The sequence below is a fragment of the Podarcis pityusensis genome, assembly GCF_964106645.2.
Source record: "Podarcis pityusensis genome assembly, chromosome: W".
Lineage (NCBI taxonomy): Eukaryota > Metazoa > Chordata > Lepidosauria > Squamata > Lacertidae > Podarcis > Podarcis pityusensis.
This window is the reverse complement of record NC_138045.1, coordinates 16,129,010-16,201,098: the sequence shown is the minus strand read 5'-3', so window position 1 is coordinate 16,201,098 and position 72,089 is coordinate 16,129,010.

Here is a 72,089-nt window from a genome sequence, read left to right as displayed (position 1 = left end):
TCATGTGTTCATGCTCAAGCAGAAATCAGAAGCGTTTCCGAGGTTCAAGGAATTCTGTGCTTGGTTGCAAAATGTCCATGGAAAGCACCTGCAAAAACATTGGTTGGCTTTGTGGGAATGTTCAGGGATGCAGGAGAGGATATATTGAGAGATTATATCCTAGTCCAACTTGTGCTAACAACTTCCCAAAATATCAGCAGAGTTTATAACATTCCCCCTTTTACGTTCGCAACGGTAACGTCTGCACAGGTTCGCTAGAACCTCTATAATAATTACTCTGGTAATTTCCCCCTTTTGATCCCTCTTAAAATACAAGACACGACACAGTCTTTATAAAAGTATAAAAGAGTTTACTCACGTTCTGTTCACAATATGATCCCAGAAGGCAGACAGACTTAAAAAGGTAAAATACATTTAGAATCTATCTTATAGGAAGATAGTCCTATCCTCCTCTCTTGGCTGAGAGCCAAGAGGGCACCCTGTTTCTTCGAAAGATGAAGATGAGAGAGGCAAGAGGCAAGAGAGAGAGATGGCTGCCTGCCCTGTGCTTTTATCATTTAGAAAATCATAGAATCATAGAAAATCATAGAATCATAGAGTTGGAAGAGACCACAAGGGCCATCGAGTCCAACCCCCTGCCAAGCAGGAAACACCATCAGAGCACTCCTGACATATGGTTGTCAAGCCTCTGCTTAAAGAACTCCAAAGAAGGAGACTCCACCACACTCCTTGGCAGCAAATTCCACTGTCGAACAGCTCTTACTGTCAGGAAGTTCTTCCTAATGTTTAGGTGGAATCTTCTTTCTTGTAGTTTGGATCCATTGCTCCGTGTCCGCTTCTCTGGAGCAGCAGAAAACAACCTTTCTCCCTCCTCTATGTGACATCCTTTTATATATTTGAACATGGCTATCATATCACCCCTTAACCTCCTCTTCTCCATGCTAAACATGCCCAGCTCCCTTAGCCGTTCCTCATAAGGCATCGTTTCCAGGCCTTTGACCATTTTGGTTGCCCTCCTCTGGACACGTTCCAGTTTGTCAGTGTCCTTCTTTACCTGCACAGGTGAGGCCACACCCACCTCTGGTCACATGCGGAGGAAGTCCGTCCCCAGGAAGTTTACCTGCTTGCTGGACAGACATCCCTCCCCATGTTCTAACATGTACACTCTAGGAATGTTTTCATTGACTGCTCCTGTGTTTACATCCCACAGGCTTTCATTGAGTTCTGTGGACACAGTAAAACAAAGCTGCCATCTGGTTTCTCTCGGGATGTTCGGATTGTGGAACACAGATTTGCTCTCAGCATACCACTTTATTTCCCCCAAGGTAGGTGGCTGATATTCACTTGTAGGAAGATGTGCTTATTTAGATTACAACATTGCAGTGGGAGCAAAAGCCACCTTTTTTCTCTCAAGAGGGTTAGTCGAGTTTTTGTTGTTACGGAAAAATCCAGGTGGGAGGCTGTTCAGAGCCCGTGGGTCCCTGCGGAACAAAGAAGGAGTCCAGCCACCAACCGGAGCAAATAGCGGAGACCAAAGTTTATTGCGCAACAGGTTCAGAGAGGAATTGAACCCCGAGAACGGGGTGACAAGGACTTTTAAAAGTTCCTATCTTATCCCAGCAGACAGTTCGCTAAACATCCCCACTCCATCAGAAAAGGGGGGGGGGGTTATAGATGATTAACATAGGAGGAATGTGTTGGGGTAACATGCAAATACAGGATATGTCTTGGGAAATCCGCTCCACTTCCCAGTGGGGAGGAGTTGCGGTGGACCACGTGGCCACCCACTCCCCACCAGGGGCGGGGGACTCTGTCCCCCGTTGCCTATGGGATCCCGGCCACGTCAGAGCCCATCCAGCCAACCCCCAGAGAACATCCTCTTTGGCTCGCTTCCTCAATCACCCGCCCTCCCTCCCTATTTTGCAGGTTAGGCAATGGCCTTGCTATGGACTTTGGTTGATCGCCTTGGTTGTCCGAGGGGCCTGGTAGGAATTTTTCCACTTGGCAAATTGGCACTGGACACTTGGGTTTCGCCTACCTCGTAGCAATCGTCACAACTTTGTTAGGGTTGCGGTTAGGCATTGTTTGACCTTGTGTGGAGGAGGGGAGGTGTGGCCGCCACTTGCCCCTCCATGCTTAAGGGTATTCCGTTAAAGGAATCCGGGGGTGTTGATCTAGTCTGAAGCCCGGCTGGGGGGCTAAGGCCGTGACACGACCCCGACGGGAGCACCAGGGGGAGCTTGAGTTGGTTCGCATCGACAGGGCCCCCCCTACCGGTGGCTTCCCCTTACTGGGACTTCCTGCACAATGGGCAGGAGTCAGATATAGTCAGGTCCAATCAATGCCTAAGCCAATACCGCTCACATTCGCCGAAGAATTGATGCTTTTGAATTCTGCTGATGGAGGAGATTCTTGAGAGTCCCATGGACTGCAAGAAGATCAAACCTATCCATTCTGAAGGAAATCAGCCCTGAGTGCTCACTGGAAGGACAGATCCTGAAGCTGAGGCTCCAAGACTTTGGCCACCTCAGGAGAAGAGAAGACTCCCTGGAAAAGACCCTGATGTTGGGAAAGATGGGGGGGCACTAGGAGAAGGGGATGGCAGAGGACGAGATGGTGGGACAGTGTTCTCGAAGCTACCAGCATGAGTTTGAGCAAAGTGCGGGAGGCAGTGGAAGACAGGAGGGCCTGGCGTGCTCTGGTCCAGGGGGGTCACGCAGACTCGGACACGACTAAACAACATCTAGTTTTGATTGGATTAACAGGGTAACGAGGTTTCGATTGACTCAGTCCCTTGCTCTCGCAGCGGGAGCTGTCATCAACTTGTCAGCGCTCAGTGGAGCGTGCAAAACAGCTGGAGCTGAGCTGCCTCTGCAGAGCCATGGCATTGCTGCGATTGGCTGAAGGGCTACATTCAATGCCATCTGATTGGCTAGAGCGCATCCTCATGCAAATACATTGTTCATTCATAAAATACATCAATCATGTATAGCATCGGGATACGGGGTCAGAAATGGCGCTTTCTTCTCGGGGTTTTGGACTTTTGTGCGGTGCTTGGTGCAACGTTGTGAAGGGGCGAGGGGAGTCCTAGTGTGTCAAGGTTCCCTTGAGGTCATCGCCTCGGGCTCCACGTCTCTTACTCGGGAGTAAAACTTCGTTCATATGCCCCCCCTCCATTCCATAACACTCTTCATATTGACTTCATGGAGTGTGCACTCTTGCAGGGTCTGCTTCCAGAAACTACTATTGCAGATGTAGATATTTTGGCAGAAATGGTTTACAAATATGCACAATGGCAAGCAGGCAGACAGGAACAATTGCAAATCAACCTTGGTCCTGCCTAGCCTGGAAGCTGTTTCCAACTTGTGAACTAGAAACCTTTCAGCAACCTTTACAACCATCTACAAACCCCAAAGTTTGTAGGATTCTCTTCTTTCAGCTGTGTCTTGGCTCTGTGCTCGCAAGTGTTCTAGTGACTTTCAGGTAACTTGGAAAGCATGGTAATGATGTCTTGGTTCTGAAGAATGATATTTCCCCCAGTCTGACTTGGTTATCCTGGTGATGATTCAGCTAGATGTTGTACACGCTGACCATATTCCAGAAGGGGTTTGTTGTCTTGGCCTTGCTTTGGCTTACTGAGATCTGTCTTCTCCCTATAGATGCTCATTCTAAAATGGATAATTGTAACGTTTGACTTCATTGATCAGACGGAAAATATGAATGCTCTCTATGGTTTCTTCTTCCGCTTCTTACAATATGAGAAATTGGTAAGATAAAAAGGAATGTGTTATTTTGAAGGAACTCGCTTTTATTCTGACATTAACCCAAATCAAACAATAAAGAGTAGTTTCCGACCACACAACAGGACACCATGTGAAAAGTGGGGCCTTAAATACATTTGAATCAAATACATTTGGAACAAGTGATTGTTACATTTAAGGAACATTCTCTAGGCGATGAGATTGGGGGGAAATACAAAAACCCATTCGGATACATTTGGATACATTTAGAAAAGTACAGCATTTTGAGGAAAAATACATTCAGATCCATTCTTAAAGTCAATGAGAAAGATACAGCAAAAAGGATACGATTCGATACAGCGAAAAACGATACATACATCACAGAAGGGGCGGCCTACAACAGACTCCTGTTTGGCAGGAAACCTGTTGATGGGTTTACCTGGCTGTTCATGGGTTTACCTGCATATTCTTTTGTGATGATAACTACTTACAGTATTTATGTATGTGTTTATATCTTAGACCTTCTAATTCTCCTAGCACTTAGACCTTCTAATTCTCCTAGCACCAGGAATTGACCAGATGGTGCAAGATGCCCCCCCTCCCCAAGTATCTGTTGGAAGCAGATTTAGGAGTGGGGGGTGGAAGCATCTACTGGTGGGGAGCACACTTCTTCTGGGGATGCTTCCTCCTCCTATTCCCACTTCTCGCTGGGGCCTCAAGATGAGAAGTCAGGCTGGAAGTCTCCTCGGAGAAGACAAAGGAGCAAGCATGGCTGCCTTTCCTCTTCTCCAGACCAGTTAGTTGGACTAGAAACCTTTCCCATCCCAGTTCTGCAGTGGTTTTCAAGCAGTGTGCTGTGGCAGCTGGGGTGCCTTGAATGATGGTCAGGGGTGCCGCGGGAGACACTGGCCTCTGTCCCTCTTTCCTTCCCTCCCTCCTCGGATCCCATCTCTGCCTCCCCAAGGCTTGCCCAGCTGTTCTCCCCCAGAGAATGGTGCCTCTGGGGCTGGCCAGGGGGTGTGGGCTGCCAGGAGCTGAGGCGGCCTCAGAGGAAGCAAGCCAACTGGCGAGGGGCCCTTGCTGTTGGGAATGGACAGGCAAGTCCCAGGCCCCTTTAATATATCAATAACAAATAAACGCAATGACGCTATAAGCCAGAAGCTCTGTAGCACAGGTGGTTCTGATGATTCCCCTGTAAGGAAGGCTTACAATGTAGGAGGCTTTGGGGCTTTGCGAGAGGGGGAAAGTGGGGACATCATAGAAGTATGCATGATGTGGGAAAGGTGCAGAGCGATGTTTCCTCCTCATAATATCAGGACCTGGATCTCTTTAAGAAAGAGGAATGTTGGCAGATTCAGGCCAGACACAGAGTGCCTAGTGACACTGAAATTTCCTCCTTCCAGAGGCACTGAGGGGGATGGCTTTAAGAAAGGATTCGTCAAATTCATGGAGGGTTAGACCATGTTGCACCTCCAGCCGCAGAGGCAGTCTACCTCTGCATACCCGTTGCAGGCGTCCCCAGTGGGGAGAGTGGGGCTGCATTTGGAGTCTGCTTGGGGCTTCCCTTGGACATCTGCTGGGCTGCTGAGAGCTGGACTAGATGGGCCTTGGTCTGATCCTGCAGCGCTGTGACAATAAGAGCCTGGAGTATGGCTGCTTCGCGAGCAATTCAGGGAACAGTAGTGCAGAGTTGCATCTCCCTGGGAAGGGGCACGTGCTCAGCAAAGCTGTCTCTTGCTTCTGGTCCTAAGAGTTGGGGTGGGGACATGGAGGAAAGGGGTGCAGCCTTCTGTAGAGGCCGGAGTCTCTCCCCTGCCTCTCTCGGCCACCTCTGAGGTGCCCGAAAAGGCAGATAGCAGAGGAAGCGAACCAATAGTCATGTTCATCTGTACTGGCTCAGTATGCCCTATTCTGACAGATGCTGCCGTTCATATTCACGCCCAAGAGCCTTTCCGCTCCAGAGATCTGGGGCTGAACCCGGGATCTGCACGCCAAGGCTGGAGTAAGAAAGAGCCCTTGCCAGCTGGCCACGTTGGGTGCCTGCCTGGAGAGTGGAAGCCGGGAGTTGGAGGGACATCGTGCTGCTCCTGGCAACCCCCACCCAACCCGACATCCTCCTCTGCCTGAATCCCGCTTCCCCCGGGACGCACTTCCCATCCTGGAGCGGCTGGGGTGGGAGCGCTCCCCAGCCCCCTTTCCAGACTCTCCTCGTTCTTCTTCTTCATGCCTCGGGTGTTTTCCTGAGTGTATCTTCAGAACAACCCTCTGTGAGGGAGGCTAAGCTGGCCTAAGGTAGCTCAGCCAAGTTGCCAAGGCCAGCATTTAAGACCACACACTCTTTCCCCTCAGATGATAAAGCCGGGATGAGTCATGCTAGCAGCCTGTGGCCTTGATGGGCTTTGAGGCAGCCCAGCCCCCTTGTCTGCAAGCAGGCTGCCTCCGGGGAGGACCAGCACTTTTCTGACGGGACAGAAGCGCACGACTTCCCCCTCCCACTTGCCGCCCGCCCCAGTCTTTCTCCGGAGACTCAGTTTAGCAGCTCATCCCAGGTGGGAATTCGGGTGGCACTGCTTGCAGAAGGAGAAGTGGCTGGCGCTAGCGGACACTCCCATTGTTCTTCTCAGGTAGGACTTCTGGGATCCAGACGAACGTTTTACCAAAAAGTATGGCTTGACTACTGATTTCCCATTTAAAGGATGGCAAAAAGGCCTAAGTTTGGAGGACAGGTGAAAAAAACCACGAATTACATTTAAAGTTCTGCAAGATACAAAGGAAAGCTTGCGTTTTAAACTTGCATTTTACAGCTTGTTGCTTGGTGCGGTTAACGGAATGGGGGATATTGAGAAAGAAGAGACTTGGAATTAGAAGGTGAGGATTTCAGGGTTAGATGGCTTGGATATTTGTGGTAGATCAAGTCAGAGTAAATGCACACCTTGAGAACCACTGTATTAGACGTGTGTGGCGTATTAAGAATCTGAAAATAGATATAAAGTTAGTTTATACGCAAAGACTCTGTTTCACCAGAATACACTTTTTATAGACAAAAGGGTGACGGATAAAGAGAAATGGTTAATCTACTGAGAGTTCTTAAAGTGGAAACGGGGAGATTGTAAAATTTAAAGAAGGGGTTTCTCTTTTACACTTAATAAAAGAGGGTTGGGGTGTTGTTTATGGGTTCTTTTTCCGGGGAGGGGGGGTGCTGTTGCTGATTTTAATTTTTTATCTCTTTAGTTTGGATTATATGATTTATGTGGAATCTTATTATTTATGTGGATTTTTTTTCAATTTCGTTGTGTACCTTTTGATATTTTGTTCATTGTTTACGACTAGTTTTGTTATGTTTGCACTTATGTAATGTTTTATTTTTTTGTAAGCTGCCTTGCACATGGTTTGAAATTTGGAAAGGCAACATACAAATAAATGATTGATTGATTGATTGATTGATTGAGAGATTCTAGTTGGAAATGAAGACTTGGGGTATGGAAGAGTGGAAGACGGGTTTTGAGATACAATTGTGCACATCATGTGATATCAAAAATGTACAAACTTTTGTTGAAATCCTAAATGGAAGAGGAACAGATTAAAAAGTGCATGATTAAAGGGGCAAGATTTTCACTTTTTTTGGTTATATTGTACAGTTGGAATAGTGGTAACATATGTGGACTAAAGAGTTAAAATAATAATTGAGTTATGACTTAAAATAGACTTTTAAATATATATATATTTAAGTATTGTTGGTATCTAACTCCCGAGAAGTTATTTAGAATACATGAAAACATACCAAATATTTGTTGGAAATGTCAAGAAGATGAAGGGACATTTTCTCATGCTTGGTGGACATGTGAAATAGCTTAAAACATATGAGATACAAATACATACATTGTTTCTGAAGGTTCCTATTCAACTGTTGGGACTTACCAATATACAGAAAGCCTTTCCTGACCATAGCGCTGCAGCAGCTCCCAGCCAAGTGCTAGGAAATGTTCCCCAGTAGATGCCATGCTAGGAGGTCCTGCACCACTGGGTTTTTCAAGTATTCAGAGAAATTGTGGATTTTAGGACTTAGAAATGGGTCAGTAGCTTCATTTGGCATTACCAGAAATGACTGCCCCTTCAAAATCTGTTTCTAACACGTATAATAATTTAATAATTTTATTTTTTAATTATTTCTACCCGGCCCATCTGGCTGGGTTTCCCTAGCCACTCTGGGCGGCTTCCAGCAAAAGATTAAAAATACATTAAAACATCAGTCATTAAAAGCTTCCCTAAACAGGGCAGCCTTCAGATGTCTTCTAAATGTCATATAATTGTTTATTTCTTTGGCATCTGGTGGGAGGCCGTTCCACAGGGCGGGCGCCACTACCGAGAAGCCCTCTGCCTGGTTCCCTGTAACTTCGCTTCTCGCAATGAGGGAACCACCAGAAGGCCCTCAGCGCTGGACCTCAGTGTCCGGCCTGACCGATGGGGCTGTATTGAAGCACAACAGGGGGTGGCGTAGGGACTTTGCGCAGGTGATCGATGGTCAAGAAAAGGCAACCTTTGTGCTGTTTTATGTCAGGAGTTGGGAATTCTAGAAGTAGTACTCCTTTTTGCACGTTCTTACTTCCTGTACTGCTTGAATGGAAGAGGAAAACTTCACTTACTAATTAATTATGTTAAGCGAGGCAAATGTTAGGTCAGGAAGCTGAGCGCAGTATACCTGAAGGAGCATCTCCACCCCCATCCTTCAGCCCGGAGGTCCTCCTCCGAGGGTCTTCTGGTGGTTCCCTCCCTGCGAGAAGCGAGGTTGCAGGGAACCAGGCAGAGGGAGGGCCTTCTCGGTGGTGGCAGCCTCTCTGTGGAACACCCTCCCTACAGGTGACAAGGAGATGAGCAACTATCAAACCTCTGGAAGGCAGCCCTTTATAGGGAGGCTTGGAATGTTTGTTGTTTTAATATGTGTTGGAAGCCGCCCAGAGAGGCTGGGGAAACCCAGTGAGGTGGGTGGGGTACAAATGACACAATTACATTTATAGCCCCCATTTCCTGCAAGGAGGTCCAGTTGGTGTGCAGAGTTTCCCCCCCCCCATTTTATCCTCACAACAACCCTTTGAGGTAGGTTAGGCTGAGCGTGAGTGCCTGGCCCAGGGTCACCCAGTGAGCTTCAGGGCTGAGTTTGAATGCCTGCCCCCAGCATTCCTCCTCTGCAAGGCCTGCCTCCTCCCATGGCAAAGTCTGCTCACACACTCTCAAGCCCCCATGGATGGCTGAGGCAGGTAAGGTTGTCTGTGTTGGAGGAGGGCAGGAGCAGGCAAGGTGAGCCATGCCCCCAAAGGAGGCAGCTGCAGCAGCCCCCTCCTCCTGCTGCCCTCCAGGAACAGGGCGGGGAGGGACCAGCCCCCAGGAAGGACATGCTTGCCTCCCTCTGCAGTGCTCACAACAAGAGGGGAATGAGGCCACCCAGGCCCTCTGGAGCACAGAAGGGCTCACCATCCTTGACTTCCCCCCTTCAACTGCCTTTTTACCCAATCCCTCATTTTGAGGATGTCTCCTCTTTTGAAGTCAAATGTGACTGTTCTGGATTTCCTTAGCAATTGTCCACTTCCATACTGTGTATGTTGAATTTGATAGCACTGTGGTCACTGTTCCCATTTGATTCAACCACACCTACATCTTGTCAGTTGAGAGCATCAGGCATAGTGAGGCATCTAATCATAGCCTGCATTTTTATCAAGGCTTATAGTTTGATTAGGGTCTGTATTTTAAAATGAGCTTAAAGATTTTCAAATGTTTTATGCCAGGCAGAAGACCAGCTGCCTAAGTACTTTGGCAAGATGTTTATCCTCCTGGACAAGGGGGCCCCCTGATTTATAGCAGAAAACAATTCTCAAAGTCGTAAAAGGGAATTACAGGCTGAGGGCAAGGTTACACCACCCTACATAATTAAGAGTTGGTAAATAGTAAAATCATTAAACTTGAGCCATATCTTCCTAAGGTTAAAGGCCAAGAGCAAATGGAAAAGAAAACAACTGGCTGGAGAAGGGGAGTGTAAACAGAAGAAGAGGCTTCTTTTCTTATTTTATTTTGAGGCTGTAAACTGATTCCTTCCTGTTACTTTGAGAAGGTTTATTCTTCTAAAAAGCTATCTATGATAATGTATGAAATATACTGGCTTAAATGTAATTATGCAAAGGATCTAGAAAGAAAGAAATGTTAAATTCTTATTTCATAGAGTCATATTGCTGTAGGAGACCAGAGGGGCAAACGAGCCCAGCCCCCTGCCAGACAGGAGACGCCATCGAGCACTCCTGATATATGGTTGTCAGGCCTTTGTTTAAAGACCTTCAAAAAGGAGATCTTTCATTGATGATGCATGAGAATGTGAACCCAAGATCTCTGACATCTGTTTAAGATAAAAATTTAAAACTATTAACCATCTGTTTTGGAGGGCAATAGGGCAAGGAGGGCAAGAGGTGAGCTGGTAATTAAGGTTCCTTGTTGAGACAAATGTAAGATATATGACTACTTATTTGTCATTTATGGATAGAAGAATATATAGCTTTTTGTATCCCATAAACCCAGAAACTCCAGCGGGTGCAGAATGCCGCAGCGAGACTCCTTACGGGGTCTTCGCTGCGGGATCACATTCATCCGGTGCTATACCAGCTGCACTGGCTCCCGGTGGAGTACAGGATCAGGTTTAAGGTGCTGGTTTTAACCTTCAAAGCCCTATACGGCCTAGGACCCTCATATCTACGGGACCGCCTCTCCTGGTATGCCCCACAGAGGAACTTACGGTCTTCAAATAAAAACATCTTGAAGGTCCCAGGCCTCAGAGAGGTTAGGCTGGCCTCAACTAGAGCCAGGGCTTTTTCGGCTGCGGCTCCAACCTGGTGGAACGCTCTGTCACAAGAGACAAGGGCCCTCCAGGACTTGACATCTTTCCGCAGGGCCTGCAAGACAGAGCTGTTCCACCAGGCCTTTGGTCAGGGCGCAGCCTGACTCCCTCCTTTGGCAATCTTTACAATACTTTAGTTTATGGTTGCCATCAATTTTGATTTTAATTAATTCTTTGATGTTTTTATAATGTTGCACTATTTTAGTGTTGTTAGCCGCCCTGAGCCCGGCTTCGGCTGGGGAGGGCGGGATATAAATAAAATTTATTGTTATTATTATTATTATAAAAGGCAATAGGAAATGGGTGTATCTTTTAGGATTGGTTATAGCAATCAGCCAATAGGAAATTCAACCAGGCTGATTGGACAGAGGCAGCCAAAGGAGGAGCAAGGGGGCTGGGCTGAGGGAATATAAGTGCTGGCCATAATGGCAGGAGACCAGGCCAGAGCTTGGTAACCATATACCACTGTGCCTCTCATTTATTTGTCTAACAAATAAATTATTATTTTAATTTCTCTATTGCTGCGTTGAATATTTCATTCCAGCTAAGCGTTAACCACAAGCAGGGTGCTACATTTTATGGTGCCTGCGACTCGGATAAGTGGTCTGCTGGAACGCAGCCCCTTCGCCTTACTGGGCAGGGTACAAGAGAGAGGACCACTCACTGCTTACCCAGCGCGCACTGGAAAGTTTTTTTCCAGGGGAACGCAGAAGTCTCGTCTGTCTGATACCCTGCCCACCGACGGCGACGGACCGGGGGGAACCAGAGAAATAAACAGGCAACCAACTAAGGGTAAGTGCACTAAGGGTTTTTTGGCCCTCCAATTAATTGGGAGGAAGAGAAGTCTTGATCAAACTTCTGCGTCTCAGTAAAGGGGAACTGAGTACGCTAGGTGGTTGGGTACATCAGATGGTGATCTGGTGTAGGGAAAGGAAAGGTTGGGAGGTAGAGTATGGTGAAGTATCCAGCGCATTGTATGTGTGAGAAAGTACAATCTGCAGCTGACCTGAGTGTGAAAACGAGTGTGTGAGTGACTGAGTGGATACTTCACAGGGCCATACAATGGGAGTTGGGGGTTCAAAGGGGGAAAATACACCTCTTGAATGTATGTTAAATAATTTTAAGAAAGCCTTCTCAGGGGCATATGGAGTCAAAATGACGCCAGAACGCTTGAGAACGTTATGTGAATTAGAGTGGCCGAAACAAAATACTGAATGGCCATCTCAGGGAACCTTTGATATAAATTTAGTAAGCAAACTTTGGTCTAACATCGCCAAAGAAACTGGAGGGTGCCCAGAACAATTTTCATATATAGATTCTTGGCTGAGCACATTAAATAAAAATCCTCCATGGATAAGGGAATGCAAAGTCAAACGATGCAAATTATTGGCTGTAAAAGCCGAAGCTAGGAAAGGAATCTTGCCAAATAAACTCAAACCCATTTTTGAGGGACCAGAGGAAGAGGTGCTTCCACCTCCACCCTATGCTCCACATCGAAGGGATGCTGATGAGCCAAATTATGGCCATTGCACGCCGAGTTTATCGGAATAGGGATGAGGCTGAGAAGCAAGAGAAGAAGAAGTGGCAGAAGGAAAAGATGGTAATGCTGGCCACAGCAGTGAAGCAAGACTACCGCCCCTTAAATGGAGGGAGAGGGCGGGGAAGGAATCCACCACTGGGAAGGAATCAATGTGCGAATTGCAAGAAGGAGGGTCATTGGAAGCGGGAGTGTCCTGAACCCCTGAGGTTGGAAGAAGTACGCCCAGGCCCAGGCCCAGGCCCAGGCTCCGGCCCAAGAAACCAGGGACGGGGACGGGGAATGATCCGAGATGGAAGATATCAGAGACCTGGACAAGGACGGAGTAGGGACAATTTCATTGGACTGGCAGAGGAGGATTTTACCCAAGATTAGGAACGACCGGACTCCATAAAGTTAGGCTTCCAGGAGCCCACGGGAAGGCCTTGAAATATGGACCTGAAGTAGAAATCCTGTTGGAAGCAGTATGGGCTCCAGAACAGATTGCTGTAATGAACTGCAGAGGTCATGGACGAGGAAGGGATCCAATAACCAGAGGAAATCATGCTGCTGACAAAGCAGCTCGAGAGGCAGCCCAAAAGCCTGTGGGAGGATTTATAGCAGCCCTCATACCAGAGGTAGTTCCAGAAGAAGTTAAACCTCACTATACCCCAGAAGAGAGGAAGTGGGCTGAACAGGAAGGAGCGGTTGTGAAGGACGGTTGGATGATCCTGCCGGACAATAGGATTTATGTACCTCATCACCTAGCAGGCACAATTGTAAGAAATTATCATGAATCTACTCACCTTGGCGGTACTGCAACCAGAGAGAGTCTCAGTCGGAAGTTGTATATTATTAACCTATCACAATTAGCAACTTGCATTTCACAGAAATGTGTTCTTTGTGCTAAAAACAATCCCAGGCCGGGACCGGTACAACCTCCTGGAATCCAACATGTGGGATATGTCCCCATGGAAAGCCTAATTGTGGACTTCACAGAGCTGGTCCCTTCTAAGGGATTCAAGTATCTCCTTGTGTTTGTAGATACTCTTACCGGATGGGTTGAAGCTTTTCCCACCCGAACTGAAAAGGCACGAGAGGTAACTTAAGAGACTCCTCACTGAATTGATCCCGAGGTTTGGGTTACCTAGATGCATTGGAAGTGATAATGGGCCAGCGTTCATTGATCAAGTAGTACAAGAAGTATGTCGAGTCCTACAAGTGAAATGGAGACTGCATGCAGCATATAGGCCTCAAAGTTCAGGGAAAACTGAAAGAATGAATCGGACTCTGAAAACCCAATTGGCAAAATTAACCCAGGAAACGGGATTGGGATGGGTAGATGTGTTACCCATAACACTGTTTCATGTTCGGTGTGCACCCACAAAAAGACTTAAGTTGTCACCTTTTGAGCTCCTGTATGGGAGGCCGCCCTCCTTTGTTCAGGATATTCCAGCTGACCTCAAACAAATAGGAGACCATGTGACACAGGAACAAGTGCAATCTCTCTCCCGTGTTTTTGTTTCTCTTAACAGGTGGGCCCTCGAGCGCACGCCGTGCAGCATTGCCGAGCCGATTCATCAGTTCCGGGCTGGCGATAGCGTATGGGTGAAAGAGTGGAAACGTGATCCACTTGCACCTAAGTGGCGTGGACCTTACACCATCTTGCTCTCTACTCCAACAGCGGTGAAGGTAGCTGAGGTGACCCCCTGGATTCATCACTCCCGTTTGAAGAAGTCCGAAGGCAGTTGGACGTGCAAAGGTGACCCCTCTAATCCTTTAAAACTGACTCTCTCCAAAAACCCCTGTATCTAGCCCTACGGGGAACGGGCTAGGTCACGGGCAACATTAGACGACCGGCCTGCTGCAGCCACAACCTGGAAGCTGGCTGACCTGCGCACGCCTGAAGCTTGAGGAGCGTCTAAACCAGCGATTGTGAACGGGAAGATTCTCTAATACAATTAATTGACTGCCCCCCCCCTTGTGGAACAATTATCAGAGATATTACTCATTGGGGATCCTTGGGATATATGTTTTGGTCTTGGTGGTTCCCCATTTCTGTCACTGGGGGAATTATATTGGGGCTAATATTTTTATGCTATCACAATAAGGTAATCTTTTGTGGAAGGAATGCATATACTACACATCAACATGATTTTATTATTAATCCTGATCCCTTGGGAAGGGGAAGGGTCCTTGAATCTGACCAAATTTACTAAATATGGATTCCGCCATGACCACAATATGTGGGTAGGCTTAGCTGAGATGGTAGCCAATGTTGCAAATAGGACCAATTGCCTTGTTTGCTCTCTTGGGCCAGATGATTCAGAGGGAGGTATGCCCTTATTACCGATACCATTAAATGCCATTGGTATGGTAAGCGAAATGCCACACCAAACAGAAGTACAGAATTTCCCCGGATGGAACTCAACTAAACCAATACGAGTTATACCTGTGCAAGGGGAATTCTGTGTACATAAATCATCAGATGCAGCTGATTCTACCATGATAGGCTCTTCTCATTGCCACTATACTTGGGATTATATTAAGAATAGTCAAACCTGGGTAAACGGTACTACCTATCGAACTCGGAATACCTTGCCCTGTGCACCTCCTTTTATTCATGCATGGAAAGTGGTATGGAACATAACTGTGACAGAAAAAGGCAATCTAACATACTGCACTGTGAACTCTGTACCCCTTTTGATATTTCGCCTTCTGCACTCCACGTACCAAAAACCTCAGACCCGATGGTTGTGGTGGATATGTGGAGAATGGGCATACAAGAAGCTCCCTTCCAAATGGAGTGGGACTTGTTTCCTGGGATGGGTATTACCACCAATGTGGATTATGCCCACTAATTCGGCCAAGCGTACACGAAGAAACGCTGATATTTCTCATATAGCAGGAGGAAGTACCCAAAGTTGGAGCGATACTGATGATTGGCCACCAGAGCGCATTATAGCCTATTATGAGCCTGCCTCCTGGAATCCTGGTGAGCTCATACAAGGGGCACGGGATCCTATTTATAATCTAAACAGAATAATTCGATTGCAAGCAGTAGTGGAACTTGTAACCAATGCAACGGCCCAGAGTTTGAGACTTATTGCACAACAGCTGGATGAAAGTAGAGCCGCCATTTTGCAGCTGAAAATGGGAATGGATTATGTACTTGCCAGGCAGGGAGGCCTATGTGGAGTCTTGAACTTGACAGGGAATGCCTGTTGCTTTAACATTTCTGATAATGGTGAGGCAATCCGTGTGTTGGCCACAAAGATGGAGAGTATAGCACATGTCCCAGTACAAACATGGGAAGGATGGGATATGGGATGGCTCACCAACTGGTTACCTAATGTTGCGGGACTCAAAGGGATACTATTGTCTTGCTTGTTTTTCTTGACGGTAGTAATAATGGTTTTATGTATGGTGCCATGTATCATTTCATGTTTTAGAAGTACAATTAGCAAGATGATTTCGAATGAAACTCTACCTCATATCATGGCCCTATATAGAGCTTTACCTCAGGAATATGATGAAGGTCAAGCTATCAAGGACACTTGGGATGAAGGTCCTTGAGCTTGAAAGGGGGGAATGAGGCATCTAATCATAGCCTGCATTTTTATCAAGGCTTATAGTTTGATTAGGGTCTGTATTTTAAAATGAGCTTAAAGATTTTCAAATGTTTTATGCCAGGCAGAAGACCAGCTGCCTAAGTACTTTGGCAAGATGTTTATCCTCCTGGACAAGGGGGCCCCCTGATTTATAGCAGAAAACAATTCTCAAAGTCGTAAAAGGGAATTACAGGCTGAGGGCAAGGTTACACCACCCTACATAATTAAGAGTTGGTAAATAGTAAAATCATTAAACTTGAGCCATATCTTCCTAAGGTTAAAGGCCAAGAGCAAATGGAAAAGAAAACAACTGGCTGGAGAAGGGGAGTGTAAACAGAAGAAGAGGCTTCTTTTCTTATTTTATTTTGAGGCTGTAAACTGATTCCTTCCTGTTACTTTGAGAAGGTTTATTCTTCTAAAAAGCTATCTATGATAATGTATGAAATATACTGGCTTAAATGTAATTATGCAAAGGATCTAGAAAGAAAGAAATGTTAAATTCTTATTTCATAGAGTCATATTGCTGTAGGAGACCAGAGGGGCAAACGAGCCCAGCCCCCTGCCAGACAGGAGACGCCATCGAGCACTCCTGATATATGGTTGTCAGGCCTTTGTTTAAAGACCTTCAAAAAGGAGATCTTTCATTGATGATGCATGAGAATGTGAACCCAAGATCTCTGACATCTGTTTAAGATAAAAATTTAAAACTATTAACCATCTGTTTTGGAGGGCAATAGGGCAAGGAGGGCAAGAGGTGAGCTGGTAATTAAGGTTCCTTGTTGAGACAAATGTAAGATATATGACTACTTATTTGTCATTTATAGATAGAAGAATATATAGCTTTTTGTATCCCATAAACCCAGAAACTCCAGCGGGTGCAGAATGCCGCAGCGAGACTCCTTACGGGGTCTTCGCTGCGGGATCACATTCATCCGGTGCTATACCAGCTGCACTGGCTCCCGGTGGAGTACAGGATCAGGTTTAAGGTGCTGGTTTTAACCTTCAAAGCCCTATACGGCCTAGGACCCTCGTATCTACGGGACCGCCTCTCCTGGTATGCCCCACAGAGGAACTTACGGTCTTCAAATAAAAACATCTTGAAGGTCCCAGGCCTCAGAGAGGTTAGGCTGGCCTCAACTAGAGCCAGGGCTTTTTCGGCTGCGGCTCCAACCTGGTGGAACGCTCTGTCACAAGAGACAAGGGCCCTCCAGGACTTGACATCTTTCCGCAGGGCCTGCAAGACAGAGCTGTTCCACCAGGCCTTTGGTCAGGGCGCAGCCTGACTCCCTCCTTTGGCAATCTTTACAATACTTTAGTTTATGGTTGCCATCAATTTTGATTTTAATTAATTCTTTGATGTTTTTATAATGTTGCACTATTTTAGTGTTGTTAGCCGCCCTGAGCCCAGCTTCGGCTGGGGAGGGCGGGATATAAATAAAATTTATTGTTATTATTATTATTATAAAAGGCAATAGGAAATGGGTGTATCTTTTAGGATTGGTTATAGCAATCAGCCAATAGGAAATTCAACCAGGCTGATTGGACAGAGGCAGCCAAAGGAGGAGCAAGGGGGCTGGGCTGAGGGAATATAAGTGCTGGCCATAATGGCAGGAGACCAGGCCAGAGCTTGGTAACCATATACCACTGTGCCTCTCATTTATTTGTCTAACAAATAAATTATTATTTTAATTTCTCTATTGCTGCGTTGAATATTTCATTCCAGCTAAGCGTTAACCACAAGCAGGGTGCTACAATAGCACCCAGCACCTACCGAATCCTTTTTTTATTCCAGCAGGTCTTTTTAACGGAAGTCTGATGTCATCAATGTTAACTTTTTCTGCAATGTATTTCTCGTGTGTCACTTCAGAGATGATTCTAGTCAAGTGGTGTATAAGCTGTTTAAATAGTAAATAGTTGAATGCAATTTTTAAAATAATAATTGTATAACAAGGGGGAAAGCATACTTGTATCTGAACATATCTTAATGGACACAGACTTTGATAAATAGCATCCTAGCCATAGGCTAATTTTGTGGAGTTTAAAGCTAAGCATACAAGTTCTGAAAGCATGCTTTGAAATCCATATGAACTCTAGTATGCTGTCGGGGGAAGAGGAAGGATGTGGTTGGCTGAAATGAAGTCCGATCCTGTACAGATAAATCACTAGTGGAAGCGCCAACAGAAACGTGTACAGATTCCACACGATCATGAGGAAGCCTGAATCTGGGCAGGACCTTGTCTCTTTGCCTGTCATTTGTGGCTGCTCCACCCAGGTCTGAGACACCTTCCGGAGTGAAACAGTGATCGGGGGGCGGGGGAGGCAAGAGGATGGAGCCGTGTAAACCCCTCTGCGGGAACTTTGAAAACAGACTCCTTTTGTCTGGATCTTCCCCGCACAAAGATGGGTCTGTATGCATTTTGAGCAGAGGAGGAGCGTCTGTGGAACTGCCCACCACTGCGGTGTACTGTTCCCAGGATATTCTTTTTTAGAAAAATAATTCAAAGTTATAACAAGACATATTATCCAAAAACATATCCTTATTCCCCCCCATTTTTCCTCCCTCCCCCTCCCCCTCCCCCCCAGAACCCACCCCCCCACCCCACCTCCCGACTTCCCTCAGTTCCAGTCTTTGGTTTCTCTAATATTGTTATTTTCTGCATGTTACAAAGTTGTATAGATCCTCAAACTGTTTAGCTGATTATTATCAGTAAAAAAAAAATTGTTGATGTTTATTCAAAACCTGCCAAGGAGTCCAATTCACTTTGTTGCATCTTCAGAGACTTTGTGAAAGGTTCCCATTCATCCTTAAAGTCATAGTTATCCTTGTCCTATAGCTTATATGTCAATTTTGCCAGTTCTGCATAGTCCATCAACTTTTCTTGCCATGATTCTTTAGTTGGGGTTTCTTCAGTCTTCCATCCTTGTGCAACCAGAACTCTCGCGGCCGTTGTCGCATACATGAAGATGTTTTTCAACTTTTTTGGCAGATCTTTCCCTACAATCCCCAACAAAAATGCCTCGGGTTTTTAAACAAATGTTAAATGGGACATTTTCTTCAATTCATTGTATATCATTTCCCAAAATGTTTTCATTACCTTACACTCCCACCACATATGATAAAATATTCCCTCCATTTCCTTACACTTCCAACATATATTTGAACTAGTTTTGTACATTTTCCCTAACTGCACTGGTGTTTTGTACCATCTGTACATCATCTTCATGTAGTTCTTCATGTACTGTTTGTTACCATAAAGCACCAATGCTGCAGCAAGCAAAGGCTTTAGCAGCTCAGCCAGCTGCTTGTGGCTAGAAAGCCAGACAGGATGTTTGTGACTGTTGCCATGGAAACAAAGGGGCAGTCCATTCTGTACTGAGCACCGGATGTTAGCTCAGTGTGTGTGTGTCATATGACCCGTACTGGATGTACTTGGGAGGAGTTTTCTTCTTGCTGTTGTTGAGTGCAGACATGATTCTCTGTACTGATGTAAGAGGCAGAAATAAATGATGTAAATAGTTTTCTGTCTGCTTCTTTCCCCTCCCTGGGGACACCAAAGGGGAGAGAGGAAGAACGGTGTGTTCCTCTCATACATCTGAGAAGAATCGCCGGACCTCGCCTGCTTATCAGCAGAGGTTGGGAGACGCGGGGAGGTCGACAGGAATATCTGCCGGTGCCTACGCTTGTGGCACATTCCTCTGACCCAGGCAGAATTCCAACAGTGGCAGCCTTCGGATGGTTGCGATTCATCGGACATCTGCATGAGAGGCTGGTGGATTGTCCTCCTCTGCTCCAAGGAGGAAGAGAAAAGCGTCTGAGAAATGCCAGAGGCTCCACAGACAGCTGGTGGAAAGAAGAGGTGTTTTCCAGAGCGACAAAGTTCAAGGTATGCTGCATTTCGGGCTAAAAGTGTGAACGCAGGAAGATTAATTCCCTGGTTCACGGAGCTGCGTTTCAGAGAAAACAAAAGCTCCGGAGGAAGAGGCCTGCAGCTTGGAAGCTCAGCCTGCATTCCACAAATTTTTGTGGTAGATAAGAAGTCCTATTGAAATGCATTGTTGCTAGGTAACGGAAAGTTACTGGCAAAGGGGCTGGACTCTGAGTGTGAGCCTGGGAAAGCGAAACAAAACCAGAGAATGTTTTGGCTACAAGTTTACGAGCTCTTGGAAGGGACTTTTCAATAGCAGCCTGAGTTTAGCTGCCAGGTGCAAAAAGCACAAACAACTTGCAGTTTTGCTGCGTGAGAAAGGAAAAAAAACGACTGTTGGATTTTACAGTTTGTTTGGAAGTGAGCTGGAGGCTTGGCTTCAAGATGGATGCCAAGAAAGGAGCTTTGCCTTGCCCACCTTCCTTAACCAATGACAATTATTCATCTTGGTCTGTAAAGATGAAGGCCCTGCTGCAGAATCGAAGGCTTTTTGATGTAATTGAAAACCCCATCCCTGCAGCACCAACCAGAGGTTGGGAGTCACAGAATGTAAGGGCCAGGACTGCTATAATTCTGTGTGTCTCAGATGATCAGTTGGTGCATGTTCAGCATTTAGAAAATGCGAAAGAGGTATGGGACACGCTGCGTACAACGCATCAGAGAGATGCTGGTTCTTCAGCGTTGCTGTATTTTGAGAAATTGACCAATCTGAGACTTGCGCCTGATGGAGATGTTCAAGCGCACCTGACAGAAATGAAGTTTCTGCGTCAACAGATGGTGGAACGCAATTTCCGTCTTCAGGAGGAAGTGTTTTGCTTCATGATGATAAACAGCCTTAGCCGCACCTACAAGGTTGTTGTCAGTCAGCTTGGTTCCCTACCGGCCGCGCAGCTGACCGCGGAGAGAGTTTGTGCTGTGGTCCTGAATGAACACGACAGACTTGCTGCACTGGAAGAAAAAGACAGGGGGAGGGATGAACAGAGTTATAGTTCCCCCACTGATGATGCTACTGGAGAGCATGGAGTAGCATTGAGTGCTGTCCGATGCTACAATTGTGGACAGACTGGGCATCTACAGCGAAACTGTAAGAAGCCGCGCCAGTCAAGAGGAGCAAAGAGCAGCTCTACGAAGCCTGAGGCGTCAGGCAAAAGCCGTACCAAGTGCCAGATGAAACCTGCAAAGGCTATGATGGCGAAAGGAACCACGCCAGATGTTGGGAACTCGTTCATAATTGACACGGGCGCCACGGTTCACATGTGCCCGCACAGAGGACTGTTTTCGACGTTGAAGAAGCAAAGCTTCACTGTGAAACAGGCCAACGGTCAGGAGTTGGAAGCGACTGGAATTGGGACTGTGTATCTTGAGAGTCTGAACTTGACTATAAATGATGTTTACCTGGTTCCAGAACTGAGATTTAATCTGCTGAGCGTGTCGCAGATTGCAAAGAAAGGACTGAAACTGTCCTATGATGCTAAAAGCTGCAAGATCTACAAAGATGGAGAACTGTTTCTTACTGCCAAAGAGAAAGATGGACTGTATTTGTTGACTTTTGATCAAAGTGATTACATGAAATGTAATTCTTCTGTTTCTAACGAAATCTCTCTTGCAGGGGTGACCAAGACCAGTGTGAGCACCAGGAAGGTGACCAACACCAAGAAGGTCGACAGAGCATTTCAGCGGGTGTATGCTGATGTGATTGGTCCTCTAGAACCATCTAGAGGCAGTGCAAAGTATTACCTTGTGTGTGTGGATTGTTTCACTAATTATTCTTGGGTTTATATGATGGAGAAACCGCAAGAAACTTTAGAAAAGTTTCAGGAGTTTTGTGACAAGGTTAAAAGTATGCATGATGCTAACATTGATTGTCTTTTCACAGATGAGAAGCAAATTTTTCTGTTACAGAAGTTTCAGAAGTTCCTGGATGGAAAAGGGATAGACCACAAAGTGGCAGTTTCACAAGAAGCGTGGAACAGGGCGGTCTGTGTAAAAGTGAACAAAGAATTGCAAAAGGGGATGAATGCGCAATTGCTGAGTTCACATTTGCCACATGAATATTGGGCCGAATCGCTAGCGTCCTATCTTCATGTGTGGCTGAGAAAAGTCTCAACAGAGTTGGGATGTTCTCCTTTTGAGAAGCTGTTCAATAGAAAACCTTCTGTTGCCTATTTTAAGGTTTTCGGGTCTCATGTGAGAACAGAAGCTCCAGGTAGAGTAAAGAATGCCAGAGGCATTTTTGTGGGTTATGAAAAAGGTCTCTACAGAGTAATTTTGTCTGAATCTGGTCAGGTGATTCTCACAAAGTTCCTAGAGAGTGCTCCAAAGCAAGAGCGGATAGTACAGACATTTCCCACAGGAAACGATTCAGATGATGATGATGAGTTTGATCTTATTGAGTTCAGTAGTACTGATGATGACAGCGATAGCTCAGACAGCTCAGTTGTCACAGTCATTGAGAGGAAATCTCACACAATGGATAGACCTTCACAGGTGAAGGAAGAACCACTGATTGCTACTGGTTCTCAACAGAGTCCAAAGGTTGAACCAGTGAGCACAGAGGATCAGAACCTCGTACGTAGGTCTGAGAGAGCAACGAAGGGTGTACCACCCAAGAGGTATTCAAAGGAGTTTGCTAACCTTGCATATGTTGCTATTGTAAACGACCAAGGACAGATTGAAGCTGTGTCTGAGTCAGAGACAAAGGCACAACAGAGAGTTGTTAACCGAGATAATGCGAAGTCACACAACCAGAGAGGTACATTGGTTAAACCAGTGGCGGGTAGTTCCAAGGGTGGAACTGAAACAACAGGGGAATGTTATAAATATAACAACTGTTTGTTTTCTTCTCTGGATGACGCTTTGCTCGCAGCACACATTGATACTTTAGGGGGAGTATGTTACCATAAAGCACCAATGCTGCAGCAAGCAAAGGCTTTAGCAGCTCAGCCAGCTGCTTGTGGCTAGAAAGCCAGACAGGATGTTTGTGACTGTTGCCATGGAAACAAAGGGGCAGTCCATTCTGTACTGAGCACCGGATGTTAGCTCAGTGTGTGTGTGTCATATGACCCGTACTGGATGTACTTGGGAGGAGTTTTCTTCTTGCTGTTGTTGAGTGCAGACATGATTCTCTGTACTGATGTAAGAGGCAGAAATAAATGATGTAAATAGTTTTCTGTCTGCTTCTTTCCCCTCCCTGGGGACACCAAAGGGGAGAGAGGAAGAACGGTGTGTTCCTCTCATACATCTGAGAAGAATCGCCGGACCTCGCCTGCTTATCAGCAGAGGTTGGGAGACGCGGGGAGGTCGACAGGAATATCTGCCGGTGCCTACGCTTGTGGCACATTCCTCTGACCCAGGCAGAATTCCAACACTGTTCCCAGGAGAGGTAAAGATCATTCAACAGTTTTCAAATTGAAAAACGGTGTTTCATTTTGAGACCTTTTGTAACACCATCCAGTTCATTTAACCACAACCTACGACCCTTGATGTTTTTACTGAAGCAAAAGGATTGATTCCATCCCTGTATCAAACAGCTGTGATTTGAGGATCGTCTGTTTCATAGCAGCTCCTGTGCCCCTTCCCTCTGCTGCATTTGGCATGAAATTGCCGGTGATTTCCCAGGAGTAAAAAGGCCTCCCTACTCTGGGCTTATTCTTGGGAATTACTTTGCAACAAAGAAGAAAGCTTTTCGTCTTCTGTTTCTTTTCATTTTTATGTTTTCAAAATGCTTGATATCTGACACTGATTTCTGTATATTGTGTTTTCTTTGTTTTTCAAGCTTTCATAAAAAATAGCCTTTGAAACCAGCTGGTACAGTGGTCAGAAGACTTGCCTTCGTGTCCACAGAATGGAGAAGAAAAGTTCACCCTACGAATCCCTGGGTGCGACCACAGAGACCTCCGGCTCCCACCTGGCTGAGCCTTCTCATTGCCAGCTCACTTTGATGCCCTCTGTTCCCAGAGATACCACTGGAAGAGCTGCTTCCCTTAGCCAGGAAGCGTCGGGGTCCCAGCAGCCTTCCCAGCAGGCCTCCCACATTTCCTCCTCCTTGGGCAGTGCTCCATTGCAGGTCCCTGAGCAGCTTTCTGAAGAAAGGCCCCATGGCACTGGCCAAAGTGCTTCCCTCCCATCTCTGGATGAGGTTTCTTCTTCCCAGTGCACCACCCAGGGAACGGGTCACCAGCGTGCAGCGACGTTCTCTAGTTTGCAGTCTGGGAGTAGGAAAAGTATGATCAGCTTTGAGGGCATCTCCTTTGAGAGTGCTCTCCAGGGGACCCAGGCTGTTTCCTCTACCTCTAAGTCTCCAGAGGGGTCTGTCCCAGCTCCGAGCACAGCTGATCTGGCTAAAGGCGGCCAGGGGCAAGGTCAGGTAAGTCCAGATTGAGAGGTAGGGAAAGGGCTTTGAGGCTGTAAGGCCCTCCTTGAGTCTCTCCAGCTGGTTTGGACAACTGCCCCCATCCCTGACCCCTGGCCATACCGCCTGGGCCTGGTGAGAGATGGAGCCCCAGAACACCTGGAGTGCACCAGGCTGGGGAAGGATGACATGAGGTGGAAGGCAAAAGGAAGGCAGACAGCCCATCCCGGGGTCGGTCCTTTTCCTCCTTCTAGCTTAATGGCTCACCTCAGCAGCCATCCTTTAAACTGGGGAAGCAGCAGCAGCTCATCAGAACTCACAAGTTAGGAAGTCCTATGTTATAGTGCCCATCTTCTTGTTATGTCCTGTTGGTGGGGAGAACGGTGCCGTTTTCCTGTGGGTGGGCAGCCAGCCGGCAGCAGGTAGGCCCAGGGAAATGGCTTTGTTGGGGGAGCCTCAGAACTCGTCCTCTGCATGTTTGTTCCCTGTTGCCCCAAAGTGGGAACTGTCTTGCAATTCAGGCTTGTGGCACACAGGTAGAGAAGGGGAGCCGTTTGTCTCTTCAGATGCCTGGGAGAAGAGAGCAGTGGGTGGGGGCAGCCTCTGCTCCCCTTCTAGAAAGGAGGCCTTTGCCAACATGGGTGCAATTCTGCTCCATGTGGGGAAAGTGTTTATCCATCATGGACTTGGGGGGATGCTGCTGCCAGCCAATATGGGCTTTGGAGGATATTTTTTTTTTACTGTAGACCTGTTTATTCTGCTGCATTTCAATGTTTGCCTATTTTCGGACCTAGTTGTAAAGTACCTTGAGATTCCCACATAAGAGGTTGCAGGTAAATACTCTAAAAATAAGAACTCCCCCCCCCATCATGTCACAAAGTCAATTGACACAGAGCCTAAAATAATGCCAACGAGCTCTTCTACCTGGAAGTGCAACATCAGCCCTTAAACACATCAGCATGATGTGCAGTTGTCACACGGCTATGACTCATAAGCCATGAATGCAGGTCTGAATAGTGCCCCTTTGGAAACCCCCACCCTCCATGCAGAAAAAGAGCATCTGCCCCTGAAATCCTATCAGTATAAAGTGTATGAATGACAGACAGCTAAAAAACTGTCTCCTCGGCTATTTGGCTCATGTGTCTCATAGAACAAACTCCGTGGACGAAAACAGCCTTGCCAGGAATGTGAGCCGACTTTAATCCAGCCTGCCCTGAAATATCTCAGAAGTGAAGCAGGAGAAAGAGGCCCAGTTTATGGCGGTGAGCTGACTTGGTTTTGAGTAGGAGGGTGTGCGCTGCAGGGGACTGGTCTGCTTATGTGAATAGGCTGGACTACAAAATATCTGGCTGCTCTTATATTCTTTTCCTGCAAGGCTGCAGTTAGGTTAGTGAGTGGCAGGCTATTGCCTATCTTGTGTTTCAGCAGCACTGTAGAGTCAGGCCAGATGGCAAATCCTGATAGTTGGGGTCGGGATGCATATGGAATGGGTTGGGGAAAGAGGGGTGGCCACTTCCAATCTACCAGGAAGCATTTTTCTGCTGGAGAAACAGCTTGCACCAGCAGAGGGAGGCAGCACTCCACAGAAAACCTCTCTGTCATACAAGCAGGGCTGGGAGGGGGCTGGAAGTGACCATATTCCAGATGAGGGGGAGCATGAAGCCAGGCTCTGGGCTTTCGTTTCGTGTTGGAATGGAGATGTAAAATCACTTCTTTTGTATTCAGGTCAGGACAACAGATCCACACCTGGGAGCTTGTCAAAAGTTAAAAGTTAAAAATGTAAAAGTGAAAAGTTAAAAATGTAAAGGCTAATGGAATTCTATTTAAAAATCAAAAGTCGCTGTGGTGGTTCAAGTTATAGTGTCAGACAAAAGACAAGATGGAAAAGGAAAGATAAGGAAGAGAGAAAAGAGATAGAGAGAAAAAGAAGAAAGAAAGAAAAAGAAAACACAAAAAATCCTACTGAAAATAGTTTGTTTGTTTGTTCAGAAAATAGAAGGAAAAGAAAAAAAACCATTGTAATAAGTAAATAGAAAAAGGGGGGAGTAGGGATGGAATAGTAGATATATATAGAGAGAGAATTCTTTAATGAGAAATTTTAAAAAAACTTTTTAAACTTGTTTTGAGTGATAGCAGCACTTTTGGCTGAGGTGTGGCATGCAGCTGAAACAGTATTTAAGGAAAATCAAGCATTCGGTGTGAAGCTCCAGGAGCTTGAAGAGAAACTCCAGGCATTGCCAGAACACTCCAGGAGCCGCAAGCCAGAGGTATTTTTGAGAATCCTGTCTTCACAAATTCCGGGGACATGGCCCTCCCAGTGTTAAGGTGGGGAGGTGGGGCTGCGAGTTTGCAGATAAGAGTCAAAAGTTAAAAATGTAAAGGCTAATGGAATTCTATTTAAAAATCAGGTCAGGACAACAGATCCACACCTGGGAGCTTGATGGCAGCTGAAGGGATCCACGGTGATCCAGGACAAGCTGCACTTGCTGCTCAGGTAAGGCCAGAAGGAGGCTTACCAGGCATCCCCGGTTGCCAGGGAGAGTCCCCGAATTCAGCAATCTGTCCCCGGCAGAAATTTGTCCCCGGAATGTCCCCGGATTTACGCCTGGGGACTTCCAGCACTGCAACATGGCTGACGCCATGGCAGCAAGCAGCATCGGAGGTCCCGACTACATCTGGGGACATCCCAGCCAGTTCCAGCCAGCCAATCCGCTGGCTGGGGGGGGGGTGCCCCGACCTTGCTGCAGCCGCCACTGAGGAGAGGGAGAGCCCGACCCGAGAGAGCAGACCCAGAGGAAGGTCTGTCTGCTTTAACGCCTCATTGCTGAGCAAAAAACAGCGTTCTTGGCCGTTCCTGTGGCGTACACCCCTCCCCCCTTTCTCCAGCTGGACGGCTTGTCTTTGGGGCGTTGAGGCAAAGCACAGCAGCGGGGATCCCCTGTCCCCCCCCCTTTGTGGGAGAGCTTGCTTGCAGATAGGGATAGTGCACGGTTGGAGAGCCTTTTATTTGTAATTGCTCTGGTTGCTTAGAAGGGTAGTTGGCGGATGAAGTTAATCAAGTCAACTTTAATCGTTTAACCTGCCAGAAAAAGGGCCAGTTTAAAACAGCGGCTGTCTAGTTCACAGAGTTCCTCAACAAGCATGCATGGAAACACCGGTTTCTATAATAATAATAATAATAATAATAATAATAATAATAATAATAAATTTTATTTATATCCCGCCCTCCCCAGCCGAAGCCGGGCTCAGGGCGGCTAACAACAATCAAATAATCAAAAAATCAAATAATCACACAATCTAAAAATATTTCATTATAAAAATTAATTAAATCAAATTGATGGCAACCAATTAAGCAAAGTTCTGTGCAGGTTGCCAGAGGAGGGAGTCAGGCTGTGCCCTGATCAAAGGCCTGGCGGAACAACTCTGTCTTGCAGGCCCTGCGGAAAGATGTCAAGTCCCGCAGGGCCCTAGTCTCTTGTGACAGAGCATTCCACCAGATTGGAGCCGCAGCCGAGAAGGCCCTGGCTCTAGTTGAGGCCAGCCTAACCTCTCTGAGGCCTGGGACCTTGAGGATGTTATTATTTGCAGACCGTAGGTTTCTCTGTGGGGCATACCAGGAGAGGCGGTCCCGTAGGTACGAGGGTCCTAGGCCGTATAGGGCTTTAAAGGTTAAAACCAGCACCTTAAACCTGATCCTGTACTCCACCGGGAGCCAGTGCAGCTGGTATAGTACCGGATGAATGTGATCTCGCAGCGAAGACCCCATAAGGAGTCTCGCCGAGGCATTCTGCACCCGCTGGAGTTTCTGGGTCAGTCTCAAGGGCAGCCCCACGTAGAGCGAGTTACAATAATCCAGTCTGGAGGTGACCGTCGCATGGATCACAGTGGCTAGGTCAGGGCGAGAGAGATAAGGGGCCAACTGCTTAGCTTGGCGGAGATGAAAAAATGCCGCCTTTGTTATAGCTGTAATCTGCGCCTCCATAGAAAGGGAGGTATCGAAGATTACACCCAAACTCTTAACGGACGGTGCTGGCACTAATTGCACCACCGCAAGAGATGGGAGTTGCCCCCTCAATCCCATATCGTCCCGCCCCAGCCAGAGGACCTCTGTCTTCGAAGGATTTAACTTCAACCGGCTCCCACGTAACCATCCAGCCACAGCTTCCAGACATCTGGTCAGTGTGTCTGGGGCCGAGTCAGGATGGCCATCCATCAACAGATAGAGTTGGGTGTCATCAGCATACTGATGGCAACCCAGCCCAAAACTCCGGACAAGCTGGGCGAGGGGGCGCATAAAGATGTTAAAAAGCATCGGGGAGAGAATCGCACCCTGAGGCACTCCACACACCAAGGAGTGGCGCGATGACAATTCCCCCCCAAGCGCCACCCTCTGTCCCCGACCAGAGAGAAACGAGCGCAGCCATTGAAGGACTGTGCCCTGGATCCCCATGTCGGCAAGGCGGTGGTCCAGGAGTTCGTGATCGACCATGTCAAAGGCTGCTGACAGATCTAGAAGAATCAGCAGCCCCGACCCACCTCGATCCAGCTGCCTGCGGAGATCATCTGTTAGGGCGACCAGAGCCGTCTCGGTCCCATGACCAGCGCGGAAGCCGGACTGGAATGGATCCAGAGCCGATGTTTCATCCAGAAACCTACCAAGCTGTTCAGCAACCGCTCTCTCAATCACCTTACCCAGGAATGGAAGATTCGAGACCGGGCGGTAATTGGATAGATCTGAGGGATCTAATGATGTTTTCTTTAAGAGCGGACGCACCACTGCCTCCTTCAGTTCCCCTGGGAATATCCCGGTGCCAAGGGACAAATTGATAATATCCCCCAGGGGGGCCCGCACCTCGTCTGGACACGCTCTAATCAGCCATGACGGGCACGGGTCAAGAGGACAGGTGGTGGGCTTTCCAGCTTGGAGGAATCTGTCCACATCGGCTGGAGATATCCGGTCAAAGTGGTCCAATACTGGACCCGAGGACAGTCGAGGGGCCTCCAGTTCCTTTATTGTATCCAAATTGGCAGGGAGGTCATGGCGGAGCAACAGGACCTTTTCCGCAAAAAAGCTCGCAAATGCCTCACAGCTGTGTGTCAGATTGTTATTTAAATTTGGCTGTCCTTCAAGGGACGTTAAAGACCGAATTATACTAAATAATTGCGCCGGGCGAGAGCTAGCGGATGCAATGGAGGCCGAGAAGTAAGACTTCTTAGCGGCCTTCACTGCCATCTCATAGGTTTTCATAAAAACCCTATAAGATGTTCTTGAGGCTCCGTCACGGGCACCCCGCCATACTCGCTCTAGCCGTCTGAGGTCCCGCTTCATTTTCCGAAGCTCCTCGGTAAACCAGGGAGCCTGGTTTCTGCGGGGTCGCAGAGGGCGCTTAGGTGCGATCTCATCGATGGCTGCCAGGAGCTGGGTATTCCAGCCCTCAACAAGCTCAGTCAATGAGTCGCCAGGGGGAGCAAGGTCCCACAAGGCTTGACGGAATCTATCAGGGTCCATCAGCCTCTGCGGGCGAGCCCAAATTGGCTCGCCACCTAAGCAGGGTGGGGGTGGAAAGTCAATCCTGGCTTTCAGAGCGTAGTGATCAGACCATGGCACCTTCATCGAAGGAGACATGATCACATCTATACCGGCGCCAAAGATCAAATCCAGCGTGTGGCCTGCTTGATGTGTGGGGCCCGAAACAAACTGGGAGAGCCCTAGTGTCGCCATGGAAGACACCAGGTCCAGAGCCTGTGAGGAGGGAGTGGCATCAGCGTGGAAGTTGAAGTCTCCCAATACCAATAGGTTAGGGAACTCCAAGGCCCAGCCGGCCACTGCCTCCAGCAGGCCTGACAGGGTGGCTGATGGTGCGCTAGGTGGCCGGTACACCAGCCAGACAGCCAAGCTCTCCTCGGAGCCCCACACTAGGCCAACACATTCAATGCCGGGGATCGATGGCGAAGGTAGAGCCCTGAAAGAACAATCTTCCCGGATTAATACTGCCACCCCTCCCCCCCGGCCCACAGTCCGTGACTGGTGGAGGACGGAGAAACCCGGGGGCGCCATCTCTCGTAAGGTAACAGTTACCCCTTCGCGCACCCAGGTCTCCGTCACACAAGCCAGGTCGACCCCCTGCGAGGTAAAGAAATCTCGCAGGGTAGCGGTTTTGTTGCCTATAGACCTGGCATTGCACAGCACCAGTGAAGGAGGTGAGTACTCCTTGCTCACCCTACCCTCGTCTCTCGGGATGGGGCGCAGATTGGAAGGGGTACGAGCATATCCGTATCTCGATCCCCTTCGCCTATAACATCTGCCCCCACCGCCATACCTCCCTCGCCCCTCCACGGTAGCAATCCCAAGCCTCATACTAACCTCCATTTACCAAATAGAAAGCAAAACAACCTAAAACAATTATGCCCAAACAAAACCAATCCCCACCCCACTCAATGTTCAACCCCAAAAACAAAACAAGACGGAAGAAACAAAAATACATAGATAAAAACCACCATTCATGGTGGTACAACAAAGTAAACAATAAAAGCACCTTTAAAACACCTTAAAATATACATAAACATCTTTGACATTTGCTGCAGATAATGAAATAATATAATATTATAAAAACAACAACCCCCATTTAAGGTGCTGCGAATTAAAAGCAATTAAAGCATTTAAAACCATTTTGTCCATTGCTGCCGGTAGCTGCTCAGTCCTCTAAACTGTAATGGTAGTGCAGACCCCGCCCCCTAGGCCGGATGGAGTTGGCAGGAGAGGGAGCGGTCTTCCCAGCACTCACAAAGCAGCAGCAGCAGTCGTGTCCCGGAGGCCTCTCTCAGGCCTCTTATGCTGTGGCGATGAGTGCAGGCCCCGCCCCCTAGGCCGGATGGAGTTGGCAGAAAAGGGAGCGGTCCTCCCAACACTCACGCGAGCAGCAGCAGCAGCAGCAGCAGTGTCCCGGAGGCCTTGATGGAGGCCCTCAAGCTGTGGCAGTGAGTGCAGGCCCCGCCCCCTAGGCCGGATGGAGTTGGCAGGAGAGGGAGCGGTCTTCCCAGCACTCACAAAGCAGCAGCAGCAGTCGAACTGAAATGTGCTTCATTTGCAACTAAGTAGAGCCTCTCTGCTAATGCAGAGCACAAGCCACAGCTTCAGGCAAGGCCATTTATATACCCAGAATCCAGAGCAGCCTTTTCTCCTACTCCTCTGAAGTACCACCACTGCAACACCAGCGCTTGGCCTTCTGGCACCTGCAGGCAAGGGAAAGAGCTCTTTAGCACCCTGGGGTGGAGCTCCTTCTCAGCAATAGCACTGTCTGCTCATTCCCAACTTCTTCAACCAGTGCCTCTGTGCCTTCTGTAAATGCCTGGAGTAAATGTCTAGCAGGAAGTGTCTGTCCTCTCCAGCATGTTGAAATACTGAAGAAGGCGCCCAATAGCCCTAAGATGTGGGCGGAAACAGTACTTAATGATTATGAAGCATTGCCTATGAAGGTCCAGGAGCTTGAAGAGAAACTCCAGCCATTGCCAGCAATACTCCCGGAGCCGCAAGCAAGAGGTATTTTTGAGAATCCTGTCTTCACAAATTCCGGGGACATGGCCCTCCCAGTGTTAAGGTGGGGAGGTGGGGTTGGGAGTTTGCAGATAAGAGTCAAAAGTTAAAAATGTAAAGGCTAATGGAATTCTATTTAAAAATCAAAAGTCGCTGTGGTGGTTCAAGTTGTAGTGTGAGACAAAAGACAAGATGGAAAAGAAAAGATAAGGAAGAGAGACAAGAGATAGAGAGAAAAAGAAGAAAGAAAGAAAAAGAAAATACAAAAAATCCTACTGAAAATAGTTTGTTTGTTTGTTCAGAAAAGAGAAGGAAAATAAGTAATAAGTAAATAGAAAAAGGGGGGAGTGGGGATGGAAAAGTAGATATATAGAGAGAGAATTCTTTAATGAGAATTTTTTTAAAAAACTATTTTTTAAAAAAGAGAAAAATGAGTAATAATAATGAAAACGAGTAAATGAGTAAGAAGTGAATAGAAATGGATGAATAATGAGTAATAATGTATTAATAAAAAAGGGAGGGTTTTGTGTATAACTAAAGAAGAAGGAGGAGGAGGAGAGAGAGAGAGAGAGAGAGAGAGAGAAGGGAACAAGAAAAAGGGGCAGTTTTAATTCTCCCGTGGGACCCCCAGGGCTTGGTGTCGGGTCCCTAGATCGGGGCTGAGGCGGCGGTTCCAGGAAATGGGCTCCAGTGGTTCAGGTTGCCTACCTGGGTTCATAGGGTTTTAAAATACTGATAAGAAATGGACTGAAAATAAACTCAATAACATAAAGCATGGTTTTTGCTGTGCCCCCCTGCACTGGCAGGGGAGGGTCCACGCCGCGTTCTTCTAGCCCCCAGCTGGTCCCCGGTGCGCGGTTCCTCTGCTCTTTTACTCCAGCCGCTGGTGATATTGGCTTGGGGTCGGAGCTGGGCTAGGTGGGGCGTTCCCTCCGGGCTTCCCTGTCTCTCCCGATCCCCTCCTATCGTTCTCCCCCCCCCCCATGTTACCTGTGGGGGCACCTTACCAATACAGTCGTACCTTGGATCCCAAACGCCTTGCGACTCGAATGTTTTGGCTCCCGAATGCCACAAACCCGGAAGTGAGTGTTCCAGTTTGTGAATGTTCTTTGGAGCCCAAATGTCCGACGGGGCTTCCGCGGCTTCGGATTGAGTGCAGGAAGCTCCTGCAGCGAATCGGAAGCCGCGCCTTGGTTTCCGAATGTTTTGCAAGTCAAATGGACTTCTGGAATGGATTCCGTTTGACTTCCGAGGTACCACTGTATATCTTCTCGGAGCAGGGGCAATCCCATTGCCGCCTTCAGTTCTGGTAAAGCTAAGAATTGCTTGTGCAGATCTTGATGCCTTCAAGGCCGAGGCTGTCATCTGATGAGACCCAGTACTCCTATGAGAGAAGCAACCTCTTGTTCCGCTCGGTTCAGGTTACGTCTTTTCAGGTTGCGTCCTGCGGCGACCCGGAAGTAACGGAAAAGGTTACTTCCAGGTTTCGCTGCTCGCGCATGTGCAGACGCTCAGAATGACGTCACGCGCATGCACAGAAGCGGCAAATCGTGACCCACACACACGCAGACGTGGGTTGCGTTCTGCTCATGATGCGAACGGGGCTCCGGAACGGATCCCGTTCGCAACCAGAGGTACCACTGTAGTTGAAATGCCTGGCTTGTTCAATGGCTTGTCCATTTAGGAGCCATTTCTGCTTCCTGGGCTGTGCCCCCAATACTACAGCTTTTGTCTTGGAATAATTTGTATTCAACTCTTTGTTACGACACAGTCTCCCAAAGTTCTTTAGTAATCGCCTCATACCCACTTGCGTTTGTGCTAACAACACCGTATCGTTGGCATGTAGCAAAATGGATACATTATGGGATAAAACTGAAACAGGGAAATATCTGGCCATTTGGGTTCCTTTATTACATCATTTACATAAATGTTAAGAAGCAGAATTTTAGAAAGTATTTCAAAGTGTTTAAAATGATTTAGGAATTACAAGGTTAACTTTTTAAAAAAGATATTAAATAAGTTTTAAAAGCCTGTATGTGTAACTACTGATGATGTTGGGGGGTGGTGGCAGCTGTGGTTGTAAGACTCCCTTAAAACTGATTTACAGTGCTGGCTCTTGGGGATTGAAAGGGCACATAAAAAGACCTTGCCCCAAATTAAAGAAAAAACAACAAACAACCCCAGTCAAACAATTAAAAAAACCAGCCTGTGGAGCTCAGATGAACAAGTCCCACTTTGGTGCAACTTGACCGGAATGACATGCACAGATGCTCCCTTCTTTTTCTGAGTTAAAGCAGCTCTTTTGGCTGAGCTGTGGCATGGAGCTGAAACAGTATTTTTTTAAAAATGATATTTATTGAGAATTTAAAATTACAGAGGAAAAAGGAAAAGGACAAAAGGTAGACAAAAAGTGAAATTAAACAATACAAGTCAATAAAAAGCAAAAAGCAAAAAAAAAGAAAAAAACAAAACACACAATACATAAAAACCAAAAACAAAAATAAACAAAAAATTAAAAAACAAATCCAATATTCCCAAATCTTTATCTTTCGTTAACTTGTTTCATCGACCTCCTCACACCTCCCTTTTTTGTATTCTAGTTATTAATTATCTCAGCAAATCCTTTCCATCTTTCACTATATTCTGTCATTAAATTACCTTAATTTATTTTAACCTTATCTTACCATGAAAAGCCCTAAAGCTTAAAACTTAAAACTTATTTATACATAATTCCTTTTAACATTTCTACTAAAGCCAAATAGTTTCATTCCAACATTTTTCTAATACTCATTAATTTTACAATAATTTTCTAAATGAATTTTTAAAACTTTCTTCCAATCTTCATCCATCGTCTCTTCTTCCTGGTCTCGGGTTTTAACAGTCCTTTCTATCCTTTCCATCTAGTCCATCAACCTGGTGACCTTCTATCCGAGGCTCTTAAGTCTTTTCCATGTCCCTTCTGTAGGTCTTCTTCATGTTTATACCTGCACTTTGCTTTATCTTCTGCTGATCTTATTCTTAATTTCCTTCCTTTCTCTCGGGGAGACTCCAACTTGACAATATCTTTATCCCTTCTCAACAAGTCAGCCCATTCTCCATAGTCAGCACTGAAATCCAAAAGATATTTGAAGGCATGTTTCAAAGTCCCTCCAAGGTTAAGGGCCTCCACAACTCCAAACTCCCCCTGGCCCAAAACCAGATCCGAAAAGTCAAAATATCCCTGCATAGGGGGATCTATCCAACTTCCCATCTCCAGACCAAACAGTACTCCATCTCTCCAAATCTGACTTTCTCCAGGTTCAGTCGTCAGAAACAACAACTTATGTTCCTGCAAGGCCGCAGCTCTCTCTATTTCTATTACTTGAGGTTCAGCAACAACCTCCTCCTTTATCTTCTTCACAACTTGCTCTGTCAAAGCACATTCCTGGGTTGGTTCCTGAGTGGTTTCTATATAGGTATTCACTGTTTGTCCAAAATTGCCAACTGCAACAGTCATCAAATCCATCTTCTCATGTAGCTGTTCCAGTAAAGCGCTTGTCTTGCAAAAAGCAAGCACTAAAGCTTCTTCTGGGCACATTCTTGTTCAAGGTCGATGTCTGGTCTCACAATCTTTAATCTCTACAGCTGCAGAATTCCCCAGATCGACTCTAACAACAGTTTCACAAGCTCCCTCTAGAGGAAACAATTTCTATTTGTATCTGTCTTTTTAAAAGCAGATCCAGCAACAAAATTCCTTTCGTTTTTCAGATATTTTGTTCCTTTTAAGTGCAAAAGGGAACATTGGAATCAATATGTTTCTCTTTTTTAACTATCTGTCAAAAACGTTTTATCCACAGTCAATGGACTTCCCCAAAGCATCTGTCTCTGACACCCCGCTCCCAGGTTCAAGACAGTGGAAATTTATCTTTCTTTACTCTCTCTTCTGCAGGTTTAAACAGTCTAAATTCCCCCCCCTCTTCTCCTGCTTCCAAGGAGGGTTTGGTAATTTTAACCGATGGAAATTTAGTCCTTTACAAACGACTTTCCAGACTCTAGCTTGCAATGTCTTTGCTTCAATCTATTTACAAAAGCGGAAGGCCGACTTCCTGTTTAGACCTTCCCGCTTCGGTGCCAAATTAAGAAGTTTCATAGTCCAATTTTCCGTTCTACTCACGGGCAGTTGTTTAAAATCCAATTGTCCACAGGAAAAAGTCAGCGCTCTCCGGCAACAGCAATGCGGCTTCACTCCGTGAAAAGAGCAGTCGATTCAAAGCACTGCGCCATTCACCCCACGTCGCTCCGGATCCCCGAAACCGGGTTTCCCCGTGAGTAGGGAAGGCGCAAAAGGTGCCAGCCGAATCCCACGTCCACAGGCTTCTCCTGCCTGTGGTTTTTGGTGGGTCTCCGCCTCGCCGTGGCAGTCCAGACCCTAGTTCTCACGAAGCGGATTCCTCCCAATCAGAGGAAATCCGCCATTGCCGGAGGCGCTAACCCGGAAGTCCGGAGCTGAAACAGTATTTAAGGAAGCTGAAGCATTCTGTGTGAAGCTCCAGGAGCTTGAAGAGAAACTCCAGGCGTTGCCAGCAACACTCCAGGAGCTGCAAGCCAGAGGTATTTTTGAGAATCCTGTCTTCACATGGCCCTCCCTCCCAATGGGTTTCAAGTCCCATTATCCCTGATGAGCGCTGGCCATGTTGGCTGGGGCTTAGGGGAGTCCCACCACAGTCTGGAGCCCAGTTCAGTGCGCCTTTGTGGGCAGCTGGTAGCCATGCCAGGGTCACCTCCACTGCGTGGAAGGGGTGGCCTCCCCCCCACCCCATGCACAGGAGACCAGAGGCCAGTAGCAGACTGTGCATCTGCCTCTGAAGGGCACAAAGGTTTGCTGCCTCCTTGTGTGCCCATTTTCTTGCCAAAAAGAATCAAAATACAGCATATGGTTGCACATACCAGGCACCAGTGTTAATGGTGGTTCTTTGGCTTTTCCTTCAGGTGAGGAACACGAGGAGGAGGAGGAGCAGCAGCAGGATGAGGAGAAGGAAAAATAAAGAAAATGGGGGGGGGATATATATTTTCCTATATATTTCTATTATTAGTTCTATGTATTGCTTCTTTATTTAATAAAATTTATTTTCGAAAAGCACGTCAAAGTGCAAGTAGATAAATAGGTACCGCTCCGGCGGGAAGGTAAACAGCGTCTCCGTGCGCTGCTCTGGTTTGCCAGAAGCGGCTTAGACATGCTGGCCACATAACCTGGAAGCTGTACACCGGCTGCCTCGGCCAGTAAAGCGAGATGAGCGCCGCAACCCCAGAGTCGGTCATGACTGGACCAAATGGTCAGGGGTCCCTTTACCTTTACTATTGCTTCTTTATTTAATAAAATTTATTTTAAAATGCCTGCAAAGTGGTTTACCAAAACAAAAAACAAAAAAACCACCACAGCAGTCAAATCAAGAAAAATTCACAATCCTACTTTAAAACATCCAAAAGCTAAAATATTAAAAGAGATGAAAATTACTTCAACTTCCTAAGCTTCTAGGTATGCTTGCCTAAACAAGAATGCTTTTAGCAGGTGCCTGAAAAGCGTCTAGCAAAGGCACGTGCTTTGTTGCAAGAGGCGGGGAGTTCCAAAGGGCAGGTGCTGCCACACTAAACAATGCAGCACTGGGCGCCTCTCACAGAATCAAAGGCTAAAATTGGGTCGAGTGCTTCTCCAGAATCTCTTTCCAGGATTATGGCTTCACATGCCTCCTTCTAATAGCAAATTCATCTGGGGAGACCCGATAGACGGTGGACAAACACATGGAAAGCACATTTGGTGGTGGGGAATAAGAGTGTGCTGCTCCACAAACCTTAAAAAGCACCCTCTCCAATGGCATGGCACTTGGATGACCCTGTGGTTCTACAACTGGGGCTGAGGGTGAGGAAACAATTACTGAGACAGCTAAAGTGCTGGTGGTGAAAAACCCACTTCAAATGAGACCAAACACGGGTTAGAGCTCAACGCCGAGCCTACCAAGTGGCGATAGCGACGGTGGGGAGGACCATTGTTGCTGGATCTGTTGGTGAAAACAGTACCAGGAGACTCTTTCAGGTGGTTCATAGTCTAACAGAACCACCTTTGCCATCAGAGTCTGATACAGAGTCCAAGATCTCCTGTAATGACTCCTGTCATGAGTTTTTCTGCAGATAAAAAGAGGGAGACTCCACCAAGGTAGGAGGGTGCCAGAGCTCTGCCTAGTCAGAGACATAGTATGGCTTGCCAGTTCCCACGTGGAGGAGGGGGTAGGAGGGAGGGAAACAGACGGAGTATGCATGCGCATTCGACTGCCTAATGGCATCCACATCACCCAGGGGATCACAGCCACAGAGATAAGAAAAGAAGAGCCACCCAACTTACCTGATCGCATGGACAAGCCGTTGTCATCGGACCCCAGTGATGGAAGCGTGCAGCTGTATTGAGGCAGCACCAGGTGCTGAAATTGTGCACCTCTAACAATTTTGTGCCTGGGGCAACTGCCCCTGTGCCCCGCAGCCCACTACGCCACTGGGTCTAGTCAAGTAAAGTGAAGTTGATCCTCCACTGTGGGTTACTTTTGTTCAAAGCAAGATTCCTCTGGAGGGAGAGGATGTTGCAAAGTAAGTCAGAGGCAAAGCAGCCCCAAGCCAGGTTCTGTGTTTGCCCAGATGATTTGCAGTGAGCCAAGGGCTGAACTGCTGCTGTATTTTCATAGCCCAGAACAGCAGGTGTAGGCGAAAGGTCTAAAGTTAGACAACCAGGTCTTGGTCAAGGCATCCGCTGACCAGCAGGCCATAGAGAAGAGGAACGTCAGCATTTCAACTCTCTGAAAACTCCGCTGGGGTTCTGTAATCTCTGGTGATACATCCCACTGGCTGAGGTGTGGTGAGCTGCAAACTGACTCCCACAAGTCACCAGCTGAGAGGTCCATGGTTCAGATGCCACTACACCCCTAGGTGCTGAAAAGTACCAACTTGAATGGTTCTGAAAGGAAATCAGACAAATTCAACGTTGAGATTTATATGCAGTAAAACACCCCAAAATCTTTCCTGTACTGAAGCCAATTGGATTGACTGTTGAATCTTCTTCCAAGTACTTTGGAAAGGACAGGAGCTTTCCCTGCACTTGAGAGCAGTCAGCTAACGTAGGGGTACAGGACAGGCCACAGGACGCTCCCAGCTCAATCCCCTCACCTCAGCATCGGCCGCCTGAGGCAGCTGCCTAACTCTGGCTCATCAGAGGTCCGGCCCTGCTTGGGAATATGAGTGGGAGAGGGCCATTGCACTCAGGTCCTGCTTATGGGCTTGTTGTGAGCCTCTGCTGGGCAACTATGGGGAACAAGGTGCTGGACTAGATCATCCATTGGTCTAATCCAGAAGGACTGTTCTTACATCCGGGCTGGACTGGAGGCAACTCCAACTTGCAAAAAGCCCTGGAACACCAAGAATTGCAGACTCCCACACTAGCAAGCAAATGAGCTATGGCTTTGCTTCTTAAAACAAAAGAAAAAAACAAACCCCTTTTGCCAAGCTTGGCGACCACGTCCAGTAGCAAACAGACCAATGAAAGTTGCATTTTTGGGTGGGTAGGAAGGGTGTCATTTTCCTTTGGCTGATTTAGGTCCTCGGCTTTTAGACTCCAGAACTGGCACAAACAGGGATGGAACTCTGCTTCAGTTCAAAGGGAGGTATGATTGGCAGGCAAGGTGACACAGCCAGTTATGTGGAAGGGAGGAGGAGGAGGGTGGGGAGGTCACAAGGGAGGAAAGAGCTCTGCACCTCAGCTCGGAATTCTTTTGGAAGAGTGGAGGGGAACAGAGGAAACCTTTCTTCCCTTTCAGTCTTTTCTCCCCCCCCCCTCCTTTTTCCTTTCCCCCCCTTTTTAAGAATATGCTATACGGAATTTCCGAGGGGGAAATTCGCTAGGGATCTCGCCTTCCCCAGAAACCCCTCCACATAGCTAGGGCGCGAGACAATGAGCTTGAGAAAGCCCTTTCCTTCCCCTCTCGCACCAAGCACCACATCTTTCTTTATGAATAAAAGACCCTGCTTCCCTCTTTCTGGTATGAAAGCGTATCAATATGAACGGGGACTTGGGCATGAACTCTGTATTTACATACTGCTGCGTATAGACCAATCAAAAGCATCGGATTTGGACAGCTAGCCAATAGCGGATAGCGGCCTCTAGTGGACAGAATCTTTCTTGTACCGCTGCCTGTTTCCGTTCTGCAGAGCAGCGGAGCTTCGCCAGCTTGACTGAGCTCCTGAGTGGCTGCCGGCTGAGAGAACAATGGACTCAGTCCATCAAAAGCCCATTAACTGGTTTCTATTGCCAAAAGTGATCCTTTGTTGCAAGAAATATGTCAAGCCACTTCCCTTACGGACTGCCGGCTTAGGAAAAGCCCCTCACTTCAGAAAATCCTCGAAAATCAACCCCCTGCATCAATTTCCTCCATTCCAACGCCATTCTTGCCCTTAAGGAAAGGACTCTTTCCCCCTCTATCTCCCGCCATAATCCCTCAAGCGTGAGGACACGTGTACACCCCGCCCCCCCCACCCAGGGAAGTGCCCAAAGGTGACAATTACTGAGCAGTTAGTTGGCCAAAGAAACCAAGAGCCCATCCCCAGACTTGCCCCAGGGTATGGATGTGCAGGAGGGACGTGGGTGGCGCTGCGGTCTAAACCACAGAGCCTAGGGTTGCCGATCAGAAGGTCGGCAGTTCGAATTCCCGCGACGGGCTGAGCTCCCGTTGCTCGGTCCCTGCTCCTGCCAACCTAGCAGTTCGAAAGCACGTCCAAGTGCAAGTAGATCAATAGGTGCCGCTCCAGTGGGAAGGTAAACGGCGTTTCCGTGCGCAGCTCTGGTTCGCCAGAAGTGGCATAGTCCTGCTGGCCACATGACCCGGAAGCTGCACGCCAGCTCCCTTGGCCAATAAAGTGAGATGAGCGCTGCAACCCCGAGTCGGTCACGACTGGACCTAATGGTCAGGGCTCCCTTTACCTTTAGCTTTACTTAAGAGGTGCCTGAACATGCTTACCTGTGTTAAGCTTGTACTGAGTGAGAAGTCTGGACATGTTTGCCTATGGCCTGTCCACCGTCCCTTATATCTGTGGGAATGTTCAGGGATGCAGGAGAGGATATATTGTCTGATTATATCCTTATCCAACTTGTGTTAACAAGTTCCACAATTTAGCAGAGTAACATTCCCCTCTTCTAAAATTTGCAGCGGATGCGTTTGCTCAGGCTTGCTAAAGCCTCTATAATAACTGTTCTGGTATTTCCCCCTTATTCCCTCATAAAAGATAAGACACGACACAGTCTTCTATAAAAGTATAAAAAGAGTTTACTCACATTCTGTTCACAATCGGATCCCAGAAGGCAGACTTAGCTTAGAAAAGTAACATATACTTGAAAACTATTCCATAAGAAGACAGTCCCTTTGTCCTCTCTTGGCTGGAGGCCAAAAGGGCATCTTTGGCTAAGCAGATGTTGCTTCTTCGATGCATGTGGCGAAAGAGAGAGAGATGGCTGCCCTGCCCTGTGCTTTTGTCGTTACCTGCACAGGTGAGGCCACACCCACCTTTAGTCACATGTAAAGGAAGTTTGTCCCAGCCCAGATTCCTATGCCCCACAAATAACCCAGAGATGCATTTTGAGGAAGAGGATACATTCTACTCATGTTAAAACACGCTGATTCCTGGACCATCCGCGGGATGGATTGAGAAGGCGATTGGGTCTGTACGCAATGTATTCTGGGTGACCGTGGGAAGTTTTAAAAGTCAGTGTCACCCCATGTTCGGGGTTCTTACTCCTGTGGGAACCTGTTGCGCAACAAAAAAAGATCTTGGTCTACTGACCACTGTTTTGCTCCAATTTGTGGCTGGAATCTCCTTCATTTCTGACCGCAAGTACCCGCGGCCTCTGCCCGATGAGCTGGGCTGTTGAGTAGCCTCACACCCCGGAATTTTCTTTTTTAAAAAAATAATAATTATAATAATAATTTTTATTAACCGGCCAATCAAATCAAATTAAATCACATCACATAGATTCCGAATTACAAAGCCGAATTTTAAATTTTGTTGTTGAGGGGACCCATATTTCAAGATCTGAAGGGGGATTCTGATCATCTTCTTGCAACTGCTTTAATGTCCAAATCAGTCCAAACAGAGTTCATAATTCTATCCAGTCTTATCTTGCTGTTTCCACATCACATCTTGTTCATATATTTTTTCTTTTTTCTTTATGATCTCTTCTGATAGTCTCCTTAAGCCGATAAACACCAATAATAATCCTGTGTGAATTTTTCCGTTCTTCCAATCCTCAAATCGAGATGGTTTCCATATATCATCGCCTTCATAGATAACATCGCTCTTTCCATCATTAATTACAGAACTGTCGAGGACTTCCGGTCAGCGCCATTAGCGAACGGAGGATTCCCTTCGTTCGGAGGGAATCGGCTCTGCAAAAATCGGGTCCTGAGTGCTGCGGCGAAGCGGGGACCCTCAGAAATCGCAGGCAGTGAAGCCTGCGAACGTGGAGACTCGGCGGGCACCCTTCAGCGCCCCCCCAACTCGCGAGGAAGCCTTTTTTTTGAGGCTTCGGAGCGGAACGGGGGAGAGGCACGGTGCTGTGAGTTGACTGCTGCTTTCGCGGAGCGAAGCCGTGTTGCCGTTGCTAGAGAGCGCTGATTTCTTTCCTGGAACATTCGGACTAAAAGACTACCCGTGAGTAGGTGAAATTGGACTTAAAAGATTGCGAATTGGATTAAATTTTTAAAAGGAAAAAAGACTGTGAATTGGAATGAAAATAAGGACTGAATTGGCTACCGCAGGGGGAGGTACATCCAGGAAGTCCGCTTCCCGTCTTGTAGATAGTGTAAAGCATAGAGACTTTGAGCTAAAACGTTGAAATTTAACTTGAAAAGAGCTGTTTTCCGACCTGAGAACTTTTTCTGAATCTACCCTTCTGAAAGTAGGCAAGGAAGGGGTTTGTTTTTGGACTGTGTAAAGTTGCTTAAAGAATAATCTGCCAGTGAGACGTCTCAGCTGTCAAAAGCTGTCAAAGAGATCTGCTGACAGTAAGGTGGATATATTGTGGCCAGCTTCGTTGGAAAAATAATTGGAAGGCTACTTTTTGGAACTGTTTCTTCTTCTCTGACTACAGTTTGTTTTTTTCTTTTGTTACTTTAAAAGGGAAAGTGACTGCTTTGGACTGTTGTAACAGTGTCCACCTAGGGGGACTTTCTGAAATTGCAACAAGGGAATTTTCCACTGGTAAACAGGAACAGCATATCTGAGACTGGCCTTGACTTTTACATTGTTATGGCAGATGGTAGAGAGAAATTAGACGCATCAGTTTTGAGGTCTGGGAAAGCCTGGGGGCATCGAAGGCAATCATCTGCTGGTTTGCCTACGACAGCAACACAAGCTAAGTCCAGTGGAATGGCAGAAGAAGTTCTAGCCAGTGCTCTGGCCAGGATTAATGAAACTTTATTACAACTTAGTACAAAGGTTGACGAGACGAATAAAAAGGTTGAAGAAACGAATAAGAAAGTTGATACTGCAAATAAAAAAATTGATTTAAATACAGAAACACTAGATAACTTGGGGAAAAAGGTGAACAGTAATACAGAATCCATTCAGAAACTATTGCAGGAGTCGAAGTCGACACAGGAAAAAACTGCTGCTGTGGAATTTAAAGTAGAGCAGCTGGAAACTGAGAAGGTACCTGGCTTACAGAAGGAAATTGCAGATCACGAGTTGACGCTGTCTATGATCGAACTCAGAGAGAAACAAACCAATCTAAGAATTAGAGCTGTTCCTGAGCTGGAGACGGGCACCTTGATAGATTTTTTGACACAAGAATTTGCAGAATTTTGGAAATCGGATTTGAAACAAGAAGATTTCAAGATTGTGAGGGCTTTCAGATTGGGAAAAGGAGGAAAAAAGATTAAAATAAGGGATTGTTTGATTACCCTCCGATCTAAAGAAGAGAGGGATAAAATTTTAGGTTTGCACTATGAGAAACCTTTGATAATTCTGCAATCAAAAGTGGAAATTTTTAAAGACATACCGAAACATCTTTTGGATTTAAGACAAGACTTTGGAGACTTGGTGGCCCTGCTGAGAAAAAGTAAGATCCTTTTTAGGTGGGAATTCCCTCAAGGCCTATCTTTTAGTTTCAAAGGAAGAAAGATAAAGATAAGATCAGTGGAGGAAAAAAACAAGTTCCTGAGCACATACGAAGAAGATCTACAGAAAGGACTGGGAAAAGAGCCTGCCGTACTGGACAAGAGTCCACAAAAAAAAGGGAAATCAACGCCACCGACAGATATAGATAAACTTTTGGGGGCTGCTGGGGGAGAAGGAGAGTAAGTACAATATGACACTGCAAGTATTAAGCTGGAACATTAATGGTTTGAACTCCCGGGAAAAAAGGGGGAGAGTATTTAATATATTAAAAAAAGAACATTTGGACTTGATTTGTCTACAAGAAACGCATGTGACAAGGCTACATCGGAAAATTTTGATCAATAAAAGACTAGGAGAAGAATTTATTTCATCAGACAATGTGAAAAAAAGAGGAGTAGTACTCTATGCAAAGGAAAGCCTGTCACCAAAATTTATATTTAAAGATGATCAAGGAAGATATATTGCAATTGAAATTCAGCTTCACGGTCAGAAGTTTTTGATATTAGGTATTTATGCGCCAAATGAGGGAAAATCAGAATTCTTCAAAAAACTGCATGAAATCCTATTGGACTATCTGGATTACAATATAATTTTGATGGGAGGTATGAATGGAGTAGTGTCTACAAACATGGATAAAGCCCAAAGACAAACGGTGACGAAAGATGGCAGACTACCAAAGACATTCTTTGAAATGACTGACAACATGGACCTTGTAGATATTTGGAGAACAAAGAACCCCTTGGAAAGAGAAGGAACCTTCTTCTCTGAAGCAAAAATGACATGGACAAGAATAGACCAAATTTGGATAACTAGGGGACTGGCCCCGAAGATTAAAAAAACGGTAATTTGCCCTAAAATTTGCTCTGATCACAACCCAGTAAAGATGGAAATGACATTAACGCCAATTGGAGCTTTTAGATGGAGGATGAATGACTCCTTGCTTAGGAATGAGGAAATCATCAAAAAGGCCCAGAAAAACTTGAGAGACTACTACGAGATAAACATGAACACTACGACCGAGAAAAGAGTGATTTGGGATGCAAGTAAAGCAGTTATGAGAGGGTTCTTAATACAACAAAACACAATTAGGAAAAGATTCCAAAATGAGAAGAGGGAAAAAATTTTGGAGAAAATAAAGGACGGAGAAAAGAGACTGAGGATAAAACCGAATTCACAGGAGATTTTAAAAGAGATAAAGCTATATCAAGTACAATATATGAAATTGACGAATCAGGAAATAGAATGGAAGATCAAACAGATGAGACAAAGGACATTTGAATCAGCAAATAAGTGTGGGAAATTGTTGGCATGGCAAATGAAAAAAAGACAAAAGCTTAATACTATTACGAACTTGGTGGTAGAAGGAAAGAGTATACAGAACCCTGTGGAGATTAGAAAGTGTTTTCAGAAGTATTTTAAACAGTTATACACGCAGGAGACTCAGAAAGAAATGGACATTGATCGGTTTTTGAGAACAAATGGACTACAAAAAATCTCTCAAGAAAGTAAATCGATGTTAAATTCTATAATAACTGACCAAGAGGTGGAAGGAGCTATTCAGGATATGAAATTGGGCAAATCTCCAGGGCCAGATGGTTTGACTGCAAAATACTATAAAACTTTGAAAGAATGGTTAATGCAGCCTCTGAAAGAAGTTTGCAATGAAATACTACGGGGAGGAAAGGCACCCGAGTCATGGAAAGAAGCTTATATTACACTCATACCAAAAACAGAAGCGGAAAAGACACAGCTTAAGAACTACCGTCCCATATCCTTACTTAATGTGGATTACAAAATTTTTGCAGAAATTATGGCTAAAAGATTAAAAAACGTACTGGTGAAAGAAATCCATAAAGACCAAGCGGGCTTTCTCCCGGGGAGGCATTTGTCAGATAATACGAGGAACATAATTAACATTTTAGAAAAATTACAAGTTAATATTAATACTAAAGCGGTTCTAATATTTGTGGATGCGGAGAAAGCCTTTGATAATATTTCTTGGAGTTTTATGAAGAAAAATTTACAGGGAATGGGGGTAGGCCAAAGTTTTGAAAATGGTATAGGTGCAATATATTCGGAACAAAAAGCTAAGCTGATCGTAAATAATGTAGTTACAGAAGAATTTAAGATTGAGAAAGGAACAAGACAGGGTTGCCCAATCTCCCCATTGCTTTTTATATCGGTCCTGGAGGTCCTGCTTAATATGATCAGGAAAGACCAATTGGTCAAAGGTATACAACTCGGAGCTAAACAGTATAAACTGAAAGCTTTTGCTGATGATTTGGTTTTGACACTACAGGAGCCAGAATCCAGCACAAAAAGAGTATTGCAATTAATCCAAGAATTTGGTCAAGTAGCAGGATTTAAATTGAATAAGGTGAAAACTAAGGTGTTAGAGAAAAATCTTACAGAGATTGAGAAAGAGAGGTTTCAGAAGGAGACAGGATTAACATTGGTCAAGAAAGTGAAATATCTAGGGGTTTACATGACTGCTAAAAATGTGAATCTATTTAAAGATAATTATGAAAAATGTTGGACAGAAGTGAAGAAGGATTTGGAAATATGGTCAAAATTGAAGTTATCATTGTTGTTTTTTTTAATAATTTTTTATTAAGTTTTTAAACAAACAAAAAAGAAAAAAACAACACACACAAAAAACAATACAAAACTTAACAATATAAACACAAAGCAATTAATAACGAACTCTCTTTTCCATTACCAAATTTTAAGTTACTTATTTTCTGGACTTCCTCATACCTCCCTCTTTTGTATTCCAATCCACATTTATTTATCCAGCAGTTTCTTTTCCACTTTTTTAGTCCCAATCTTTAATTTAATAAAATGTTAAAATATATAACTTCAACTCTTTTAAACCTAATCCTTGATCTTAATATCCTGTAACTTTAAAGTTTTCCCTTTTAAAATCAAATTTCCATTTCTTTAAACTTCTTTAATCTTAATCTTTAATCTTAATCTATCCTTAACTTTAACCTATGCAGCTGGAAACCACTTATTTTCAGTCCAACATCACTCTAACATTCCTTAATTTTGCAGTGTTTCTGAAGATAGTCTTTGAATTTCTTCCAATCTTCCTCCATCGACTCTTCTCCCTGGTCACGGATTCTGCCAGTCATTTCCGCCAATTCCATATAGTCCATAAGTTTCATCTGCCATTCCTCCAGCGTGGGAAGTTCTTGTGTCTTCCAATACTTTGCGATGAGTATTCTTGCTGCTGTTGTTGCATACATAAAGAAAGTTCTATCCTTTTTTAACACCATTTGGCCCACTATGCCCAGGAGAAAGGCCTCTGGTTTCTTAGGGAAGGTATACTTAAATACCTTTTTTAATTCATTATATATCATTTCCCAGAAAGCCTTAATCTTTGGGCACGTCCACCAAAGGTGAAAAAATGTACCTTCAATTTCTTTACATTTCCAACATTTGTTATCGGGCAAGTGATAGATTTTCGCAAGCTTGACTGGGGTTATGTACCACCTGTATATCATTTTCATAATATTCTCTCTTAAGGCATTACATGCCGTAAATTTCATACCTGTGGTCCATAACTGTTCCCAGTCAGCAAACATAATGTTATGACCAACGTCCTGTGCCCATTTAATCATAGCCGATTTTACCGTTTCATCTTGAGTATTCCATTTCAGCAGCAAGTTATACATTCTTGACAAATTCTTAGTATTGGGTTCTAACAATTCTGTTTCTAATTTGGATCTTTCCACCTGGAAGCCAATTTTCCTGTCCAATTTAAATACCTCCTGTCAGGGGAGGTACCTCCATTATTTGATAATAATGAAGCCAGTCTCGCACTTTGTTTTTTAGTTTTTCAAAACTCTGCAATTTCAGTCTATCTCCGTCTTGTTCCAAAATTTCCCAATATTTCGGCCATTTGACCTCCATATTGACCTTTTTCAAGGCTTTCGCTTCCATTGGTGACAGCCACCTTGGGGTTTTATTTTCTAACAAATCCTTATATCTTATCCAAACATTAAACAGCGCTTTCCTGACAATGTGGTTTTTAAATGCTTTATGTGCTTTGACCTTATCATACCATAAATATGCATGCCATCCAAATACATTATTAAAACCTTCTAGATCCAAAATGTCAGTGTTTTCAAGAAGTAGCCATTCTTTCAACGAGCAAAAGGCTGCTGATTCATAGTACAGTTTAAGGTCTGGCAGGGCAAATCCACCTCTTTCCTTTGCATCCGTTAATATTTTAAATTTTATTCTGGGTTTCTTGCCCTGCCAGACAAATTTAGAAATATCTTTCTGCCACCTCTTGAAACAATCCATTTTGTCCACAATCTGCAAAGTTTGAAACAAAAACAACATTCTGGGCAATACATTCATCTTTATCGCAGCAATACGGCCTAGCAGTGAAAGCTTCAAATTTGACCAAATTTCTAAATCTTTTTTCACTTCTGACCAACATTTTTCATAGTTATCTTTAAATAAATTCCCATTTTTTGCTGTCATGTTAATCCCCAAGTATTTAACTTTCTTAACCACTGTTAAACCTGTCTCATTCTGAAACCTCTCTCTTTCAAACGGTGTTAAATTTTTCTCTAAAACCTTGGTTTTTGACTTGTTCAATTTAAATCCTGCCACTTGACCAAATTCTTGAATCATTTCTAAAACCCTTTTTGTACTAGATTCTGGCTCCTGTAACGTCAGTACTAAGTCATCTGCAAATGCTCTCAATTTATAGTGTTTAGTTCCGACCTGAAAATTGAAGTTATCATTGTTGGGCCGAATTGCTGCGATAAAGATGAATGTATTGCCTAGAATTTTGTTTTTGTTTCAAACATTGCAGATTTTGGACAAGATGGACTGTTTCAAGAAATGGCAGAGAGATATTTCGAGATTTGTCTGGCAGGGCAAGAAACCAAGAATAAAATTTAAGATTGTAACTGATGCTAAAGAAAGAGGTGGATTTGCCCTGCCAGACCTTAAACTTTATTATGAATCAGCCGCATTTTGCTGGCTGAAAGATTGGCTGCTTCTTGAAAACACGGACATTTTGGACTTAGAAGGTTTTGACAATGTCTTTGGATGCCATGCATATTTATGGAATGACAAGGTTAAAGCACATAAGGCCTTTAAGAACCATATTGTCAGGAAAGCATTGTTTAATGTCTGGGTGAGATATAAGGATTTGCTGGAAAGTAAAACACCAAGGTGGCTGTCACCAATGGAGGCTAAGGCTCTGAAAAAAACTAACATGGAGACAAATTGGCCAAAATATTGTGAAATTCTAGAACAAGATGGTGACAAACTAAAGCTGCAGAGTTTTGACAAATTAAAAACTAAGGTTCGAGACTGGCTTCATTACTATCAAATAAGGGAGGCATATAACCTAGATAAAAAGATTGGTTTCCAGGAGGAAAAATCAAAATTGGAAACAGAACTGTTAGATCCTAAAACTAAGAATTTATCAAGAATGTATAACCTGCTGTTGAAATGGAATACACAGGATGAAACGGTTAAATCTGTTATGATTAAATGGGCACAAGATTTTGGACATAGTATTATGTTTGCTGACTGGGAACAGTTATGGACCACAGGTATGAAATTTACGGCTTGTAATGCCTTAAGAGAGAATATAATGAAAATGATTTATAGGTGGTACTTAACCCCAGTCAAGCTAGCAAAAATCTATCATTTGCCGGACAGTAAATGTTGGAAATGTAAAGAGACAGAGGGTACATTCTTTCACCTTTGGTGGACATGCCCAAGGATTAAGGCTTTCTGGGAAATGATATATAATGAACTGAAAAGGGTATTTAAATATACCTTTCTGAAGAAACCAGAGGCCTTTCTACTGGGCGTGGTCGGCCAAGTGGTGCGAAGGGAGGATAGAACTTTCTTTATGTATGCTACAACAGCAGCAAGAATACTCATCGGGAAGTACTGGAAGACACAAGAACTGCCCACCCGAGAAGAATGGCAGATGAAAGTGATGGACTATATGGAGCTGGCTGAGATGACCGGCAGAATTCGAGACCAGGGAGAAGGGTCGATGGAAGAAGATTGGAAAAAAATTCAAAATATATCTTCAAAAGTATTGTAATATAAAAGAATGTTAGAAGGAGGTTGGAAAAAGAATATTAGGTCGTTTCGGTAGATACGAAATAATGGAATAAGCAAAGATGAGTTGATGAACTTGATGAAATAGAGGAGGTTTAATTATATGACTTTAATGCTAAAATACGTAAATGAAAATAATATTAGAGGGATTTGCTGGAAATACGATTTGAACTAGAATACAAAATTGGGAGGTGAGAGGAGGTCAATGGAAATAAGTAAAGGGAAAAGGATATGTAAAGGTTTAATCTGTTTTTGTTTTATTTTTAACCTAATACATTTTTATATTTTATATTTTTTGTTAAGTTTTCTTTTTTATTCTATCTTATTGTTCTTTTTACTTGCTTATTTTTTGTTCTGTTATGGTCAAAATTTTCTTTGTACTCTGTATGGCTTTTCTTTTTTTTCCTGTGATTTTAAATTTGGAATAAATATCATTAAAAAAAAAAATTAATTACAGAACTGTCGCTCTTAAGTCCCTCTGAGGAGTTTCACTCACAATATAAAAACAGCTCTATTTTTCTATTTCTCCTCCCAGACTTACCGTAAGTCCTCCGACAGAACTTCCCAATATGGCGATGGCATTTTTAACTGCGTCATTCCATTTATTTATTTTTTAAAAGATATTTATTAAAGTTTAAGAATTATAGAAAAGAAAGAAATACAAACAGTGAACAGTTACAAAACCTCAGAAACAAAACAAAAAAATACAATAAAACGAATCATCAACAATACATCAAACTTAAAAAAAAAGAAAAAAAGAAACATTTTTTTAAAAAAAACACAAACCTTTTTTAAAAAAATAGAAGGGAAAAAAGAAAAAAACAAAAAAAAAGACCCCGTATTTTCATATCCTTATCTTTCATTTGCTTATTTCCTCGACTTCCTCACACCTCCTTTTTTGTATTCTAGTTCAATTAATTGTTCCAGCAAATCCTTTCCCTCTTTCTCAAATTTAATTCCATAATTTATCTTAACACAATTTAACCTTAAGTTTTGCACCTTTACTGTCAGGGAACTGCCATCGGAAGGAAGGGAAGTGAAAGGGCTCACACAGGTTGGGAGAGACTCAGCAGCTGAAGAGGGAACCAGTAGGGGGAGAGGAGCTGGGCTGAGGGAAAGGGAGCTGGAGGGATGGCTCAGAGACACTTCCAGCGAAAACAGTGGGGAGGTTTCAGGACCTCCTGTAGGGACACCCACTCCTCGCCGGAAACTGTCACGCAGAGAGTCCAGAAGACGTGTTTCCGTTAAGGAGCTTTTATGTTGGAAGCGATTCCGAAAGCAACCACTGTCGGAATCTGCCAGCGACTGACGGAGCCATGTTTAAGGGGCTCCGTTACAGACAGAGGTTTGCAAACTTGACCAAACTCTGAGGGACTAGGATTTTACACACAAGCAGCTCATCGTCCCATCACAGCATTCCGACAGTCTTCGTGAGCAGCTTGTGCAGGAGAAGGCATCATGAGCAACCCAGCCGGAACCGGAGAAGCAGGAGCTGGAGCGGGTCCAAGCCTGGAAGAAAGGTACCGGGTGTTGGAGGTCCAGCTAGCGCTGCAGACGGCGAGGCTTGAGGAGAGGAGGGCTCAGGATGCAGACAAAAAGGGGAAAGACACCCAGCTCGTCAGAAAGGTACCAGGATTGGTGCAGAAGTTTGGGGGGGAGCCCAAAGACTATCATGGCTTTCGGACAGAGATGCAATATGCCCTCAATCTGCAGTTTGATGAATTCCCTGACGAGGAATCAAGAGTGGCTTTCGTGATTGGGCATCTTGAAAAGGGGGCGAGAGACTGGGTTAGACCCCTGATGGCAGCGAATAGTGACGTCCTAAAGGACACGATGAAGTTCTTTCGCGCCATGGATCTGATGTTTTCCAGCGATATTGAACAGGGAGTGGTCCGCAGACAGTTAATGGCTTGCAAACAGGGGAGCCGATCTGTCCGTGAGTACTGGACTGAATTCACCATGTTGATCCATAAATTGGGGTGGGATCTATCGGCGGAACCCATTCAAATGCTTTTTGAAGAAGGGCTTTCTTCGGCTGTGAAAGACGAACTTTCCCGGGCGCCCAGGGCGGAGTCTATGGACCAGCTGACCAAATCAGCGCTGACCATAGGAGCGCGCCAGGAGGCGAGAGCATTGGAGAGGCGGGAAGGGAAGGGGGAACGTTGGAAGGAGTTCCGCATTCCAGACATTCCAGAGCCAACTTTCCCGCCGGCAGAGCCGATGGAAATCGGAACAGCGCGCGCAGTTTCAAAGCCCAGTGAGGGGGGAAAGAAGGAGGGAAAAGGCGCCCGGAAATGCTATCTCTGCCAACAGCCAGGTCACTTTGCCAGAGTCTGCCCCCAGAGGAAGGAATGGCAAGGGATGGTAGGAGCTGTGGAGGGAAGAGAGGAAGAAATACCGAAGCAAGTAAAAGCCAACGCCTGGCTGCCACCGTCGGGGCACAGCAGTCAGGCCAAAGAGCAGTGAAAGTGCCCACGCCAGAACCTCCTAAACCCGCCCTAGTGATAGAAGTGGCGCTAGAGCTGCCAAACGGACACCCTCTAAAGATAAAGGCGCTGTTGGACTCAGGCAGCTCCTGCAATTTCATGAGCAAAGAGTTTGCAGCTGAACACCAGATACAGACGATCCCTTTAAGCAACCCCCTGCAGGTGACCACGATCGATGGCAGGGAGCTGTTGGGAGGAGAAGTCAGCTTGCAGACCGTCCCAATGATAATGAAGGTGGCAAGGCACACCGAACTGATAGCGTTTAATGTGGCCACCTTGGGAGGAGCTCCCATTATATTGGGGATGAGCTGGCTAGCGTTACATGATCCGCTGGTGGGCTGGCATCAGAGAGTGGTTTCTTTTGGTTCAGCACATTGCTTAGAACACTGCAAAGAGGGAAAGGGTTTGGCAGGGGCCCAAGCCACCCTAGCAGGGACTGAAGTAACGGAGAACGTGAAGGTACCACGACAATACGCAGATCTCCGCGACGTCTTCAGCGAAAGGGAAGCTGACCAATTACCCCCGCATAGACCCTTTGACTGTCAAATCAATTTACTCCCTGGGGCACAGCTCCCTGTAGGCAAGCTGTACGCCATGTCAGACAGAGAGATGCAGGAGCTAAGAGAGTTCATTGACAAGAACCTGAAGAGAGGGTTCATCAGAGAGTCCAGGGCGGTGGGGGGCAGCCCAGTGTTTTTTGTGGATAAAAAAAAACACGAACAAGCCGAGGCTTGTGTGTGACTTCAGGGCCTTAAATGCAGTGTCAGAACCAGTGGCTTTCCCTATGCCCAGGATTGACGACATTTTGACAAGGGTCAGGAAGGGAAAGATTTTTACTAAACTGGACCTAAGGGGGGCGTACAACCTGATACGAATAAGGAAGGGGGATGAATGGAAAACCACCATGTTCACCCCTTTGGGGGCATTTGAATATTTAGTTATGCCCTTCGGCCTACAAGGAGGCTCCGCGTGCTTTCAATCGTTTATGAACCACGTCCTGGGGCCTTTGCTTTACAAGAATTGTGTGGCCTTCTTAGACGACGTGTTGGTGTATTCTGAGAATGAGGAGCAGCATGTGAGAGACGTCAGAGAAGTGTTGAGCAGGCTGCAAGCCAACCAGCTGTGGGTGAAACTGGAGAAGTGTCAGTTTCATACCAAGGAGGTGGAATTCCTGGGGTATCGCCTGTCAGACAAGGGATTGGCCATGGATCCCGGCAAGGTCCAGGCGGTGCTGGAATGGAAAACACCCAAAACAAGGAAGGATGTGCAGAGGTTCCTAGGATTTGGGAACTTCTATCGTAAGTTCATCCGAAACTTTGCCCACCTGACGGCGCCCATTACGGACTGTCTCAGCAGTAAGAAGAAGTTCGTTTGGACTGAGGAGGCGGAGCGAGCATTTGAGGAACTAAAAAGGGCCTTCGCCTCGGAACAACAACTCCTGCATGTGGATTTACAAAAACCGATGAGAGTGGAAACTGACGCATCAGACAGAGCGATTGGGGCGGTGCTTCTGCAGCCAGGGAAGGAGGAGTCAGAGTGGAGACCGTGTGCCTTTTTTTCGCGAAAGCTGAACAAATCCGAGAGGAACTACACGGTGTATGACCGAGAACTACTAGCCATTCATGAGGCGTTCCGGAGATGGAGGCACCTGCTAATTGGCGCACAACATAAGGTGCAAGTGTGCACTGACCACAAGAACCTAGAGTATTGGAGGACGGCACGAGTGCTCAACCAACGGCAAGTGAGATGGGCCCAAGAGTTCTCCAAATTTAACTTTGAGATTTGTTACGTGCCAGGCCCAGAGAACATTAGGGCGGACGCTCTCTCACGCAAACCTGAATATTTGGAGGAGGAGGGAGCACCCGAAGAGAGACATGTCATTCCAGAGGACCGCTGGGTGTGTGGGGCGGCATTGGTGGGACAAAGAGAACTGGTAGAGGAAACAGAGAATGATGAATACGCCCAGAATAAGCTCAGAGGTCTTAGGGGTGAGGGAGAGGAACCAGGGGGTTTCGAGGAAAGAAATGGAGCTTTGTATTACAAAGGGGCACTGTATATCCCTGAAGGAGACTTAAGGGGGAGGGTACTCAAGCAGTTGCACGACAGCCCCACGGCGGGGCATTTTGGACAACACAAAACCATGTGGTTGGTCACCAGGGAATTTTGGTGGCCTAAGGTGAGGGAAGATGTACGGGAGTATGTAAGAGGGTGTGAGCAATGCCAGCGAGCCAAAGGGGAGAGGCGGGCACCGGCGGGGCTATTAGAACCCTTACCAACCCCAGAACGACCTTGGGAGGCAGTGTCGATAGATTTTATGACTGATCTGCCGAAGTCCAAGGGGAAAACAGCCATCATGGTGGTGGTAGACCTACTAACAAAGATGTGCCACTTTGTAGCCTGCTCGCATGCAGTCACGGCGGAAGAGACAGCGAAGTTATTTGTAGAACACATTTTTAGGTTGCACGGAGTGCCATTGAGGGTGGTCTCAGACCGAGGAAAACAATTTACTTCCAGGTTCTGGAGGAAGCTCATGAGCTTACTGCAGGTGGAGGTCAACTTTTCGACTGCCCGGCACCCTGAAACCAACGGGCAGGCGGAAAGAGCAAACGGGGTCCTCCAGCAATACCTGAGGTGTTATGTCAATGACAGAGAGAATGACTGGGTAGAAAAGTTGGCGCTGGCGGAATTTGCCTACAACAATGCCGAGAATGTGTCCACAGGGATGAGCCCCTTCTTGGCTAATTATGGGTGTCATCCCAGGGCTTTCCCAGGGGGAGAAGGGGAGAGATGGGGTGTCCCGGCAGCCGAGCATTTTGTAGAAGAAATGGAAGCAATCCATCGTCAGCTCCAACTCAACTTAGAAAGGGCGAAGGAAGAATACAAGAGGCAGGCAGACAAGAACCGAAGGGAAGGTGAAACCATAAGGGTGGGAGATAGGGTGTGGCTGTCAACCCAAGGGTTGCCGTTCAAAGGAGGTTGTAAGAAATTAAGACCCAGGAGATTGGGTCCCTTTGAGGTCATTCAACAGGTCAACCCAGTGGCTTTCAGGCTCCGGTTACCCAACCACATGAAACTGCACCCAGTATTTCACAGGTCGTTACTGTCACCGTATGAGGGGGGACGAGAAGGGATGGCCACTCGGGGACCGGTCATAGAAGAAAGGGAATGCAGCAGCCATGTGGCAGAAATCCTCGACGCCAGATGGAAGGGGGATCAGGTGGAGTATTTGGTAGCGTGGGAAGGAGAACCGGAGTCAGAAAACACTTGGGTAATGGCAGAAGATATCAATGACGAGGTATTGATAGAAACGTTCCATCAAAGGTTCCCAAGGAAACCTCAGCCTGTGGAGAGGTTCCGGAGGGAATACTTTGGGACCACCGATGAGGAGGAGGAGTTGGAAGGATTCTCGGAATCGGAAGGGGAAGGGGAGATGGACTCTGAGGAGGAGGAGTACTTCGAGACCAGGAACCGCAACAGGTGGAGAGAAGTGTTCGGGACATCGGAAGATGAAGGAAGTTCATTCCGGGGTTTTGCCTCCTCACCGCCCGTAGAGGAGGGGGCGAGAGGGGATGAAGGGGGCCCTGGAGGGGAGGTGGATGTCAGGGAACTGCCATCGGAAGGAAGGGAAGTGAAAGGGCTCACACAGGTTGGGAGAGACTCAGCAGCTGAAGAGGGAACCAGTAGGGGGAGAGGAGCTGGGCTGAGGGAAAGGGAGCTGGAGGGATGGCTCAGAGACACTTCCAGCGAAAACAGTGGGGAGGTTTCAGGACCTCCTGTAGGGACACCCACTCCTCGCCGGAAACTGTCACGCAGAGAGTCCAGAAGACGTGTTTCCGTTAAGGAGCTTTTATGTTGGAAGCGATTCCGAAAGCAACCACTGTCGGAATCTGCCAGCGACTGACGGAGCCATGTTTAAGGGGCTCCGTTACAGACAGAGGTTTGCAAACTTGACCAAACTCTGAGGGACTAGGATTTTACACACAAGCAGCTCATCGTCCCATCACATTTACCCATTGTCAATCTATTCATACTTAATTCTTTATAACATTTCTGCTAAAGTCATATAACTTCTTTCCAGCATCCTTCTAACATTCATTAATTTTACAATATTTCTGTAAATATACTTTAATTTTTTTCCAATCTTCTTCCACAGACTCTTCTCCCTGGTCTCGGATTCTGCCAGTCATTTCCGCCATTTCCATGTAATCCATCAGCTTCATCTGCCATTCTTCCCTGGTAGGTAGATCTTGTGTCTTCCAGTGCTTTGCGATAAGTATTCTTGCTGCTGTTGTGGCGTACATGAAAAAAACTCTATCCTTCTTTGGCACCAATTGGCCTACCATGCCCAGGAGAAAGGCCTCTGGTTTCTTTAGAAATGTATATTTAAATACCTTTTTCATTATAGATCATCTCCCAGAATGCCTTAATCTTTGGGCACGTCCACCAAAGGTGAAAGAATGTACCTTCAGTTTCCTTACATTTCCAACATTTATTATCGGGGAAATGATAAATTTTTGCAAGCTTGACTGGTGTTATGTACCACCTGTAAATCATTTTCATTAAGTTCTCTTTTAGGGCATTACATGCCGTAAACTTCATACCAGTGGTCCATAACTGTTCCCAGTCAGCCATCATAATATTATGTCCAACATCTTGTGCCCATTTAATCATAGCAGATTTCACCATTTCATCTTGAGTATTCCATTTCAACAGCAAGTTATACATTCTTGACAAATTCTTAACTTTAGGGTCTAACAATTCTGTTTCCAGCTTTGATTTTTCCACCTGAAAACCTAGTTTTTTTATCCAAATTATATGCCTCCATTATTTGATAATAATGGAGCCAATCTCATAATCTGTTTTTTAATTTTTCAAAACTCTGTAATTTTAATCTGTCACCCTCTTGTTCAAAATTTCCCAATACTTCGGCCATTTGGCCTCCATATTGAGTTTTTTCTGGGCCTTTGCTTCCATTGGTGACAGCCATCTTGGGGTTTTATTTTCTAGCAGATCCTTCTATCTTATCCAGACATTAAACAGTGCTTTTCTTACAATATGGTTTTTAAACGCTTTGTGTGCTTTGACCTTATCATACCACAAATATGCATGCCAACCAAATACATTATTGAAACCTTCCAAATCCAAAACATCCGTGTTTTCAAGAAACATCCATTCTCTCAGCCAACAAAAAGCGGCTGATTCATAATAAAGTTTTAAGTCTGGCAGGGCAAATCCACCTCTTTCTTTAGCATCAGTTAATATCTTAAATTTTATACGAGGCTTCTTGCCCTGCCAGACAAATCTGGAGATATCTCTCTGCCACTTCTTGAAACAGTCCATTTTGTCCAAAATTTGCAGTGTTTGAAACAAAAACAGTATTCTTGGCAATACATTCATTTTTATCACAGCAATTCGGCCTAACAACGATAGCTTCAAATTTGACCATATTTCTAAGTCTTTTTTCACTTCAGTCCAACATTTTTCATAATTATCCTTAAATAAATTCACATTCTTAGCAGTCATATTAACCCCTAAATATTTCACTTTCTCAACCAATGTCAGACCTGTCTCCTTCTGAAACTTCTCTCTCTCAATCTCATTTAGATTTTTCTCCAAAACTGGGACTTCCGGGGTGACGCCATCGGACTCCCTCTGAACTGGAGGGACTAGCTCCGTGCGAAACAGGTCTTTTCCGCTACGGTGAAGCGGGGAGCCTTTTAAAAATCACAGGCGGATGAAGCCTGTGACCATGGGACTCGGCGGGCACCCTTAGCGCCCCCCCAACCCGCAAAGGAACCCACTAACGGGCTCCGAAGCGAAGAGGGGGAAGTGGTGCGGTGCTGTGAGTCAACTGCTATTTCCATGGAGCGAAGCCACATAGCCGTTGCCGGAGAGCGCTGCCTTTTTCCTGGGACAATTTGGCTTCTAAAATAAGCACCCGTGAGTACTTAAACTTTGAACAATTGGACTTTAAATAAGGACTTGTGAGCAGAAAGGAATTGGACTTAAAAATTTACTTCAATTTGGTACTGAAACGGAAAGGTCTAAACAGGAAGTCAGCCTTCCGTTTCTTTGTAGACAGAATAAAGCAAAGACAATGTAAACTAGAGCTCAGAAAATCATTTCTAAAGGATTGGCTTTCATCATTTAAAATTCTTGAACCCCCCCTTCGGCAGCAGGAGAAGAAGGGGGATTTTTTTTGGACTGTTTAAACCTGCAGAAGTGAGTTTAAAGTAAAGTAACTTTCCACCGTCCTGATCCTGGAGCGGGGTGTCAGGACTGACGTTTCAAGCTCATTGACCAGAGACAAACGTTTTTGACAGATAGCTAAAAGAAGAGAAACATAGTGTTTCCACTGTTTCCTTTCGCATTTTAAAGGAACAAATATTGACAAAATATCTCAAAAAAGAAACTTTGTTGCAAGAACAAATGGAAGTTTTCCCCCTAGAGGGAGACTGGGAAACTGTAACTAATTCCAGGGAGCTTGCAGCTGTCACAGATTACAATCGTGGGAATAGGCTTGTGACCTTGTAGGACAATGTATTCAGAAGCTCTGTTGTGCGCTCTCTGTAAAACAAATGCCCTATTGGATCAGTTAAATGAGAAGACGGATTTGATGACTAATGCGGTCAGAATTTTTGAACAGGCAGTGGGAAACTATATGGAGCCCACCCAGGAATTAAATCAGGAGTGTGTCCTGACAGAACAGATGAGAGAAGAGGATGTTGCTGAATCTTGGGCGCCAGAGATGGAGGGAGCTGCGGCCCAGCAGGAACATGAGCTTTTGGATTTGACAAATGAACTTGGAAAAAGCCAGATTTGGAAAGATAAAGTTTGGACTGGTTTGGAAATGGGGGGTTGGATAGACCCCCCTATGCAGGGATGTTTGGACTTTCCGAGTCTGGCAATGGGCCGTGAGATGTTTGGAGCTGTGGGGGCTCTCAATTTTGGAGGGATTCTGAAACATGTTTTTAAATACCACATGGAGTTTAGTCTGGACTATGGAAAAGGGGCTGATTTGTTGAAAAGAGTCAAAAACATTACCAAGCTGGAGTTCCCACGAGTGAAAGGTGAATATGAAGAAGAGCTGCGGAAGGGACATGGAAGAGACTTAAGGGCCTCGGATATAAGGTTACCAGGTTAATGCGCTAGATCGATGGGATAAAAAGGACTGACAAAACCCGGGACCAGGAGGAAGGGACGCTGGATGAAGATTGGAATGTTTCTATTATTTTTTTATCACCAGGATTGTCTTATAAAATTGATGACTGTTAGAAAAATGTTGGAACGAAATTACTTGGCTCTAGCAAAAATGTTTAAAGAATTAGGTAAGAATATTATGGTTATGAGAAGTGGGTAAAAATAAGATTTAAGTTTTAAGGTTTTTTATAAGATAAGATGAAAATAGATTAAGGTAATGTAATGACAGAATATTATGAAATATGGAAAGGATTTGCTGCGATAATTATTAACTAGGATACAAAAAAAGGGAGGAGGAGGAGGTCAAAGAAAGAAGGTAATGAAAGTTGAAGATTTGAGAATGATGGTTTTATTTTTATCTGTTTGTGGTGTATTTTTGTTTTTTTGAATTTGTATTGTTGGATGTGGCTTGTTTTCCTTTTGTTTTTTCTTTTCTCTTTCTCTGCTTTGTCTTTTTCTGTAATTTTAAAAAATTTTCAATAAATATCATTTAAAAAATAATAATAGATTTTTCTCCAAAACTTTAGTTTTCGTCTTATTCAACTTAAAACCTGCTACCTGACCAAATTCTTGAATCAATTCTAATACTCTTTTCGTGCTTGATTCTGGCTCCTGTAAAGTCAATACTAAATCATCTGCAAATGCTTTCAGTTTGTACTGTTTAGCTCCCACATGTATACCTTTAACCAATTGGTCCCTTCTTATCATATTTAACAGCACCTCCAGGACCGATATAAAAAGCAATGGAGAGATTGGGCAACCTTGTCGTGTTCCTTTCTCAATCTTAAATTCTTCCGTCACTACATTATTCACAATTAGTTTAGCCTTTTGTTCTGAATAAATTGCACCTATACCATTTCCAAAACCTTTACCAACCCCCATCCCCGATAAATTCTTCTTCATAAAACTCCAAGAAATATTGTCAAAGGCTTTCTCCGCATCCACAAAAATCAGAACTGCTTTAGTATTAATCTTCACTTGTAGCTTTTCTAGAATATTAATTATATTCCTCGTATTATCAGACAAATGTCTGCCCGGGAGAAAGCCCGCTTGGTCTTTATGAATTTCTTCTGCTAGCACCTTTTTTAATCTTTTAGCCAAAATGTCTGCAAAAATTTTATAATCCACGTTAAGCAGTGATATGGGACGGTAATTTTTAAGTTGCGTCTTTTCAGACTCTGATTTTGGTATAAGTGTAATATATGCTTCTTTCCACGACTCAGGTGCCCTTTTCCCTTCCAATATTTCATTACAGACTTCCTTTAATGGTTGTATTAACCATTCTTTCAAAGTTCTGTAGTATCTAGAAGTCAGTCCATCCGGTCCTGGAGATTTACCTAATTGCATATTCTGAATGGCCCCTTCTACTTCCTGATCCATTATTTTGTAATCCAGCATTAATTTATTTTCTTGGGAAATTTTTTGTAATCCATTTATTTCCAGCAATTTATCAATGTCCATTTCATTCTGCTTTTCTTGGGTGTATAATTGTTTGAAGTACCTCTGGAAACACTTTCTAATTTCAACTGGGTTCTGTATATTCTTTCCTTCCACTTCCAGATTCGTAATAGTATTTAATTTTTGTCTTTTTTTCAATTGCCAAGCCAGCAATTTCCCACACTTATTTGCCAATTCAAGTGTCTTTTGTCTCATCTGTTTAATCTTCCATTCTATTTCCTGATTCATCATTTTCATATATTGTACTTGGTATAGCTTTATTTCTTTTAAAATTTCCTGAGTGTGATGGGACGATGAGCTGCTTGTGTGTAAAATCCTAGTCCCTCAGAGTTTGGTCAAGTTTGCAAACCTCTGTCTGTAACGGAGCCCCTTAAACATGGCTCCGTCAGTCGCTGGCAGATTCCGACAGTGGTTGCTTTCGGAATCGCTTCCAACATAAAAGCTCCTTAACGGAAACACGTCTTCTGGACTCTCTGCGTGACAGTTTCCGGCGAGGAGTGGGTGTCCCTACAGGAGGTCCTGAAACCTCCCCACTGTTTTCGCTGGAAGTGTCTCTGAGCCATCCCTCCAGCTCCCTTTCCCTCAGCTCAGCTCCTCTCCCCCTACTGGTTCCCTCTTCAGCTGCTGAGTCTCTCCCAACCTGTGTGAGCCCTTTCACTTCCCTTCCTTCCGATGGCAGTTCCCTGACATCCACCTCCCCTCCAGGGCCCCCTTCATCCCCTCTCGCCCCCTCCTCTACGGGCGGTGAGGAGGCAAAACCCCGGAATGAACTTCCTTCATCTTCCGATGTCCCGAACACTTCTCTCCACCTGTTGCGGTTCCTGGTCTCGAAGTACTCCTCCTCCTCAGAGTCCATCTCCCCTTCCCCTTCCGATTCCGAGAATCCTTCCAACTCCTCCTCCTCATCGGTGGTCCCAAAGTATTCCCTCCGGAACCTCTCCACAGGCTGAGGTTTCCTTGGGAACCTTTGATGGAACGTTTCTATCAATACCTCGTCATTGATATCTTCTGCCATTACCCAAGTGTTTTCTGACTCCGGTTCTCCTTCCCACGCTACCAAATACTCCACCTGATCCCCCTTCCATCTGGCGTCGAGGATTTCTGCCACATGGCTGCTGCATTCCCTTTCTTCTATGACCGGTCCCCGAGTGGCCATCCCTTCTCGTCCCCCCTCATACGGTGACAGTAACGACCTGTGAAATACTGGGTGCAGTTTCATGTGGTTGGGTAACCGGAGCCTGAAAGCCACTGGGTTGACCTGTTGAATGACCTCAAAGGGACCCAATCTCCTGGGTCTTAATTTCTTACAACCTCCTTTGAACGGCAACCCTTGGGTTGACAGCCACACCCTATCTCCCACCCTTATGGTTTCACCTTCCCTTCGGTTCTTGTCTGCCTGCCTCTTGTATTCTTCCTTCGCCCTTTCTAAGTTGAGTTGGAGCTGACGATGGATTGCTTCCATTTCTTCTACAAAATGCTCGGCTGCCGGGACACCCCATCTCTCCCCTTCTCCCCCTGGGAAAGCCCTGGGATGACACCCATAATTAGCCAAGAAGGGGCTCATCCCTGTGGACACATTCTCGGCATTGTTGTAGGCAAATTCCGCCAGCGCCAACTTTTCTACCCAGTCATTCTCTCTGTCATTGACATAACACCTCAGGTATTGCTGGAGGACACCGTTTGCTCTTTCCGCCTGCCCGTTGGTTTCAGGGTGCCGGGCAGTCGAAAAGTTGACCTCCACCTGCAGTAAGCTCATGAGCTTCCTCCAGAACCTGGAAGTAAATTGTTTTCCTCGGTCTGAGACCACCCTCAATGGCACTCCGTGCAACCTAAAAATGTGTTCTACAAATAACTTCGCTGTCTCTTCCGCCGTGACTGCATGCGAGCAGGCTACAAAGTGGCACATCTTTGTTAGTAGGTCTACCACCACCATGATGGCTGTTTTCCCCTTGGACTTCGGCAGATCAGTCATAAAATCTATCGACACTGCCTCCCAAGGTCGTTCTGGGGTTGGTAAGGGTTCTAATAGCCCCGCCGGTGCCCGCCTCTCCCCTTTGGCTCGCTGGCATTGCTCACACCCTCTTACATACTCCCGTACATCTTCCCTCACTGGGCTTTGAAACTGCGCGCGCGCGCGCTGTTCCGATTTCCATCGGCTCTGCCGGCGGGAAAGTTGGCTCTGGAATGTCTGGAATGCGGAACTCCTTCCAACGTTCCCCCTTCCCTTCCCGCCTCTCCAATGCTCTCGCCTCCTGGCGCGCTCCTATGGTCAGCGCTGATTTGGTCAGCTGGTCCATAGACTCCGCCCTGGGCGCCCGGGAAAGTTCGTCTTTCACAGCCGAAGAAAGCCCTTCTTCAAAGAGCATTTGAATGGGTTCCGCCGATAGATCCCACCCCAATTTATGGATCAACATGGTGAACTCAGTCCAGTACTCACGGACAGATCGGCTCCCCTGTTTGCAAGCCATTAACTGTCTGCGGACCACTCCCTGTTCAATATCGCTGGAAAACATCAGATCCATGGCGCGAAAGAACTTCATCGTGTCCTTTAGGACGTCACTATTCGCTGCCATCAGGGGTCTAACCCAGTCTCTCGCCCCCTTTTCAAGATGCCCAATCACGAAAGCCACTCGTGATTCCTCGTCAGGGAATTCATCAAACTGCAGATTGAGGGCATATTGCATCTCTGTCCGAAAGCCATGATAGTCTTTGGGCTCCCCCCCAAACTTCTGCACCAATCCTGGTACCTTTCTGACGAGCTGGGTGTCTTTCCCCTTTTTGTCTGCATCCTGAGCCCTCCTCTCCTCAAGCCTCGCCGTCTGCAGCGCTAGCTGGACCTCCAACACCCGGTACCTTTCTTCCAGGCTTGGACCCGCTCCAGCTCCTGCTTCTCCGGTTCCGGCTGGGTTGCTCATGATGCCTTCTCCTGCACAAGCTGCTCACGAAGACTGTCGGAATGCTGTGATGGGACGATGAGCTGCTTGTGTGTAAAATCCTAGTCCCTCAGAGTTTGGTCAAGTTTGCAAACCTCTGTCTGTAACGGAGCCCCTTAAACATGGCTCCGTCAGTCGCTGGCAGATTCCGACAGTGGTTGCTTTCGGAATCGCTTCCAACATAAAAGCTCCTTAACGGAAACACGTCTTCTGGACTCTCTGCGTGACAGTTTCCGGCGAGGAGTGGGTGTCCCTACAGGAGGTCCTGAAACCTCCCCACTGTTTTCGCTGGAAGTGTCTCTGAGCCATCCCTCCAGCTCCCTTTCCCTCAGCTCAGCTCCTCTCCCCCTACTGGTTCCCTCTTCAGCTGCTGAGTCTCTCCCAACCTGTGTGAGCCCTTTCACTTCCCTTCCTTCCGATGGCAGTTCCCTGACACTGAGACTTTGGTTTCGCCCTCAGTTTCTTCTCTCCTTCCTTTATTTTTTCCAAAATTTTATCTTTTTTCTCATTTTGCATTCTCTTCTTAATTGCATTCTGTTGTATCAAGAAACCTCTCATTACGGCTTTACTTGCATCCCAGATTACTCTTTTTTCCACTGTAGTGTTCATGTTTATCTCAAAATAATCTTTCAAAGTCTTTTGGGCCTTTTTAATAAATTCATCATTCCTGAACAAAGAGTCATTCATCCTCCATCTGAAGGAACCAGTTGGCATTAATTTCATTTCCATCTTCACAGCATTATCATCAGAGCTGGTCTTGGGGCAAATTTCAACCTTACTAATCTTTGGAGCCAGTCCTCTAGTTACCCAGATTTGGTCAATTCTTGTCCATGTCATTTTGGCCTCGGAGAAGAAAGTTCCCTCTCTTCCCAGAGGATCTTCATTCTCCAAATGTCAATTAAATCCATATTTTCAGTCATGTCAAAAAATGTTTTTGGTTAGGGTTAGGTCTTCCATCCTTAGTGATTATTTGTCTTTGCGCCTTATCCATGTTTGTAGATACAACACCATTCATGTCTCCCATCAAAATCATATTATAATCCAAATAGTCCATCAAAATTTCATGTAGCTTTTTAAAGAATTCCGATTTCCCTTCATTTGGTGCATAGATACCTATCACCAAAAATTTATCTCCTTGTGATTGGATTTCAATTGCTACAAGTCTTCCTTGTTCATCTTTAAAGATAAATTTAGGTGATAGGTTCTCCTTTGCATAAAGAACCACTCCTCTTTTTTTAACTTTGTCCGATGAGATGAATTCTTGGCCTAACTTTTTATTGCTCAATAATTTCCTGTGTAACCTTGTCACATGCGTTTCTTGTAAACAAATCAAGTCCAATTGCTCTTTTTTCAATAAATGAAACACTCGTCGCCTTTTTTCCGAAGTGTTGAGGCCATTCACATTCCAGCTCAAGGCCTGCAGCGCCATCCTGTGGCTACTTTGATACTCCCCCAACTGCCCCCAGATCTTGCTCCTCTTCTGTTGGTGGTAACGTTGGCTCCTTATCAGGGGGGTCCAGTCCAAAAGACAATGCTGAAATGTCCAAAGTATCCAAGGTATCTTTTTTTGTTGATGCTCTCTCCCGCACTCTTTGCTCCAGTCCTCTGTCTGGTGACCCTCTTTCCGGTGTTGTTGGCTCTTTTCCAATTCCCTTCTGTAGGTCTTCTTCGTAGTTATACAGGAACTTTGTTTTATCCTCTACTGATCTTATCTTTATTTTTCTTCCTTTAAAGCTAAAGGATAGGCCTTGAGGAAATTCCCACCGAAAATTGATTTTGTTCCTTCTCAACAGTTCAACCAAATCTCTAAAATTGAATCTCAAATCTAAAAGATATTTAGGGATATCTTTAAATATCTCCACTCTAAATTGGTGTATTGTCAAGGCCTCCTCGTAATGCCAACTCAAAATTTTATCCCTCTCTTCTTTAGATCGAAGTGTAATCAGACAATCTCTTATTCTGTTCTTCTCCTTCTTCCCTCCTCTTCCAAGTCTAAAGGCTCTCACAATTTTAAACTCCTCTTTTTGTAAGTCCCGGTTCCAATAGGCTGCAAATTCCTCTGTAAGAAAGTCTATCAAAGAGTCTTTTTCTAGTTCAGGTACTCCCCAAATTCTCAAATTTGTCTGTTTCTCCTTGAGCTCAAACATGGAAAGCATCTGCTTCTGATCTTGTACTTGTTTCCACACATCTGGGACCTCTATTTCCAATTGTGCTATCTTCGCTTCAACAGTAACAATCTTTTCCTTGGCTTCCTCTGCAGTCTGTCTAGTTGAATTAGACTCCTTAACTAATGTCTCTATTGCTTCTGTATTAGAGTTCACCTTTGGTTCCAAGCTTTTTATGCTTTGTGTATTTTGGTCCAATTTTTGTGAATTTTGGTCCAATTTTTTATTCATTTGTTCCAGAGAATTGTTAATTTTACTTAAAACAAGAGCCCAGTCTTCTTCCGAGGGCATTCCTCCTTTTGGTTTAGTATACATTGACACAGCTGCAGAGGAGGCAGGAGGGCCAGATGTAGAAGCTCTCTGAAAAGTCCTACCAGACCTTGTTGTCTTTTTTTGTAATGAATCTATTTTTTCTTTCCCATCTGCCATAACACTCAAGGCCCTCAAGGTCAGGTACAGTCCCAGGATTTTATCTTTAAAACTGGAAAATTCCACTCCTTGTAGCAGTTTCAAAGTCCTCCTCTAGAGGGAAATAGTTATTGTTTATCTTGTATTAGTCCAAAGTATCCTTTTTCTTTTTGTTTTTCTCTTTTAAATTACAATAGCAAGTTACGCCAATATAATTAGTATCAAGCCTTAACTTTAGTTCAGAAACATAGTTGAAGCTTTTAAGTCAAGAGAAAATAATTGAAACAATGTTTCACTCACTGACAGTCAAGTAGTCTATTCACAGTCAATGCGGAGCTCCACAATGCAGCGATTTTAATGGCTGCCGTTCCCAGGTTCCAAGTGCTGAAAAGTTAACTTTACCCTCTTTTTCTGCAGGCAGATAATGTCTAAAAGTCCTCCCCCTTTTCCCCTGCAACCAAGGGGGGGTTCGCTATTTTTATACTGGAGATTTAGACGTCAAAAGCAGTCTTTCAGGCTTTAGTTTAAACCTCTTTGCTTCCAAATATTTACAAAAAGAGGAAGGCGGACTTCCTGTTTTGCGCCTCCCCCGTTCGTAGCCGAATTCAACTTTTTAAAGATCCAATTTCTTCACTTTACTCACAGGTAATTACTTTAGATCCGAATGTCCACAGGAAAAAGTCAGCACTCCCCGGCAATGGCTGTGCGGCTTCACTCTGTGAAAGTAGCAGTCAGTTCGCAGCACTGCGCCACTCACCCCACTCGCTCCGGAGCCCTTAAATGGGATTCCCCGCGAGTAGGGGGGCACTCCAGGTGCCCTGCCGAACCCCCACGTGCCCAGGCTTTCTCCACCTGAGATTTCTAGTGGGTCCCCACCTTCGCCGTGGCGGGCGACCCAGTTTTCACGGAGCCAGTTCCTCCGCTTAGAGGAGCTCCGCCATTAGCCGCTGGCGCTGACCCCGGAAGTCTTAACTGCGTCATTCCAAAGCCCTTATACATTCCACGCTCTTCTTAAAACATGCTTTGGTTCGAAAGTTTATCTCCACACAGCCTTAAATCCACAGCTTAAGTCCTTAAAACGACATTTCTGACTTGTGAGGGGAGGGGATTCTTGTTTAATCACATAAGGAAAGAAAGGAAAGTTCCCCCCCTCCCCCATCAGTCATCAGTCCCTTTACCATACCGAGTCTTGGCGTATCTTCTCATAATCTATACTTGTTCCTCCGACTCGTCTTGTTTTATCAGAGATCTCTTCTGTTAGCAGTCTTTACTCCCCCTCCTTCCTTGAAATATGTGCATTCGCTTCATCCAAATTGTTTCTTTTGAAGTTCTTGCAGCTAGTGGCACGGATCAGAGACGGCGTCCAGGAGCGCCGAAATCCCACAGGAGGGCTTTGTGCCTAGTGCCCCCATCCCCACAAATTCGGGGGTGGTATAGGGCACAGCAGGCAAGGGCAGTCCCCCCCACCATCCGGGGGGGGTAGGGAGGCTAATTACTCCCATCATAGCCTCCAAATTACCTCGTGTGGGTCAGAGAGATGTTATTGTCAGCCATCTTCTGATGCGCCCCCTAGTCCCCCCCCCCGGAATTTTCCTCATCAATGCCAACTCACCCATAGAGGCAGAATAGGAAGCCAGCCCTCCAGGACTTGCTCCTCTGCTGTAAACATAGTTAAAGTTGAGCTGCAGCTAGTAAGACCAAGCACTGGGCGCCTCTCACAGAATCAAACGCTAAAATTGGGTCGAGTGCTTCTCTCCAGAATCTCTTTCCAGGATTATGGCTTCACATGCCTCCTTCTAATAGCAAATTCATCTGGGGAGACCCGATAGACGGCGGCCAAACACATGGAAAGCACATTTGGTGGTGGGGAATAAGAGGGTGCTGCTCCACAAACCTTAAAAAGCACCCTCTCTAATGGCATGGCACTTGGATGACCCTGTGGTTCTACCCCTGGGGCTGAGGGTGATGAAACAATTACTGAGACAGCTAAAGTGCTGGTGGTGAAAAACCCACGTCAAATGAGACCAAACACGCGTTAGAGCTCAACGTCGAGCCTCCCAAGTGGCGATAGCGACGGTGAGGAGGACCATTGTTGCTGGATCTGTTGGTGAAAACAGTACCAGGAGACTCTTTCAGGTGGTTCATAATCTAACAGAACCACCTTTGCCATCAGGGTCTGATACAGAGTCCAAGATCTCCTGTAATGACTCCTGTCATGAGTTTTTTTCCAGATAAAATTGCTCAGGTTTGGAAAGAGGTAGACTCCACCAAGGTAGGAGGGTGCCAGAGCTCTGCCTAGTCAGAGACATACTATGGCTTGCCAGTTCCCGGGGCCACGTGGAGGAGGGGGTAGGAGGGAGGGAAACAGATGGAGTATGCATGCGCATTCGACTGGCTAATGGCATCCACATCACCCAGGGGATCACATCCACAGAGATAAGAAAAAAAGAGCCATCCCATTGTCTGGAGAGGTCACTTACCTGATCGCATGGACAAGCCGTTGTCATCAGACCCCAGTGATGGAAGCGTGCAACTGTATTGAGGCAGCACCAGGTGCTGAAATTGTGCGCCTCTAACAATTTTGTGCCTGGGGCAACTGCCCCTGTGCCCCCGCAGCCCACTATGCCACTGGGTCTAGTCAAGTTGGATGGGATCCATTACAACTTGTTGCCTCTGAGGATGTGGACAGACTTGAATGAGTGAAACCTACCACCTGTCTCCTTGATCCTCGCCTAACCTAGCTCAAAAAGGGATCCAGGCATGGCTGAGCAATAGGCTCAGTGGGCTGGTGAATGCTTCCCTCTGTGAGGGAGTCTTCTCGGACCCCCTTTAAGAAGTGATTGTTCAACTGCTTATTAAACAGACATATTTGGACCTGGCCATTATGTCCAATTATTGTCCAATCTCAAACTCAAAATCTCAGGATATACTATAAACAGGTCCAAATCAGAGTTGATGTTATTAGGAAATATATATTTTTGTTCAATTGTTTAAACAATACCAATTTCATAAAGGTAAAAGGTAAAAGTACCCCTGCCCGTACGGGCCAGTCGTGACTGACTCTAGGGTTGCGTGCTCATCTCGCTCAAGAGTCCGGGAGCCGGCACCGTCCGAAGACACTTCCGGGTTACGTGGCCAGCGTGACGAAGCTGCAGCTGGCGAGCCAGCACCAGCGCCGCACACGGAAACGCCATTTACCTTCCCGCTATAAAGCGGTACCTATTTATCTACTTGCACTTGCGGGTGCTTTCGAACTGCTAGGTGGGCAGGAGCTGGGACCGAATGACGGGAGCTCACCCCGCCGCGGGGATTCGAACCGCCGACCATGCGACCAGCAAGTCCTAGGCACTGAGGTTTTACCCACAGTGCCACCCGCGTCCCCACCAATTTCATACTTGTACATAAAATGTTAATTATCTAGGCACATTACTACCATGAGATTTATCAGCAAAGTATTCCCCTCAGCTCTTACTCCTGACTAGGCTGCTTTTGTGGGAGAAGAGAGCTGTCATGTGCCTTGTCCGCTACCTTTTTAACAACCCAGCTGACCTCAGTGCATTTTGTCCTTTCCCTCAGGCAGCAAAATGTCTTAGGCTGGCCTTGGGCATAAGTACTCGCCAAGTTGCAACGTTTTGTTTCAGAACCCACTTGCATAAATTAAAAAAGGAAAAGAAGGGAATGCTTTTTTTAAAAAAATGATGTGCCCCGAACTCCTTTCTCTGATCAGTGAGTAAGTCCAAACAGCTCCCACACATCTGGCCTTAGGACTTCCAGAGCGGATGTGTGATCCCAAGCTATTGTTTGACATGCCATATTTTTCATTACAGCATTGGAGCGCTCTTGCAGAGACTGTCCCTTTGTTCAGAAGGTCACAGGCCCAGAGTGAAAAACTGACACTCCTAATTTCAAGCTCAGGCCCTCCAGGTGTTTCTGGACTCCAGATCCTATAACCCCAGACCATTGGTCATGATGGTGATGGGCATTGGAGACCAGCAAAATATGGAGGGACACAGATTCCCCACCTCAGTTGTAGAAAAATATGCTTTACTGTCTTAAGGCAGGCTTTGAAATGTGGATCCAGCAACTTCTGAGTTAAGGGGCAGACCAGTGATAGCTAATCCCATTTCAGGCTGAGGGCCACATTGATTCATGGTCAACATGTCAAAGTAAGTGCCACTGAAGTGTAAAAGCGGGTGCAGGCATATATATATTTAAGGACCACATTGTTTGGGGCTTGGTGGAGTCACGAAAAGCTTTGGACCTCACAGAATAACAGCAAGGGATCCTCAGGAGAGGTCAGTTGTACCAGTATTATTTCCCCCATATGTGGGGTGGAGTGGGGGGGGGCAGGGCTTATAAAGTGAAGTTGATCCTCCACTGTGGGTTACTTTTGTTTAAAGCAAGATTTCTCTGGAGAGAGAGGATGTTGCAAAGTAAGTCAGAGGCAAAGCAGCCCCAAGCCAGGTTCTGTGTTTGCACACATGATTTGCAGTGAGCCAAGGGCTGAATTGCTGCTGTTGTTTATAGCCCAGAACAGCAGGTGTAGGCGAAAGGTCTAAAGTTAGACAACCAGGTCTTGGTCAAGGCATCCGCTGACCAGCAGGCCATAGAGAAGAGGAACGTCAGCATTTCAACTCTGAGCCAAAAGTTTGGCTTTTGCTATTTTTTGACACCCTTGGTCATGAGCCAAGTGTGATTCTTGAACTGTGAATGCTGACTTTGCCAAATCCATACAGGCCCTTTTCATCTCTCATGCTCAGCAAGTAGCAGCCACAGCTCAGGAGAGGATTTTTCATTTGCTCCTTTTCCATGGGGTGGGGAAAACTCAACACTTTTAATCTTGTCTTATTTTTATGCAAATTGGGTGGTCCAAAACAAGGAGACTTATATCTGCACCCTCTCTTTAGCACAGATGGCCTGCAGGAGAATTTCCTGTCCTTAAAAGTAAAACTGAACTTTTTTGGCAGTGCAACTGCAGGGAAGGCATTGTCTGCCACGTTTGCAGTTGAAGACAGAGCTTGGGGGGGGGGGCAGGAATGTTCAGCAGAGGGCAACCAAAATTATCAAGGGGCTGGAGCAACTCCCAGATGAGAAGCTAAAACATTTGGGGCTTTCTAGTTTAGAGGGGAAATGAGTAAGGGAGGACACGGTCAGGGGTACACGCATAGTGCAGAGAAAGTGGAATGCGATGAGTTTTTCATCCCTCCATAATTCCACAACCCAATGGGGCCATCCAGTTGTGGGTTACTGGGTGGTTGTTGTTTTGATTTTGATTACAGTCGTACCTTGGAAGTTGAATGGAATCAGTTCCGGGAGCCAAAACGTTCAAGAACTAAGCTGTTTGAAAACAAAGGTACAAGAGCAAAAAAAGAGGACAGCCTGAGGCACTGCCAGCCCGAGCTGGGAAAAGAGGTGGGCGGGGTCGCCACTGCCATGCCCCTTTCCCCAGCTCGGGCTGGCAGGGGCCATGACGGGCAGAGCAGCCCAATCCTGAGCCACCTGAGCCCGAGACCCCAACAACTCCCCCTCAACTTGGACATTTCCTTTAAAATGTAAAAAATCGCCCAGATAGGCATGTTGGTCCCCCAAAAGA